The following is a 72,089-nucleotide window of genomic DNA, read 5'->3' on the forward strand; positions in this document are numbered from 1 at the left end:
CGGTCAGTGGATCTGACCGGGGCGCTGCAGCAACGAGGATGAGGCGAGCGCTCCGGGGAGGAACGGGGACCCGGAGCGCTCGGCGTAACAGGTATTACAAGATACTGCAACATTTTATGATTTGTATATATGTATATGTAAAAGGCTGAGAGACAGCCTGGGTTTATGGGAGGGGCCTGTAGCCTCCGCTATATAGCGCAGGCCGGGCCTTGTCACTCACTTGTCGGCATGCGCTGTTAGGCGGGACTTCCGGTGGCACGGCGAACGTAGGGTAGGGGTGGGGTGGTACCAGGGCGGGTTGTGCTTTGCTGGGTGTCGGTCCTGGCACGGGAGGCACTCGGCAAGACAGGGATGCGCGTTGCGCACACGCAGCAATGATGCCCGCAGCGGGAAGTCGCATGTTCGCATCGGGGGGCCGGCACGACCAGACACTGGTCCCGGTGCGAGCTGTTGCCCGCACCCGCAGGGGACACAACCATACAAGGGGTAGGTGTTTTGTGAAAATATATATATACATACATGATCAAAGAGGCGCAAATAGTCAGTGGGTGGCGGTGCAGGCACGCGTGCTTCCCCTCCTCGCTGCACCCGCCATGGAAACATCCCGAGTTGTCTTGGCGGGGGTAGGGGAGGTGGGGGGGGCTGGGGCGCAGGTATACAGCTATACATTTATGTCTGGGTGGCCAGCAAGAGACCGTTTTTGAAAGAGGGGAGGTTTTCCACGGATACATGCATATGGCACTTGTTGGGGGGGGGGGGGGGGTTGTCAAAACACCCAGTAGTAGTCATTTCAGGCATTCACAAGACCGCATGCGGAGGTATTTCGTTTTGCAACAGCTGGAGGCACCCTGCTTCGTGAGACGCTGAATTCAAGGTCAATTGTGGGCGACAACAAAATACGATGCAGGTGGTTGTTATCCCCAGACGGGGTAGTACCAGGAGGGCCCGACATTGGGGGGCCACGGACAATAGTTAGGGTAATCAAGGTAGTTTGGTTGACCAATGGCGCACATGGCGAGCATAGGTACCCACCCGTTTATTCGCTTATCGTCATTTCTCTTCATACTCTAGGTGTGCAGGTTCAAGGGACAGCCTCTTGTCAAGGTGGGTAACTCGGCTTTGAGGGGATTAGGTGGTTGTTGTTCAGTAGTAATGTAAGCTTGGCTATGCATAGGTGGTCAAGTACTGAAGTCGGTGACGGTTGGTGTACAGCTGTTAAGGTGGGTATACAGAGAGAATTTGTAGGGCAGTATGTGATTTCACGCGGTTGGGGTTTTAGGTTTATTGCAGCATTTCGATAACGGGGTTGCTTAAGGTCTGTCACAATTATCATAAGGGGGGGGGGAGAATCTGATAGAGTTCTTGGGAGAGGGTGTAGGAGAATCACCACAGGAATTTTGGGGTCAGGTGTGCAGGTATTGGGGCACGTAAGACACAGATATGGTGGCGGGTACCCGACACGGCTTCAAGAAGTGATTTACAGTCCGATCACGTTTTTCGGCTTCTCGTTACGTTTCTTTAAATACCTGTCACGGCTACAGGTGGGGCTCGAAAGTCCTGTCACGGCTACAGGCATAGTGGCGCGGTTTGGCTCGGTGATGCGTTGCCCCTATGGGGCGGAACAGGCGGTCTCTGGATAGGCCGCTGGAGACTGGCAGGAATGTTTCACCCCGTACGCAGATCGTTCGGCCTACTTGTGTTTTATTACAGATACAGGAAGGTTTAAGGTATGTGAGTTTGTCACGGTGTGGTCACCACGTGGGTGTGAGGTCATAGGTGACAGGCGGTTAAGTACGCATATTCATGTCTTGTCGGGGGGGGGGGTTGTTCGGGGTTTATCTCGCAGACAAGTAACACGGGTCGGATATTGAGGATCAGATGTCGATACCAGAGACGCCGTCCAGGGCCTCGGAACACGGCAGTTCGGTATCCTACAGGAATTGGACTATTCCCAAGATCTCGGCCGAGCTACGTAGACGTGGGGTCCCGTTCCCGGCCACCGCTAGAAAAGCGGAATTATATCGTATCATGATGGCAGAAGATCCGGGGCCTAGTCAGCAGGGAGACCAGTCGTCTTCCATCCAGGCAGCACTTACGCAGCTGCGTGGAATGATGGGAGGTCTCTCCTCTTCCATGTCTGATTTCGGGCAAAGGATGGATTCAATGGAATCCAAATTGGCATCGGTGGTTACTGCAGGTACCTTAGCGGGTACAGTATCAGCAAACGGGCAGGCCACCATGCCAGCAGACGGTTCGTCGCAGGTTGCCTCCATCGCAGGATCAGTGGCCGCAACCCACTCTCAGACCAAGCCCTCAGGTACTGTTGGTACATCACCCCGGGTACTCCCGGCTCATTTCATACCCCAGAGTATCCGCAAGGATATTCTGGAAGGTAAAGATGTGAACTTGGCTTCGCTTCTCATTGCTTCGCAGGATTTGGCAGACAGCAAGACTTTTGCGTGCGGCGAGGTTTCTGTCATTCTTAAGAGCAAGGATGTTCGATTAACCCGTAAACTTACGCTACCTGAGTTTATGCTGGCTTTCAGTGTTTATCGTGACGTAATTTGTTCAGTTCATCCGCATCGCAGAGAGGAACTTGACATTTATCTGTACAAACTCACTCATTTAGGCCACAAGTACGGGGGCACGGCTTTTGCAGCTAAGACCGTGGCAGCTCTGTTTCAATTTCAGCAGAAAACGGACTGGGCGGAGATCGACACAGAGCTGTTTTGCCGTCACTTTGCGGGACTCAAAGCCCCGGCGTGTGCTAATTGCAATTCTATTGCCCACACCACCGCATGGTGTGGGCGGGAGAATGAGCAAGCATCCTCCAGTGGTGGCAAAGGCACAAGTTCGCCCACAGGGTTTCAGCAGAAACCTTCTGCGGGTGTGGACAAGCTGGGTAGACCAATTAAGTATTTAGGTAGAGTTCAAGTATGTAACAACTATAATTGGTCAACATGTAATTATTCTCAATGTAGATTGCTGCATGTCTGCTCCCAATGTTTCAGGGCGCACCCGAAAACCCAGTGCCCGCAGAGGAACGCCTGACTAGGCGTGGTGAATGTGGAGACTTTGTCCGAGTTCCTGCGGCAGCACCCAGACCCAGCCTGGGTTTCGTGGCTCTTGCAGGGATTCCGATGCGGTTTCCACACAGGCTTGGTAGCAGTGCCACAGCAGCCTCACAGGTGTGGCAATCTGCAATCGGCGATAAGGGATCCGGACACTGTCACCACGCTCATTCAGGCAGAGGTACAGAAGGGTTTTGTCATAGGTCCTTTCTCGGAGATTCCTTTTGACACATGGCGCATCAGCCCAGTTGGAAATTTTCCAATAAAAACGTTTAATTTATGACCTCTCAGCACCTCATTCTTGCAGCATCCCCAGTTTGAATGCGTTGGTTCCATCCGTGGAGTACGCCATAAAGTACGCATCGGTAGACCAGGCTATTCAGGTCATCAGTGAGTTGGGGACGGGAGCATGGCTTTCCAAAGCGGATGTAGCAGATGCATTTAAATTGCTTCCCATTCATCCGGAGCTTTGGAAATGGTACGGGATTCATTGGCAGGAAAATTACTATTTTGCCACCAAACTTACGTTTGGGGCAAAGAGCAGTTCCTGGCTCTTCAATCAATTTGCAGTAGCCCTGCATTGGATTTTAGAGTCAGTGGTAGGCTGTCCCAAAGTCATCCATTATCTCGATGATTTTCTTGTCATTGAACCACCCGTCGGGGCTCCGGTGGGTTTAGCAAATGTTAGGGAGCTCTTTGATATTCTTCAAGTACCAGTGTCTGGGAAAAAAATGGAAGGGCGTAGCCATGTTATCACATTCCTGGGCGTCATTTTAGACACGGTAAAATTGGAAGCCAGGTTACCCTTGGACAAGATAACGCGCATAGTGCACGTAATGGAAGCCTTCATGAGGAACCATCGTTGTACAAGAGTAGAATTGCAGCTATTGTTAGGCATGCTTAATTTTGCAACCCGCATCATTCCCCAAGGGCGTTCTTTTGTTGCTAGGTTATTAGCCTTACTTCCTTCAGCCCGTGACCAGCTAGATACGATTTACTTAGGTGATGATGCGATGGAGGATTTGATAATTTGGCGCCAGTTCCTCCATTCATGGAACGTAGTGTCTTTTGTCACCCCGGTCACGTGTAGTCACGTGATCGGGATATTCTCGGATGCCTCACCTGCAGGGTTTGGAGCAATCTGGGAATCCCACTGGTTAGCGAGTCCATGGCCAGAGGAAGTGGCGCAGTTTGAGAATTTTTCTGTCACATCAGCACTCTTCGAAATCATCCCTATAGTGGCAGCTGCTTTTGTATGGGGCGAGTTCTGGACAAGAAAGTCAGTCTCGGTATATTCGGATAATTCTGCGGTAGTAGATATCGTTAATAAAGGGAGGTCTAGATCATCCGTCATCATGTCTTTTGCGCGTAGGTTGACATGGTTATCTTTGAGGCATGATTTTCATATTACATGTGTACATTTAGAGGGGGAGAAAAACGAGGCAGCAGATGCGTTATCACGAAAAAATATGAACCTTTTCTTTCAGGTCATGCCTGGGGCGGACACAGCTGCCACACCAGTGCCGCCGCTCGCATATCTAATGTTGAATGCAATCGGTTGAAGTGTATAGCTAAAGATTTGATCAATAAAGCCTTATCAAAGAACACCGCAAAGGCGTATGCTCAGGCTTGGAAGGTTTATGGCGAATTCAAGAGTCGATTTCCTCAACAGGACCAAAACATTATTTCCTACATCCTTATATTTGTGGGGTTTTGCCACTCTGACCTTAAGTTAAGTCACAACACAATCAAGCAATATCTAGCAGGGGTGCAGCACCACTTAGCCTTGGAGAACCCAGGAGCAGCATCCATATTTTCGGCGCATGCGGTCCGTTCAATTCTCAGGGGGGTACAAAAGTCCCGACCTATCTCAGAGCATCAGAGACTGCCGATTTCGGGGCCCCTATTCAGACGACTGTCTGACCTCCTTGACACTAGTCCTTTCGGTAGGTTACGCAGTAGTGTTCTGAAAGCAGCCATATATCTGGCATTTTATGGTTTTCTCCGACCAGGAGAATTTACCAGTTCTCATGTAGGGAAATCTTCCTTACAGGTCAAGCAGCTGCACATCTTCCCCAAACATGCTCACTTGGTATTGGCATCCACTAAAACATCTTTGGGGCACACGAGGGTACCCTATCATGCCACGGGACACGAGTGGTGCCCAGTAACGGTTCTAAGGGATTTCATGGCCACTCGGGGAACCACTTCCCCTCAAGATCCTTTATTACCTTTTCCAGTAAAACCGCTTACCACTACCATTTTCGTTTCTCACCTACGGTCCTTACTGAAGTCATTAGGAGTTGAGGCTTCTCATTTCTCAGGTCACTCCTTTAGAATAGGGGCGGCTTCAGCAGCTTCCAGCAATCATGTCCCAGTGTATGTCATCAAAAGACAAGGCAGATGGAGGTCAGGGTTTTTCGCATCATATGTGCATGATCCGCAAGATGAGATGATTTCTGCTGTAAGGTCTCTGGTTTTCTGAATAAACAATTATCCTATGACATGATGTTTTTTGCCCTCTTTTAGGTGTACCCTCGACGGCGGCGCGGGCACACCACTAGCCGCAGGTAGGATAGTAATAGGTACATAGGAATAGGTCAGGGGGAGGGTGGGAGGGGTTCTGAACAGGCGGAAGGTGCCGACCATAAGTAAAAGGCTGAGAGACAGCCTGGGTTTATGGGAGGGGCATGTAGCCTCCGCTATATAGCGCAGGCCGGGCCTTGTCACTCACTTGTCGGCGTGCGCTGTTCCCACCCCTCCCTTCCTTTCTTTTCAGGCTAGGAAACTTATTTCATTTACCCAGGGTATGCCCTCTTTTAGGTGTACCCTCGACGGCGGCTCGGGCACACCACTAGCTGCAGGTAGGATAGTAATAGGTACATAGGAATAGGTCAGGGGGAGGGTGGGAGGGGTTCTGAACAGGCGGAAGGTGCCGACCATAAATATATATATATATATATATATATATATATATATATATATATATATATATATATAATTTATATATTTACATGTATATAAATACACACACACACACACACATATATATATATATATATATATATATATATATATATTCCAAAAGGAGAGGATGAACTGCCACTCCTATAATCTTTACATCATATCCAATATATGGCCCCTTAGATGGTAGATGCACTCTGACAAGAACTGGAATGGTGGTGCAATAAGCCAAGGCAATAAGACATCCAATGTAGTTCCACAGTAGAGAAGAAATGAAAGGCTGCACCACCATCAATTTTGTCTGTGCTTTATTAGAATTCACTGCATGGGGATCCACATCAAGCGGATGCTTTCACAGGATGAGCGACATATGTTTAGTGCACCTAGCACATCCTCTGCCCCCTAAGTCAAACCCTATGCTAGTGCTACCTTAAAGGGGTATTCCAGGAATTTTTTTTATTTGACTATGCTACAGGGACTGTAAAGTTAGTGTAGTTCATAATATAGTGTCTTTACCTGTGTGTGACGGTTTTCTCACAATTCTTATGTGATTTTCCCCCCAATATTTATTTTAACAGCATACAAAATGATTGCTGTCTCAGATTTTTCCCAGCTTGCAATGCGGTCGAGACCTGACTCACTAGTCAGCTGATGACAGGGAGCCCGTCTGCTTCAATGGGTGGAGAGAGCAATCTGCAAGTAATGCAACAGCTGGAGGCAACCTGATTGAAAACCACAGGTCTGCAGCTCATTTATGTTTCAATGGGTGGGGTGTCTGATGTGTGGGAAGGAGGAAAATGGAATCATGGGATTTGTAGGCAAACAAGAAAACTGAAAACAGGAAATACAAGTTCACAAAAAGCTAGCCACAGTATTATGGTAATCTCAAAGCATAGCCATTTAGCCCAAGACAAGCGCAGATCCTTCCTAAGCATATCCAATACTGTCTGCCAGGTACATACTAAAATCACCTCATTCTGGATAACCCCTTTAAATACCTATTACAAAACACACTCATCTGCGTGTTAATTGCAGTTCCGGGTCATGCATTCCTTCGCTCCATGCGCTGCATCCATGCCACGAGTGAGTAGCGGTACCAGAAGCTGCTGGGTCCGTCGGGTTACATGATTTGGCTTACGTGATCATCGGCCTGCCCCTTAACGAGGAACACACTCCTCTCGCACTACTCACTCGTGGCATGAATGCTGCGCACGAAGCGGAGGAATGCATGACCCGGAACCACAATTAACACTCAGGTGAGTGTGTTTTGTAATAGATATTTAGGTAGCACTAGCATAAGGTTTGACTTAGGGGCCAGAGGATGTGCTAGGTGCACAAAACATATGTCGCTCATCCTGTGAAAGCACCTGCTTGATGTGGATCCCCATGCTGTGAATTCTAATAAAGCACAGACAAAATTGATGGTGAGTGCAGCCTTTCATTTCTTCTCTACTGTGGAACTACATTGGATGTCTTATTGCCTTGGCTTATTGCACCACCATTCCAGTTCTTGTCAGAGTGTATCTACTATCTAAGGGGCCATATATTGGCTATGATGTAAAGATTATAGGAGTGACAGTTCAATCTCTGCTTTTGGAACATATATATATATATATATATATATATATATATTTACATATAAATATGTAATTTATGCATATATATGCAAATCATAAAATGTATACCTTTTTTATTGGACTAACAGCATTTTGTAGAGACAAGCTTTCGGGATTCCTCCCTTTATCAAGTCCAAAGCAAAACATTTTATGATTTGCATCTGCATCACTGGACTAATACGGCTACTTAAATTTACTACATATATATATATATATATATATATATATATATATATATATATACATTTTTCACAGTTCTCCAAAATTCACAACAAATAAATCTGGTTATCTATATACTGCGGTTGCAGGTCGTGCGGTACCAGAAGCCGCTGGGTCCGTCAGGTCACATGATCCGGCTCACATGATCATGAGCCCGACCCTCGCCGAGGAACACACTCCTCTTGCGCTACTCACTCGTGGAATGAATGCTGCACACGGAGTGGAGGAATGTATGACCCGAAACTGCAATTAACTCTCAGGTGAGTGTGTTTTGTAACAGGTATTTAAGGTAGCACTAACATAGGGTTTGACTTAGGAGCCAGAGGATGCACTAGGTGCACAAAACATATACATATGTCGCTCGTCCTGTAAAAGCACCCGCTTGATGTTTATCCCCATGCTGTGAATTCTATTAACCCCTTAAGGACGCAGGGTTTTTCCGTTTTTGCATTTTCATTTTTTCCTCATCACCTTCTAAAAATCATAATGCTTTCAATTTTGCACCTAAAATTCCATGTTATGGCTTATTTTTTGCACATTAGTCATTTTACCAAAATATTCACGGTGAAGCGGAAAAAAAATTCATTGTGCAGTGCATTTTTCGGTAAAAATTACATCTTATGTTTATTCTGTAGGTCCATACGGTTAAAATGATACCCTACTTATATAGGTTTGATTTTGTATTACCTCTAAAAAAAAAATCATAACTACATGCAGGAAAATGTATACGTTTAAAATTTTGTCTTCTGACCCCTATAATTTTTTTTATTTTTCTGCGTACAGGCCGGTATAAGGGCTCTTTTTTGCGCCGTAATCAGAAGTTTTCATCGGTACCATTTTTGTTTTGATCTTACTTTTTGGTCGCTTTTTATAAATTTTTTCATGATATGCAAGTGACCAAAAATACGCTATTTATGACTTTGGAATTTTTTTGCGCGTACGCCATTGACCGTGCGGTTTCATTAACAATATATTATTTATAGTTTGGACATTTCTGCAGCGGCGATACCACATATGTTTCTTTTTATTTTTATTTACACAGAAAAGGGGGGTGACTCAAACTTCTATTAGGGAAAGGGTTAAATTATCTTTATTAACTTTTTTTCACACTTTTTTTTTTGCAGTGTTATAGCCCCCCCCCTCCCCCCTAATGGCTATTACACTGCACACACCAATCTCATGCACAGATCATTGCCGTGCATTGACACAGCAAAGATGAGTATTATCGGCGGTCGATTGCTCAAGCCTGGATTTCAGGCTTGGAGCAATCAAACACCGATCAGACATGACGGAGGCAGGTAAGGGGACCTCCGCTCGCATTCTAGCTGATTGGGACATCGCGATTTCACAGTGTCACGATTCGGCTGGCTGGAGGTGGATCCTCTGTGTCAGCGAGGGATTGGCGTGGACCGTGTCGGTGGACCGGTTCTAAGTTGCTACTGGTTTTCACCAGAGCCCGCCGCAAAGCGGGATGGTCTTTCTGCGGCGGTAGCAACCAGGTCGTATCCACCGGCAACGGCTCAACCTCGCTGACTGCTGAGAAGGCGTGGGACAGAAGGACTAGACAGAGGCAAGGTCAGACGTAGCAGAAGGTCGGGGCAGGTGGCAAGGTTCGTAGTCAATGTGGATAGCAGAAGATCTGGAACACAGGCTTTGGACAACACTAAACGCTTTCACTGGCACAAGGCAACAAGATCCGGCAAGGGAGTGCAGGGGAAGTGAGGTAATATAGCCAGGGAGCAGGTGTAAGCTAATTAGACAGATTGGACCAGGCACCAATCATTGGTGCACTGGCCCTTTAAATCTCAGAGAGCTGGCGCGCGCACGCCCTAGAGAGCGGAGCCGCGCGTGCCAGAACATGACAGCTGGGGACCGGGACGGGTAAGTGACTTGGGATGCGATTCGCGAGCTGGCGCGTCCCGCTATGCGAATCGCATCCCCGCCGGCAATATCAGTGCAGCGCTCCCGGTCAGCGGGTCTGACCGGGGCGCTACAGAGAGAGAGACGCCGTGAGCGCTCCGGGGAGGAGCAGGGACCCGGAGCGCTCGGCGTAACACACAGCTATTGTCCCGATCAGCCTGACTGAGCTGTCGGGAAACTTTTACTTTCATTTTAGACGCGGCGATCAACTTTGAGCACAGCGTCTAAAGGGTTAATAGCACGCGGCACAACGATCGGTGCCGCACCCTATTAGCCCAGGTTTCCGGCTTTTATAAGCTGCTGGGACTGACCTGGTGTGACCCCACGTTATATACCGGGACCTGGCGCAGGGCGTACTGTGGAATATATATATATATATATATATATATATATATATATATATATACCGTATTTTTCGCCGTATAAGACGCACTTTTTCTTCCCCAAAACGTGGGGGGAAAAGTTGGTGCGTCTTATACGCGAATATACGCCCGAGGCTGCTGAGGGCGAGAGCGGGAAGTCAGCGGTAAGTACAGAGGCTGCGGCGGTGCGGTACAGCGCTGACTACCCGCTCCCCACCCGCAGCAGCCTCATGACCCCCGGTGAATTTTTCACCTCACACCGGCTATGTTTATTGCCCTACGCCTGGAACATACAGTTCCGGGCGCCGGGCAAGTGAATTACTAATAACTGTATACTAAAAACCAGGGGGCCTCCAGCTGTTCTGAAACTACAACTACCAGCATGCCCGGACCGGCAAAGGCTGTCTGGGCATGCTGGTAGTTGTAGTTTCACAACAGCTGGAGACCCCCTGGTTTTTAATATACAGTATTAGTTTTTACCTGCTCTGGCCGGCCCCCGCCTGCAGCCGCACACAGGAGCCGGCCCGGGCAGATAAAATCATAGGTTTTCCTATGCCGGACATCCCTATGTCCCGAAAAATCTTTTCAGGACATAAGGATGTCCGCGGGTCACTCACCATTCCCCGGCCGATGCGCGTCCTCCTCCGGTCCTCCTGCGGTCTTCCTGCGATCCTCTGCCTCTCTATGGTTGTATGCACGGGACCTCAGTGACGTCCCGTGCATACAACCATAGAGGCGCCGGAGGACCGGAGGAAGACGCGCGCCGACCGGGGCCTGGTGAGGGGCGGTGTGTAATCTTCAGCGTTCCGGTCACCGCTCCTCCGGTCCCGGCACCTACTGCTATGGTCCATAGGCCATAGCAGTAGATGTGACACTGGGCCAAAGGAGCGGTGACCGGAACACTGTGGGGGCAGCACACAGAGATACAGCCTCCAGCCATACACTGTATATGGCTTGAAGCTGTATGTCTGTGGGGGGGAGCTGCCTACTATTGCAGGGGAACTATACTGCCAGCCATTGTGGGGGAACTATACTGCCAACCATTGTGGGGGAACTATACTGCCAACCATTGTGGGGGAACTATACTGCCAACCATTGTGGGGGAACTATACTGCCAACCATTGTGGGGGAACTATACTGCCAACCATTGTGGAGGGGGGGGAGCTGCCTACCATTTTGGAGGGGGGGGGAAGCTGCCTACCATTGTGGGGGAACTATACTGCCAACTATTGTGGGGGGGAGCTGCCAGTGCCTACCATTGTGGGGGAACTATACTGCCAAGTGCCAACTATTGTGGGGAAACTATACTGCCAACCATTGTGGGGGAACTATACAGCCAACTATTGTGGGGGAACTATACTGCCAACCATTGTGGGGGGGAGGGGGGAGGAGCTGCCTACCATTGTGGGGGAACTATACTGCCAACTATTGTGGGGGAACTATACTGCCAACCATTGTGGGGGGGAGGGGGGAGGAGCTGCCTACCATTGTGGGGGAACTATACTGCCAATTATTGTGGGGGAACTATACTGCCAATCATTGTGGGGGGAGGGGGAAGGAGCTGCCTACCGTTGTGGGGGAACTATACTGCCAACTATTGTGGGGGGGGGAGGGGGGAGGAGCTGCCTACCATTGTGGGGGAACTATACTGCCAACTATTGTGGGGGAACTATACTGATATAAAATATTTTACTACAGTATTTGGTTCAGAATCTTTTTTTTCTAGATTTTCCTCCTTTAAAATTGGGTGCGTCTTATATGCCGGAGCGTCTTATATGGCGAAAAATACGGTATATATATATATATATATATCTATATATATATATATATATATATATATATATACAAGAATTGGCGTGAGACAGCACCGGGGACCAACCTCCGTGCATGTGAAACACCCAGGCAGCCAGCCTGGTGTTAGTGTATGCAAAGTCCAGGAATCACAGCACCAATAGGTCAAGGATCTTCATAAGCTGGTTTCTTTATTCACCCCAAAAGTTACTACATTTCGGCAACAATAGCCTTTATCAAGCCACAACTATATATAATATATATATATATATATATATATATATATATATATATATATATATATAGTTGTGCCATACATTTTATGGTAAAATGAAAGGTATCATTGCAAATTACATTTCATCATGTAAAACATAAGTGGATGGATCTTTGGATGGAAAAATAGATGATAAAAAGCGAGGCGATAAATGAAATTATCTGTGTCAAGGAAAACATAGGCTGTGAATTTAAAGTAAATGTTTTATCAGAAAATGACCTGTTGTTTAAATCAAATAAAGCATATCTTTTAAAGAAATCATTAAAAAGCATATAGCTTAATGTTTTAAACACCTGGGAGACCTCCCTGGGTTAGCCCATGCCTAGACCACTTCCCCATCAAAACCACAGACATGCCCACTTCTACCTCACAAGATAATACAGTGAGGTGCCATAGTTGCACTAGGTGACCAGAGCTGGTCCCGTAGCAAGCTTGCGGCTAGGCCCTGTGGTGGCTAGCCACTAGCTCTCTGGCATACTGAGGGGCATGGCACCTGCACAATCTGAGTGTCTACACTCACGGGTCCTGAACAAGGTCTCTGCTACAGTGCCAATCCAGTTGTCAGTATCTCACCCTTCTCAGATCCTTGATACTATAGCAGGGCAGTTCCACAAGAGCTCTTGGTGATAGCAATCCTTATCTTCAGAAGCAGGGAAGTCCTTGCCAAGTCCTTCTTGGTGGGGGTTTTCTCCCTGTGGTAGCCCCTTTTTGTGACAGAAAGTCCATCCCTCAGAATATCCCTACCATATACAGGATAAGCAGGTAATGGATGCAGTCCAAAGTGCTCAGGGGACATAGGGCATTCTTCCCTAGCTTCACCGATGCTTCAGGCTCCACCTATGCGTCAAGCTTTGCCTAAATGTTAAGCTCCAGCTTTTTTAAGCTTCCAGATAACCTCTGTCAGTTGATTCAGATATGTGTTCCAGAGTTGAGACCTGCATCTATCAGACATTGATTGCACATTCTGTCAATATGCCATACATGAACAGATTGGAATGCCCCTTTAAAGGAAAATACATACAACATGAATTTCTAACAATCTGACAATATAAATCCATTTCACTGCTGCAAAAATAAAGCTTCTCATTGAATCAAATCCATTACCATCACCAGTGATTGAACCTCTTTTGATGGGTTCATCTTTACCAAGGATACAGAAGTGCTGTACATAAAGTTAGCAAGGTCGCGTGCCTTTCAGTAAAAGGTCATCAAGGGAAAGTGACTATAATGAGTGAGAATGGAACTTCAGATTACAAATATTTATCCTTGGTTCATCCTTGGTACTTCAAACTACAATTGCGTATGTGTCACTCACCAGAGTATGAAAAGTTAAAGCTGAAAATGCATTTTAGAGATTGGATGGTCCAGGTGCCAAGGAAACTATACAATGCCATAAACATTTTTCTGTCAAATTCCTTTGTATTGTGCAATTGCTTAGGCCACAAGACCATCCACTCTTTACACCATTGTTTCTCCACCCCATGACAATGTTCTGGTTGGAGGTGAGGTTTCTTAAACAGTTTGAATCAGCCTTTAAAGCAATAAATAACATAGTATATAAAGAATTAAGAAAAAAAAATAGCTTTTTCATGATTCCCCTTGACTTTAAACTACCTCCAAGACTTCATAGATTTATAGCTAATGTGAAAGTGAATGATTAAATTGAAAGAACAGATAACACAGATTGTCATCAAGAACTGTTTTTGGGGCAAACATTGGTACTCCAAAAATGTATTGCTACTGTACCCTTATAGGTATCTCAATATAGATGCTATGTTTGGATTACGTAAGGACCCTTTCATATTATTTCTCTAATTTAGAATCCTAGATGATTCATTCCATGTCTCAACCTTTTCCTTTCTCCAATTGTAGAAGATCTTGGGACCTGTCTATCAACACAACCTAATTAAAGATATCTATAAGGTAAAAAAACAAAAGCTGGCAACATTGATTCAGTTTTACATGGACATGAATGTAATGTGCATGACACATGTAGTAAAAAGTGCTCGTGATTTCCCTTTGGGAAGGATGCAGCCTGCCAGTGAATATTCTAAGACCAGTTTTATTATTTATTTTCTTCAAATAAAACAGTTTTGTTAACCGTCATTGAGATGAGTGTTGACCTTTGATGTCTCAGGTCTTGTGAAATGAGATCTCTGTATTTTGACCTCAATTAAACTAAGTAGAAGTCATGAATACAAAATGTAGTTTCTCCATTGGAACATATACTTTGTCTGCATAAGATGGCTTTTTTTTATTGTCAAGAGAGGTTGTTTTTGTAGGAAAAAATGATTTTATTAATATTTTTTTAAGTAAAACAGAGAGAGTAATTACAAAAGGGAATAATGATTCAAATTGTAAACAGAGAAAATATAAACACATGCTGTGAACGAGCAAGAAGGCTAAGGAGAAAGCTGCTAAGCATCTTTTAGAACCCTGTAAAATAAAAAAGTTTTTAAATACAGATGTGTAATTATTAGCATGAAACAAATAAACAACTGTATTATTGTATGAAAAGGCTAGGCATTGAATGTCTGAGGAGGAGGACAATGTGTGCTAAACCAGTGAAAAAGGGAGAGAAAAGAAAAAAGTCAAGAGAAAAGAAAGAAGAAAATGAAGATTAAAAAAAACGTGGGAAGCTGGGTGATGAGGGAGCTGGGCCCTGCGAACCCAGATTCGCAGAAGTTGCAGAACCTTTGAACATTTCTGGATTCGGCTTGCCCAAATCGTGCAATGGGCATCATGATGGCTCAGTGGTTAGCAATGTTTCAAGGTTTCAAGGCTCGGAGTCCTAGGTTTAAAGGGGTATTCCACTGGAAATTTTTTTTTTTTTTTTTAATCAACTGGTGCCAGGAAGTTAAATTGTACTCATCAGATCCAACAAAAATTATTTTTTTTATATATCACTCAGTAACTAATCCATCTATTTTTTATTTGTCTATCACCTTTATTTTTTTTATTACACTTTTAATTTAGCTCACTAGTCTGAATTCCTCTCAAAGGGAGGGGGCATGGTCTCACTGTGCAGGTCTCAACCCCCTCCCTCAGTATGCTGTCTGCTCTTATCTCCCCTAGCATTAGCAAAACTACAACTCCCAGCTTGTCCTCACTGACAGTAGCGGGGCACAAGCTGACAGTGGGAGGATTGTTACTCCAGCTGTGAGCCCTGCGCTCACAGCTGTCAATCAAGGAAGTGTGTCCATGATGTAGGTGATGATGCATGGACACAGCAGGACTTGTATGTGTCCAAGCAGGCAGGGGGGGGGGGGGGGGGAGTGGTTTGACTGGCTTTTTCAGTATGAAATACTGAACATTTTCTGATGAAAGCAATTGCAAAAACTATTGGTTTTACTTGCTTTACGACATATCAAACATTTTGTATCTGACAGTCCCCATTTAAGTCTTCCACCCATCTGTAAGACATCCTAAAAATGGCCAGGAAACTTTGCATGCACTTCAATCAATGGTACACCGCAAAGCACACCCTCCTTAAGCTTCTTGTCATCATATATTAGCTCTGGATTTACCACGAGAATCCAATGAAACAGGTTGGAGCGATAAAAATAAACCATAACTGATTAAATGACACATTCACAGTTTCATATGCAGTTTCACAGTACCAGCCATGTTTACTTACACGTGCATGGCTTAATATTTTAGACAAGCATAGGATACTGGCAGGATCTACCCATTAGCCCTCCCGGGTCAGGCCTGCACCCCCTAAGTGGGAGGACAAACTGACACACTAATCATTGTGCTGCTCTGCGGCCTGCATAGGCTGCCACCACCTCCAGACTGTGTCATTTTGCCGCTGCTGCTGGTGGCACATTAAACTCTTTAATCTCTAATTTACATCTTAAAAATCTCTTTAATCACTTCAATTGTGATGCCATATGATCTCCCGACCCTGCTGCCACATCCAGACTTGGCTCTGCGGCAGTGATTCTAATAGAGAAGCCTGTAATCTGCATGTCATACTGAATAACAGTATTATTTCAGTACCCCAGCACACTCCCTATGCGTGAAATGGCAAGGCAAAGTGTTCTATACCCCTATAGAGGCTCTCTGTAGCACGGAAATAGACATTTTTAATAGCAATTTCCCGCGAATATATTCGGATGAAACTTAATTTTTTTGGAAAATTCTGCAAATCGGACAAATTAAATTTTTTAAAAATTTGCCCATCTCTAGAACTGATCTAAGTTTACCCTGTTCTATATGGTATATGGGAACACTGGAAAAAAAAAAATAGCTAATGAAACTTTTGCTCCATTTTCTGGAATAATTTTTCAGCCATGTGTGGACTGTTTTTCAAGGCTCAGGAAATGATCTAAAATATTGTCTGGGTATAACTCTTATTTTTTTTTTAGGTAGCTTAGCTAAATAATGTTAGCAATTTTCTCTGTGCATATATGCATTATTACATAACAATTTACTTGTGAAACAGCTGTATTTATATTATTTTTCCCTCAAGGCTATGTAAAACATGCAGCTTTTCTTTTGTGTATTTGCAGCAGATTTCACCCCTACTACATGAAAAACTCCTGCTGATTTTCCAATTCTCCTCAATATGTATTGTACTATAATGTAGTGCACATGAAAGCCACAATGGATAAAAAAAAAAGTTAATTTAGACTAACATAGGTCTTCTATATCTCTTTGAAGGGGTATTTCACTGCCCCAGCATCCCTGTGTGTCTGAATATTATCCTGGGCTATACCATGCAATCTTTTAATTGCATATACTTATCAATGCTGTCATAGCATAGCATTATTCAGTGTTATCGGTGCTCTGCTGCTCCTGCCTGAATGGCTGGCTAGGAGCATCAGACCACTGATCGGATGGCGAGGAGGCAGGTAAGGCCCCCTCTGCTGTCCTCTCAGCTGATTTAGACATCACGGTTTTATCATGACGGTCTCGATCAGCTCTGCTGAGCTGTCAAGATCATTTTACTTTTTGGTTTAGATGCCTGGAACAACTTGATAGCGGCATCTAAACGTTAATATCCCGGCCTGATCGGCAGTGCCTGGCATTAACCGTGGGTCCTGGCTGCTGATAGCAATCAGGACCCACCAGGTTTGAAGCGTGCTCAGCTCGTGAACATGCTTAGAACCCCAATAAGGGACCAGGGCATACAGGTACGCCTTGCGTCCCTAAGGACCGCGACGTGAGAGCGTACTTGTATGCCCTGCTTTCTTAACAGGTTAACTGGTGTGTTTGTGAATTATTGTTTAACCCCTTAAGTACCCAGCCAATTTTCAGTGTAGGACACGGCCATTTTTTGCAAATCTGACCACTGTCACTTTAAACATTAATAACTCTGGAATGCTTTTACCTTTCATTCTGATTCCGAGACTGTTTTTTGTGACATATTCTACTTTATGCTAGTGGTAAAATTTTGTCGATACTTTCATAATTTCTTGGTGAAAAATTCCAAAATTTGATGAAAAAATTAAAAATGTTGCATTTTTTTTTACTTTGAAGCTCTCTGCTTATAAGGAAAATTAATATTCCAAATAAATTATATATTGATTCCCATATTCAATATGTCTACTTTATATTTTCATCATAAACATCATAATGTTTTTACTTTTGGAAGACATCAGAGGACTTCAAAGTATAGCAGCAATTTTCAAATTTTTCAACAAATTTTCAAAATCGAAATTTTTCAGGGACCAGTTCTGTTTTGAAGCAGATTTGAAGGGTCTTCATATTATAAATAAGCCATAAATGACCCCATTATAAAAACTGCACCCCTGAAAATGACATTCAAAAGGTTTGCTAACCCTTTAGGTGTTTCACAGGAATAGCAGCAAATTGAAGGAGAAAATTATAAATCTTCATTTTTTAAACTGGCATGTTCTTGTAGACCCAGTTTTTGAATTTTTACAAGGGGTAAAAGGAGAGAAATCTTCGTAAAATGTGTAACCCAATTTCTCTCGAGTAACAAAATACCTCATATGTGTATGTCAAGTGTTCGACGGGCGCAGTAGAGGGCTCAGTGGGATTTTGGAGAGTGAGTTTTTCTGAAATAGTTTTTGGGGGGCATGTCCCATTTAGGAAACCCCTATGGTACCAGAACAGCAAAAAAAACACATGGCATACTATTTTGGAAACTAGACCCCTCAAGGCACGTAACAAGGGGTCCAGTGAGTCTTAACACACCACAGATGTTTCACAACTTTTTGTTAAAATTGGATGTGTAAATTATTATTTTTTTCACTAAAATGCTAGTTTTCCCCCAAATTTTACATTTTTACAAGGGTTAATAGGAAAGAATTCCCCCAAAAATTTGTTACCCCATCTCTTCTGAGTATGGAAATATCTCATATGTGCATGTCAAGTCAGAAGAGAAGGAGTCACACTTGGCTTGTGCAAAGTAAATTTTGCTGAAATGTTTTTTTGCATGCTATTTTTGCATGCTATTTTGGAAACTACACCCCTCAAGGAATGTAACAAGGGGTACAGTGAGTCTTAACACCCCACAGGTGTTTGACGACTTTTCGTTAAAGTTGGATGTGTAAATGATTTTTACAAAATGCTGGTTTTCCCCCAAATTTTACATTTTTACAAGGGGTAATAGGAGAAAATGACCCCGAAAATTTGTAACCCCATCTCTTCTGAGTATGGAAATACCTCATATGTGCACGTCAAGTGCTTTGTTGGCGTACTACAATGCTCAGAAGAGAAGGAGTCACATTTGGCTTGTGCAAAGTAAATTTTGCTGAAATGGTTTTTTGTGGGCATGTCCCATTTAGGAAGTCCCTATGGTGCCAAGAAAGCAAAAAAAAAAAACACATGGCTTACTATTTTGGAAACTACACCCCTCACAGAACGTAACAAGGGGTACAGTGAGCCTTAACGCCCTACAGGTGTTTGACGACTTTTCGTTAAAGTTGGATGTGTAAATAAAAAATTTTTTTATTTTACTAAAATGCTGGTTTTCCTCCAAATTTTACATTTTTACAAGGGGTAATAGGAGAAAATGACCCGGAAAATTTGTAACCCCATCTCTTCTGAGTATGGAAATACCTCATACGTGCACGTCAAGTGCTCTGTTGGCGTACTACAATGCACAGAAGAGAAGGAGTCACATTTGGCTTTTGCAAAGTAAATTTTGCTGAAATATTTTTTGGGGGGCATGTCCCATTTAGGAAGTCCCTATGGTGCCAGGACAGCAAAAAAAAAACACATGGCATACAATTTTGGAAACTACACCCCTCAAGGAACGTAACAAGGGGTACAGTGAGCCTTAACACCCCACAGGTGTTTGACGACTTTTCGTTAAAGTTGGATGTGTAAATGATTTTTTTTTTCACAAAAATGCTGGTTTTCCCAAAAATTTTACAGTTTTACAAGGGGTAATAGGAGAAAATGACCCCGAAAATTTGTAACCCCATCTCTTCTGAGTATGGAAATACCTCATATGTGCACGTCAAGTGCTCTGTTGGCGTACTACAATGCTCAGAAGAGAAGGAGTCACATTTGGCTTTTACAAAGTAAATTTTGCTGAAATGGTTTTTTGTGGGCATGTCCCATTTAGGAAGTCCCTATGGTGCCAGGACAGCAAAAAAAAAAAAAAAAAAACACATGGCATACTATTTTGGAAACTACACCTTTCAAGGAACGTAACAAGGGGCACAGTGAGCCTTAACACCCCCCAGGTGTTTGACGACTTTGGATGTGTAAATTATTTTTTATTCTTATTTTCCACTAAAATGCAGTTTTTTTCCAAAATTTTACATTTTTACAAGGGGTAATAAGAGAAATGCCCCCCAAAATGTGTAACCCCATCTTTTCTGAGTATGGAAATATCCCATGTGTGGACGTCAAGTGCACTGCGGGTGCACTACAATGCTCAGAAGAGAAGGAGTCACATTTGCTAATTTTGCTGAAATGGGGGGGCATATCAAATTTAGTAAGCCCCTAGGTGCCAGGACAGCAAAAAAATAAATAAATAAACACATGACATACTATTTTAGAAAATGCACCCCTCAAGGAACGTAACAAGGGGTACAGTGAGCCTTAAATCCCCACAGGTGTTTGATATATATTCATGAAGTGGGATGTGAAAATGAAAAATTGGATTTTTTTACACTAAAATGCTGGGGTTACCCCAAATTTTTCATTTTTATAAGTGGTAAAAGGAGAAAATGTCATTGTAAATGTGTAAATACATTTCTTTGGAGTAAGGACATACCTCATATCTGGGCGTAAACAGCTTGCACACCGGTCTCAGAAGTGCCGGAGATCAGTCAGGGTCCTTGAGCTTTAGCTTTCACCTATGGAGCCAGAACAGTGGGAACCCCCTCAAGGGGCATTACATGGGGTAAATAACTGGGGTACACTAAATAACTAAAATGGGGTACAGTGGGACATAAAATTATAAATTATGTTCCCAAAATGATGACCCAGAGCATAGCCAAAACTAAAAAATATGCCCACCCCAAACCCTATGCTCTGGATCATAATTCTGGGAATGTGATGTGTGTGGCCGTCCCTAACTTGTTGCCTCAAATGCGCACCCTGCTCAGGTGGAGAGAGAGTGCTGCGCATTTGAGGCAACATAAAAAGTCCCCAATGATAGTGACTCAGTGACCCATGATCCATTTTTTGTAAAATAAAAAATACCCCCAGAGGTCTTATCATTTTATTTTTTATTTTTTTTCAGATTAAACATTATTTGGGGCAATTTAGTGGTTTATGGGGTTAAAACTTGGAATGTACTCTGGACTTGGTACATTGGGGTCGAATTATGGAAAATTAAAATGAAAAGAGAAAATGTTGTACTCCATGGAAGTGTGATACTCCCTGAAGCAATCCTTAATGCAGAGGCCTGGATGATCCGGGCAAGTGTCACATTGAGTGGTGGTGTCCTTCTGAATCCCCCTCTTGTAACACACTCTGCATCTTTTCTGGGTTTGTGCCTTCTTTCCAATTTGGAGGACTTCACCTGGAAAGTGACGATCCTGGCACCTATAACTCCAGTTCCTTGGGAAGTCCGGCCTGCTCTTTCCCGGTCACCAAAGATCAGGATCTTTAGGACTTCTTCTTGGAAATGGAGGAATGTCCCTGTGTTGCCAGCGTGCTGGGACAGTACAAAAGAGTTGTACATGGCAACCTGTACCAAATAGACCGCAACTTGTTTGTACCATACCCGTGTTTTGCGCATGGCCATGTGTGGCTTGAGGACTTGATCAGAAATATCAACTCCCCCCATATACTGATTGTAGTCCAGAATACAAACAGGCTTGAGGACCGGTGTTGTGGTACCTCGCACAGGTACAGGTGAGCTTCCGTCAGCATAAGGACATCCCTCTTATCCTTATACTTGACCAACAACAGGTTTTCATGGGCAAGGGCACGGGACTCACCCTTGGCAATAGGTGTCTGGATCAAATTTAGAGGGAGGCCTCTCTTGTTTCTCCGCACGGTCCCACAAGCGGACGTTGATCTGGGATGTGAAGAGAGGGATGCTGGTATAAAAGTGGTCCACGTACAAATGGTAACCCTTATCCAGCAATGGGTGTACAAGCTACCAAACGAGTTTCCTGCTAACACCAAGAGTGGGGTAACAATCTGGGGGTTCAATACGGGAATCTCGTCCCTCATACACTCTAAACTTGTTAGTGTACCCGGAGGTACTCTCACAAAATTTATAGAGCTTCACGCCATATCGCGCCCGCTTCGGGGGAATATACTGGCGGAAGATGAGTCTCCCCTTAAATCTTATAAGAGAATCATCAACCGAGAGCTCCCTAAGCGGTACGTAGGCCTCCCAAAATTTGGCCCCAAAGTAATTGATGACGGGCCTCACTTTGTAAAGCTCATAGGTCATAGGTGGGATCACTTGGGGGTGGACATGCCTCATTATCTGCATAATGAAGGCATTTCCGAATGGCCTCAAACCGCTTCCGTGACATGGCCATACTGAAAAGCGGGGTCTTGTATAGGACGTCCCCGCTCCAGTAGTGCCTGGCACCAGGCTTTTTGTCCAGGCCCATATGCAGCAAGAGGCCCCAAAATGTCCTCATCTCTGCTGCATCAATGGCGCGCCATTCATTGGGCCTGGCCAAAAAAGAATCAGGGTGGTGGGCGATGAACTTCCTGGCGTACAGATTCGTCTGCTCCACCATTAGATTGACCAGGCCGTCACTGAAAAAATAACTGAAATAGTCAATTTCAGTAAACCCGGCCGAGTCAATCCGGATTTCGGAGTCACCAACAAACTCCGGAACCCATGGCTGATAACCCTCTGGAGGTCTCCAGACAGGTTCACTGGAAGTGGGCTCCAGTAAACTTGTCTGGGGGGTTGGACTCCTAGTACCAGCGGCATTGTCGCTTATACTAGTGCGGGCCACTGGGCCACTATCATGAGGGGTGCGTGGCCTAGGCTGCCAGCGTCTCCGCCACCGTACAGGGGACTCATCATCACTGCTAGATGATGAGGAGGACGATGAAGAACACAGGAATGTTGGATCTTCATCGTCCTCACTGGCAGATTAGGAATCGGAGGCAAGAAAAGCGTAAGCCTCCGCTGCCGAAAATGCCTGGCGAGCCATCACCTTTGTCTAAGGTGGCGTGGGTGGTGATGGGATGGCGGTGTCGGCGGGGGTGTGTTGGGGGGGGAGTATGTACTGTGTGTGATTAGTGTAACTATAAACTGTATGGGGGGGAAGCGCTGCGGCAAAAAAAAATGGGGGGCCAAATGCAGCGCCCTGAACCCCTAATAGGGCCCGGGTCACACTGAAAAATTGCGTCGGACCCTTGGGGACCTGAGGGGGGATTTTTTAAACTTTTTTAAACTTTTAATTTACTTTTTACCCTACCTTTCCCTGGATTGTATTCTTTCCCTGATCTATGGGGGGCATCTTTTCTTCTGTGGGGGCTCCGATCTCAGCAGAGGGGGGGTCCCAGTCTTCCTCCAGCAGCTCTGACCGCTGACTGAACCCAGCCAGCCGTGGGAGCTGCAGGAGGATGAGGTTAACTCCTCCCCTGCTGGCTGCTATTGGCTGCTATTTCAGCAGGCAACCCGGTCCGATCCCTGCCTGGCGGGGACCGGAATTGTCCATAATGTACGCGTACGTCATGGGTCCTTAAGGGGTTAATGGTGCCCAGTGATCCCCAACAGCACAGGGTTCACGCAACTCAGGTTTCTGTTGCAGCAGGATTTTCAGCTTATCGATGTGACATCACAGGCCCACTCAGCAACCAATGGCCAAGGTGGAACACAGCTAATAGTAATTGTGTTTTTTTCTACTTCGCACTTTCCTGGGCAGTATAATAAGAAAAACAATATATAACATTTCCCAGACAGCCACTTTAGAGATTATATATATATATATATATATATATATATATATATATATATATATACATACATATACATTAAAATCTTTTATCTGCAGATGACCTCATAAATATAAAAAAAATATCTAAATTACTGAAATCTGAAAATTTTTTGAGGGATACCAAAGGCACCTAAAATTGTACAGGTTGTAAAGAAAGTGTGTGGTTAATGCTTCCCTTCAGCCTCATGATTAATATAAAACATAAATGACACTTAATGAATTTTCCCACTAAGCTAAACGTTCTACACAGGAAAGAGGGAAACAGTGACAAAGTCAATCTAATAAGCCTTCACCCTGCAGGATTACATTTATATGCCAGTGGACTTGTTACATTTTTAAGGCTATCATTTTCAAGTTGGTCAGCTAAAAGGATTCACTCGAATTACAAAAAAGAGATTACTATAAAAGCAAGTCTAAAATATTTTTAAAAGATTGAGCAAATTTTATTACTCCTATTCATGAACTTACCAGACGTAAAACACCATATAAGATTTTAAAGGAATTTTCCATGGACCAGTGTTCCCCAAGCTATGGCAAAACTACAATCTTCTTATGCCCTAACAGCATACAATTTTCTTTTCTGTTTATCTTTTTTGTTTCACTGCTGGGTCAACTTCACTGGACCCTCATGGATGTGGAACGATACTATATGCAATACAACATCTGAGGAAGAGGCTACATTTAGCCTAGAAACAAACTGGCCCTTATTTAATAAGAGTGGAGTGTAGTTTTTTTTTTGTGGGTTTTGATTCCCGACAGGTATTTTTACACGGTATTTACTAATGTTTCCCTATACTAATGTTTCCCTTTTTCCCTATGTTTTGCTTTATTTTTTTATAACTGCTCTGAGCTATGGGGTTTTCCAAAACTCAGATCATATTCTGTGGAAACATTAGTAAATATGTCCGGATTTTTTGAAAATGTTGGAACATGCCTCTTTTCAGTGGCCACTCCCCATTTTACTAGCAGCCATGCCCCTTTTTCTGTTTTTCTAAGTATAATGGAGAGTTGGTCAGGCTAATGAATTGTTTTGGTCACAAATTCGAGCGCAGACACAATGTGTGGCACAATGTGCTATATTCTGCCACACTGCGACACATTTTGGCGCACAAATCCACAAAACAGGTCGGGTTTACAATAGCAAACCAGGGCCATTATGACTGATAGCATTTGTTGATACTAAATAAAGAAAAGTTTATAGGAAATCCCCAGATTACAGTGGTTTTCTCTTATGTTTGAACAAAGTCAGCCTAGTGATTGGCTAAGCAAGTCGTCACTTCTGCTTGTCTCCAAGGATAGGGGCCAGGGCTATCCAAAAAAAGAGTGAGTTACCAGGCACTGTACAAGAGATGGTGATGGTGGTGGGGGGGTAGACCATTGGGCCCTCCCGCCATGATCAGACATTTATCCCCTTACCTGTAGTATTCCCTGATGTACCCCTTCAATGTAGTGCTGGCCCTGCATATGTTTCCTCCAGTTCTTCTGGGGAGAGAAAGAGTAAGAGACAGACATAATACAGGATTTTACATCTCTCCTACATCTCTCATACTTCTTTCTCTTAAAGCAGAACCATCTGTGCTTAAAGGAAATCTGTCAGCTCTGTATGGGGTACAGAACTACAAACAGCAGCAGCTTTGTCATAGTAAGACATAAACATATTGGCCCAGATTTATCAAAGAATGTCTAGGATAGAGCTATTTTCCAATGTTTATTTGGGTGGTGGGTTTGACTAGCGTGGATCTTATTTATCAAGAAGGTGGAGCAGGATGATGAATTTTGCGCAGCTCTGCTGTGGTGGGAAAAGTTCCACCACAGATTTTTTTTAGATGCTTGAGAGGGAAGGAATTTTTACTTGCATTTCAGACGCTACAATCAAATTTGATTGCGGTGTCTAAGGGGTTAAAGCCAGGCCTCACCGTGATCGGTGATGTCTGTCATAAGAGATGGGTCCTGGTGGCAGATAGCCGCCAGGACCAACCAGATATCAACCGTGCTCAGCTCCTGAGTGGTGTCATAGAAGGGGAGTGGGACGCTGTTGTCCACAAGAGGTTAAAGGTTAAATTGGGGAAGGTAGAAGTGAGTGTCACGCCTACTGGTAGGTGATGTAGCTTTGCACCTAAAAAAAAGTACCACAAAATAGCGACTTTGACAAAAGTCGAAATGATAATTACGTGACCACTGCCAAAAAGAAAAAGCTCTACGGGTAGGCAAAAAGAGTGAAACAGTCTGTGGTAGCCCTTGGGGGGTGTATAGTAGTAGGAATGTTGTATCGGTATATGAGGGGTTAATGTTAACCCTATAGTTCGTGACACCAGGATGAGGGCTAGTATGCTGAGGTAATTCTCCGGCCTATCGCCGCCCTTCCCAGTAACGATAGGTGCATGAAATGACTGAAGGTCCACAAAGAGATTTAACTTGAACTTGAACAACTTTACTTAAGTGCTTACGGTACATCCAAGGCACAGTAACAGTCTAATATAACAGTCCTTATATTGCTCAGTGACTGACAGTTGTTGCGGACCTTGAGATATTTAGAAAGTCTCTGAATTTAGGGTAGATATTGCAGATCCGTCCGGATTTAGGGGTTAAATTAGGTCTGGTGATGCTGCAGAGTGTCTGGGGATTGATTCACTCTCGATTTAGCATTGATCAGCCATCGCCGTAAGGCTCCGGCCTAACTCACTGCGAGAATAGCTGCGCAGGTCCTTCTCGGTAGCCAGCCAAGGAACAAGAGGGATCCTTACTGCTTGGCTGCGCAGAAACAAGAGCGTGAATAATGGCCGCCGCTCCCTTATATGAGCAGGGGCGGGGTGAATCTGATTGGTCCGAATACCTGTCATTCACTAGTACACAGAATGATGGGATTGCATACGTCATAGGGACCTCCACAGGTCCTCAAGCAGAAATACCATAGAGTTCACCTAGTCATGTGACCCGCAGGTTCTAGTACGCTACGTGCAGGTAATTAACTATTCATTTACATTTATATACCTATATTTACATAAACCTTGCATAAGTTACTGGTTTACTAGATGGAATAGAGGTGAAAAGGGGTAGACTATACAACATGGATCCCTACGTCCTAGGTAATCTGGCTATGGGGACCCATACACATAAGGATGCAGTACGGGGACACCACAAACCCCCTTACTTAAGATAAGTCGACCTCGACGTCTGTCCCCTGAGACAGAGGGACTAGGACTAGAACAAGATGCTATAAAACAGAATGATCTATACATCTGGTGTACATCCTAATTAAACTAAACACATTTACATTCTTTTGATACCTTTCCTAGTATCTGGATTAGACAATAGAAATCTATCTAGACATTTCAATGCTATCTAGACATTTTAATGCTATCTAGACATTAACGAAGCTATTTATCCTTTAGTTTCTAGCTTCCTATACAACCTTATTAGACCTTTTATACATTTTGAAGTTTACTAGACAATTAGGCAGCTATCTGACATGTAGTTGCTAGCTCCTAAGACATTTTATTAGCTCTCCATACAATTTTTATGAGGCTAAACTGAACATTAGCACAGCTCTCTACACATTTAGTTTCAAGCTAACTAAACATTTGTATTATCTCACACATTTTATTTGCCAAACAATAGTTACTTGTTAGTGCACAAAAGGTATACTGGCTAGCCTGAAGCTAGTTCACAGTAATATTGGCTGCTAGGGTCTATCGGCTACATGCTACTTACCCCTAGAGCACTTTCAAAACAACCTATCTAGGTTATTCTTAGAATTACTTGTTTAATTCTATATTAGTAAGAGCACCTACTGGCCAGTAGTGTTGCTCGCGAATATTCGCAATGCAAATTTTATTCGCGAATATCGCATATTCACGAATTCGCGAATATTCGCGAATATACCACTATATATTCGTAATTACGAATATTCTTTTTTTTTTTTTTTCCACAGTACACCACAGTGATCATCCCTTTCTGCTTCCAGCTTGTGTGGTGTAAAGAAGGCTCTAATACTACTGTGTGAGACTGGTGCGCGCATTTTCGCATATGCGAAAATTTGCATATGCTAATTTTCGCATTTGCGAATTTTTGCTTATGTTAATTTCTGTATATGCTAATTTTCGCATTAGTAAATTTTCGCATACGCGAATTTTCATATATGCGAAAATAAATCGAGAATATTACGAATATGCGAATATTCGCGAATATATGACGGATATTCGTCCATATATTCGCGAATATTCGCGAATTCGAATATGGCCTATGCCGCTCAACACTACTGGCCAGGCAGAGCATCTCACACACGCAATGAAAGAGAAGAAGAAGTGTACCTAACAGTGGCAGGAACTGGGTATCAATATGCTAAAATTCCTTAATTATTTTCTTAAGTGAGATATTTATTTTGATGTATGTACTAGAAAATTTTGAGGTAGTACATTTAAGATAGTAATCTAGCGTACTATGTGTACAAGTACTATTTTAAGGGGAATCCTCCCTACTATTTTTGTTGAGACAGGTGCTAGCGATGGGCGACAGCAATAATATTACTCTCGGAGGAGCCGAATATTACTCTCGGAGGAGCGCAGCACTGAGACCTTATTTGGCCGGAAGCAAGTACATCCTAACAGTGAGTACATCTGCTGGTGCGTTTTGCACCCTTTTCCTTTCAGGTACACATAAGCAGTACACTTATGGAAGTTATATTCTATTTCCCTCTAGGTACCTTTGGACTCTTCAGGGCTATGTGAGTGATTTTATAAGTGGAATCTATTAGCACTTCTGAGGAATGTTTATTGAAACCATCCATTCTGTGTACGTTTTCTTTACAGATCCACTGATGACAACTAACCCTGTTGCTTAGGAGTCCGTGTCCTGAAAGCTTGCATGGGGCACACTATGTATCGCGTGTACCCCTTCCATGAGTAATCGTGGTTCTCAGTTCCTAAACATTTTTCTAATTGTATTACTTCTAGTGCATGGTAGGCTTAGAACAAATAGCCTCATACCAGTATCTTCTTTAGTCCCCTGATGACACCACACAAATGTGGTAGAAACGCGTTGGGTCTATACTACTAGCATTAGATTGGGATCATTCTTGATAAAACCACATTGACATGTGGTAATCCTTTGATTTATTATTTGGTGTTGGATATAGTTTTGAGCACTCCTTTCTGATTACTCTGGTGGCTTTTAACTATAAACATTAAAAGCTAGATTTTATGGAGTTCCCCTCCGATCAGCACAAGAAATATTACTACTTTTTGTTGATTTTTTTTTACTTGATCGAGGAATGACCTCAGGGCTGGAGGAGGAAGAATAGGCCATCTCTGGCGGGGTACTCACAGCAGACTCCTCCAACGGGATTTTGGCCCACGAGCCCCAGGTTCTGTGGTGAGGGGACAATCTCACCCGTGATGCACCTCCAGGTGTCCCTGCACTGTTCGCTGGAGGTGTCTCTGGCCAATTGTCATCATTAGTGTTGAGCGGCATAGGCCATATTCGAATTCGCGAATATTTGCGAATATATGGACGAATATTCTTCATATATTCGCGAAAATTTACATATTCGTAATATTCTTGTTTAATTTTCACATATGCGAAAATTCGTGTATGTGAAAATTACCATATGCGAAAATTAGCATATTCAAAAATCAACATAAGCGAAAATTTGCATATGCGAAAATTTGCATATGCTAATTTTCGCATATGCAAAAATTTACACACCTGTCTCACACAGTAATATTAGAGCCTTCTTTACACCACACAAGCTGGAAGCAGAGAGGGATGATCACTGTGATGTGTACTGTGGAAAAAAAACAAAAAACGAATATTTGTAATTACGAATATATAGTGCTATATTCGGGAATATTCGCGAATTCGCGAATATGCAATATTCGCGTATAAAATTTGCATTGCGAATATTCGCGAGCAACACTGGTTATCATCATCAGACAGTGGGGGAAGATTGCAGGCCCCCTTTTTGTCTAATTACAACCGCTGCAGACGGTCAGAAAGCTCTTGAAAAAGTTGGGCTGCGACTGCCACAACTTTCCGTGTTTCCGGCGCCATTTTACCAACTTGACCACGTGGAATGCTGCTCTCCGCCATGTCTGTACTCTCCGGCTCTCTCTGCAGACTGAAGAGGTCGCTGTGCGTGACGTCTTTTATAGTGGGCTTCTTGGAAATGGCGCTGGCAGGAAGGACACTGTCGGTGCAGCCCGACTTCCGGTCCCTCCAGAAATGACTCCTGTATCTCTGAGTTCCCTTTTGGCTGCGACACAGCAACTTGGTGGCCAAGCCCAGGGGCGGGGCGTGGCGCAGCGCGGGCTTTCTTCCCGTGCTTTTCCAGCAGCAGTTCATCTCCGCCAGTGCCGACCGGACCAGAGGATCGCAGCATGAACTCATTGCGCAGTTTACACATTTTAGTTGTAACAGAATTTTCGCCTCCCCCCTTACTTTTCTCTTGGCCCCCTTGTGTGGCGCACCACAAGCACCGTTCCTGTACACAGCAACACGGTTTACAGCACATGAATAAAGTTCTTTTTCTGGGGGGAGTACACTTTCACTAATGGCGACTGTAGTAGGCACACACCCGTATCCTGTTCGTGATGCCAAAAAGGCTTTGTGGTAGCCCTTGGGGGGGTGTATAGTAGTGGGGATGTTGTATCGGTATATGAGGGGTTAATGTTAACCCTATAGTTCGTGATGCCCGGCTGAGGGCTAGTATGCTCAGGTAATTCTCCGGCCTATCGCCGCCCTTACCAGTAACGATAGGTGCATGAAATAACTGAAGGTCCACAAGGAGATTTAACTTGAACTTGAACAACTTTACTTAAGTGCTTACGGTACATCCAAGGCACAGTAACAGTCTAATATAGCAGTCCTTATATTGCTTAGTGACTGACAATTGTTGCGGACCTTGAGGTATTTAGAAAGTCTCTGAATTTAGGGTAGATATTGCAGATCCGTCTGGATTTAGGGGTTAAATTAGGTCCGGTGATGCTGCAGAGTGTCTGGGGATTGATACACTCTCGATTTAGCATTGATCAGCCGTCGCCGCAAGGCTCAGGCCTAACTCACTGCGAGAATAGTTGCGCAGGTCCTTCTCGGTTGACAGCCCAGGAACAAGAGAGAGAATAATGGCCGCCGCTCCCTTACTTGGGCAGGGGCGAAACTGATTGGTCCGAATACCTGTCATTCACTCGTACACAGAATGATGGGATTGCATACGTCATAGGGACCTCCACAGGTCCTCAAGCAGAAATACCATAGAGTTCACCTAGTCACATGACCCGCAGGTCCTGGTACGCTACGCTCAGGTAATTAATTATTCATTCACATTCATATAACTATATTTACTTAAACCTTGCATAAGTTACTGGTTTACTAGATGGAATAGAGGTGACAAGTGGTAGACTATACAACATGGACCCCTACGTCCTAGGGACTCTGGCTATGGGGACCCATACACATAAAGGGACCGCATAGGATGCGGTACCGGGACACCACATGTACATCTAATGTTTTTCCTCTATCACCTATATTTATTACACAAATACCTCTTTTCCTCAGCTCACAGTGTTAGAAATCCTCCCAGGAGAAGGGGGCATGTCCATCCCTTGTGGTGGTGGAAGGTGATTTGTGTGTCTGCTCATGCAGCTTTGTCTATGAGTCATCTTTTGTCCATGACTCATCAACAAGCCTGATGCTGCTTTGGATGGACAGGATTGGCTTAACCTGTTAAGGACCCAGGGCGTACCTGTACGCCCTGAGTCCGCTCCAGTTCTGTAAGGCGGGGTCATAGAGGGCTGGAACCTGTGGCTAATAGCACGCGGCACTGATCGCGGTGCCACATTCTATTAACCCTTTAGACACGGCGTTCAAAGTTGAACCCCGCGTCTAAAGTGAGACAAAAATGTTGCCGGCTAGCTCAGGGGGCTGTTCAGGATCGTTGCGGCATCCCGAACAGCTGAGACCCAGCAGGAGGGTCCCTTACCTTGCCTCTTGGTGTTCGATTGCCGCATGACTGCTCAGTGCCTGAGATCCAGGCATGAGCAGTCAAGCGGCAGAATCATCGATCAATGGTTTCCAATGAGAAACCATTGAACGATGTAAAAGATCAGTGTGTGCAGTGTTATAGCCCCCTATGGGTGCTATAACACTGCAAAAAAAGTGAAAAAAAAAGTTAATAAAGATCATTTAACCCCTTCCCTAATAAAAGTTTGAATCACCCCCCTTTTCCCATAAAAAAAAAAAAAACAGCGTAAATAAAAATAAACATATGTGGAATCGCCGCATGTGGAAATGTCCGATTTATAAAAATATATAATTAATTAAACCGCACGGTCAATGGCGTACGCGGAAAAATATTCCTAAGTCCAAAATAGTGTATTTTTGGTCACTTTTTATATCATGAAAAAATGAATAAAAAGCGATCAAAAAGTCCGATCAATACAAAAATGGTACCACTAAAAACTTCAGATCACAGCGTAAAAAATTAGCCCTCATACCGCCCCATATGCAGAAAAATAAAAAAAGTTATAGGAGTCAGAAGATGACAATTTTAAACGTATAAATTTTCCTGCATGTAGTTATGATTTTTTCCAGCAGTACGACAAAGTCAAACCTACATAAGTAGGGTATCAATTTAATCGTATGGAACTACAGAATAAAGAGAAGGTGTCATTTTTACTGTGTAGAAACGGAAGCCCTCAAAAGTTACAAAATGGCGTTTTTTTTTCCAATTTTGTCTTGCACTGATTTTTTTTTCCGTTTCGCCGTAGATTTTTGGGTAAAATGACTGATGTCAATACAAAGTAGAATTGGTGGCACAAAAATAAGCCATGATATGGATTTTTAGGTGAAAAATTGAAAGAGTTATGATTTTTTAAAGGTAAGGTAAAGGTAACGAAAATGCAAAAAACGGAAAAACCCTGGCTCCTTAAGGGGTTAACACTCACGTTTCAGAAGACAGGAACTCTGGGGGATGTGGATCCGCTGGACCTGTGTGACAAATGACTCAAACCATACCAGGTAGCGGAGTCTAATGTGCCGCTGGTTTTAACCAGAGCCTGCTGAAAAGCAGGATGGACTTGCTGCAGCAGGCGGCACCCAGGTCGCTACCTCTGGCATGGCTCGACCACTCAGATGGCTGAGAAGATGCGAGGCACAGGAGGGATAAGGCAGCTCGTAGTCAGGATAGCAGAAGGTCAAGGCAGGCGGCAAAGTAGCGTAGCCAGGACGTAGCAGGAGGTCAGTAGACAGGTGGCAGAGGAGCAAGGTCAAGTCACAGAGCAAAGGATCAGTTACAAGGTAAGGCAGCACTCAGGAATGCTTTCTCTCAGGCACAAGGCAACAAAGATCTGGCAGGGAAGTGAGGATGGTGGAGGAATTTATCAATGAGCTACAGGTGAATTACACTAATGAGCGCACTGGCCCTTCAAATCTTAAAGCTCTGACGCACACGCGCCATAGGGGATGGGGACACGCCCACCGGAGCAGAGAGGCAGAGGCTGGAGCAGGAAAGGCAACAGGTGAGTGACGGACTGGGGCTCGCATGAGGGAGCATCACGCATTGCAAGTCCCAGCCCCGGCGGCAGCAGCAGGTAACGAGACCATGCGCTCACGCCCAGCGTTTACGGCCAGAGCGCATAACGTAACAATTGGATTTTCAGGAGCCATTTTCTTTATTAACTATTCTAAAGTTTTTAAACAACTATATTACAAAAAGTCTTTATTTTGTGTTATTAACAACATATAAAACGTTTTTGGATCTGACAGTGAACATTTAAGATTTTCTAGACGGATTTTAGAACAAAAAATAATAATAAAAATGTGGGAACCTACACTAGAAGTAAATAGTTTGTTGAGAGCTTTTTTTCCATCCTGTTAAGGTGGGGGTGGGGTATCGAAGGTATGCTTTATTATTTTATTAGAGAACTATGTGGTATGCAACAAAGTAACACGCAATGTATATTATGTTTGTGTTGTTTTTTTTTTATTTATATGTTGCACTCCTTCATATGTATTGTTGTATACAAATGTAATCCTATGTATATTTGTATATGTAATGCTGTTTTGATATGTCATGCTTACAATTTCCTTTTTTTTATAAAGAAAAAAATATATATATTTTTAAATAATTTGTTGAGAGCTCTCTCCAGCTGCTGAGCGGCAACCTTTTATATGTTCTACCATATCTTCAACAAGTGGAAGTTATGATCATATCTGGGTATTTTGTTTCACTATACATTTACAAGTGTTCCATCTTAACCCACCCAGCACCAATACATTATTTGAAGCTGCTAGTATTCCTAACACAATTAATGTTGATGAGATAATTCATCTGAAGACTGAACATGCAGATTTTGTGCAACCTCTCTATCATTACATAATAATTAAATACAATTATACATTTAAAGGGCACATCCACTGGGGTGGTCTCAAAGTCCCCTAATCACTTGTGTAAAGCAATATTTCATTACATTCATTTGCCAACTGTTGTTATCTTTATTTTTCAGAAAATGGAAAAAAAATGTTCAGGCTTAAATTAGATTGGATATTTAAGTATGTGAATATTATTAACAGTTTATAATCTCTAATTATATTAATCTACTGAATTATCAGCATGATATGAAACTTAGTGTTGAGCGGCATAGGCCATATTCGAATTTGCGATATTTCGCGAATATATGGACGAATATTCGTCATATATTCACTAAACTCGCATATTCGTAATATTTGCGAAAATTAGCATATGTGAAAATTTGCAAATGAAAAAATTAGCATATGTGAAAATTCGCATGCCAGTCTCACATAGTATTAGAGCCTTATTTACACCACACAAGCTGGAAGCAGAGAGGGGTGATCACTGTGATGTGTACTGTGAAAAAAAACCAAAAACGAATATTCGTAATTGCGAATATATATTGCTATATTCGCAATATATATATATATATATATATATATATATATATATATATATATATATATATGAAGGATATTGCTTTTATGCGTTTATTTGTAGCATGCGCACATTTAAATAGAAGCTTGTTCCAGCGCTGTTTTTAGGTACCTGTTCATATTGCACCGAGAGTTACTTCACTTCAAATTTTCATTATTTTGAACTTATGTGGCTAATTGTTGGAAATGTGTTTCCTGCGTATATTTTTACGTTGTCACATAGAGGTTATGCCTCCTCCTCCCCAGCGTGTTTCCTCATAGATATCTTAGCTGGTTTTTGTTATACGCTGATATATGTATTTGTTCACATGCAGCGTTGTTTATGTTTGTTTCTACCCTTTTTTTGTTTAACGATGTTCCTCTACATTTGCATGCAGAGTTTTTCTTTTGAGTGATTTATATACGTTTTAATTTTCTCTGCATTTTACATCTTTGGAAGTATGTTTATTGCGATATGTTATATATGTATATGCTTTATTTATTCTTGATATTGCATAGTGTTATATGTGTTCATTGCCACATTTTAGCTCAGTTGTTAATTAAGGGGTTAACATCACCAGGTATTTAAACAGTTGCCTGTTACACATGTGATATGTCTGATGAAGCTGCCCATGCGCAGCGAAACACATTGCATGAATGTTACAATAAAGCTTCTCTTCTGATATATCCAGGGATGCATGGATTTTTAAATCATAACAGCGCCGGGTATCCTGTTCGTTTTTGAAGTTCTTTTCTAGTCAATGCTTGGCTTGTCTTTCTGAAATTGAACTTTGAGTACAGGGTAAAGCTCATCCAGACAAACCTTTCCCCAATCCTCAACTGAAGGCCACTATAGAAGAAATGTGGTATTACATGGGTTCCATTCAAATGAATCCTATAGAACAGAGTCCACTGTTTGTAGTAGTTCTTCCGATACAGTGACATCCAGAGTATGGTACGTATATGCTTGTGCTAAAAGTTTGTGTTCTTTGACGTTAAAGGACAATTGTAGTGCAAGACTTTTATATATTGCTGTGCCCGGGCTGCAAAAATAAACAAAATAAACTTCAACATACCTTCCTACGTGCCCCTGTCGGTCCGGTACCGGCCTCACGGTCCAGCTGTGCAAACCTCATTCAACTTCCTGGGGACGGAGACGTCACAGAGCCGTCGGTGTATCACCGGCCTCAGCGATGTCCCGCCCTGGCCGGTGATAGGCTGAGCGTCATGTAAGGAGCTTCTTACATGACAGTGCGCTCAGTCTATCACCGGCCGGGGCGGGACATCGCTGAGGCCAGTGATATGCCGAGGGCTCTGTGACGTCGCCGTCCCCAGGAAGTTGAAAGAGGTTCGCACTGCTGGACCGTGAGGCCGGTACCGGACCAACGGGGGCACATAGGAAGGTATGTTGAAGTTTATTTTGTTTATTTTTGCAGCCCGGGCACAGCAATATATAAAAGTCTTGCACTACAGTTGTCCTTTAAAGGAGACTATATTCATAATTCAGTTATGATTGATCTTCTACATTAAATCCACAGATTAATTGGCTGCTCCTGCACTATTTACAAGTTTTTGATGCTATAAGTGTCAGCCCCAAATACACTACAGTGTCAACTTGGTGGCGCTCAACCTTTAGGTTAACACCCTGCTGAGAACAGTGGTTACCTCCCCGTGACAATCCATAGACTGCAATACTGTTCACAGACTTACAATGGAGCCCATTTTCTGCAATAAGTAGGACTGGGTAATCCGAAAGAGTCTTCAACTATATATGAGACCCTAACTGATCAAAGCTTTTGACTTACAGTATGAGTAACACTTTTAACTACATATCACTATGCCATGTAAAAGTGTACATGCTAATGTTTTTAAAATGCCCTAACTATGTTATAAAAATAAAGCAGATATCCAGTGGTAAAATACTTATCCCCTATCCTAAGGATAGGGGATAAGTTTCAGATCGCGGGAGGGAATGGCCGCTGGGGCTCCCCGCGATCTCCTGTACGGGCCCCGGCAGCCAGCGGTAAGGGGGCGTGTTGCCCACCGCATGAAGCGGCGGCTTACACGCCCCCTCAATACAACTCTATGGCAGAGTTGGAGCGCTGCCTTCGGCAATCTCCGGCTCTGCCATAGCGATGTATTGAGGGGGCGTGTCAGCCCCGCTATGTGCAGTGGTCAACACGCACTATCTTGCCAGCGAGCCAGGGCCCCGTACAGAGAGATTGCGGGAGGCCCCATGGGTCGGACCCCCGCAATCTGAAACTTATCCCCTATCTGGTCATGGTGTCATATGTTAACCAAATAAGAGCATATATTTCTTGGAATCACTGCACTGTAGGCTTATCTGCTAATAATTCATCAAGGAACGAAAAACAGCTCCTTTCATGTTGCTGTCATTTTCATGTGGTTTAGTGAGAATTTCATCCAATGTCATAAAAGGATTTTATTTGTAGTCAATTACGTGTTTTGGGATGCTTTATCTTCCTGTATGTATGTACTAATCTGATGAAGGGGAAGCTCCCAAAATGCATAATTGGATACAAATAAAATCAATTTATTTGATGAAATTCTCTCTAATCCATATCATTTCTTGAACTGCACTGATTTTTTTATTTTTACTGCATCCCCAGCCATATATCAGAAATCTGATAGAAGCAGCAATTCCCAGTGGCTTGCTGGTCATGGTGTCATATGTTAACCAAAGAAGAGCATATATTTCTTGGAATCACTGGACTATAGGTTTATCTGCTAATAATTAGTTTGTGTTTACTAAAGGAACAACAGCTTCACCTATCGTAATGAGCTAGAGAAAAACAAGGACAAGCCTTTGAAGGTTGAGGCTCAAACTGTGCCTCAGACCAATGATGGCCTTGCATTCAATACATCCAACATAGAAAGCAAAATCACTAATAGAATTATTTACTAGTCGGTGCATTAAAATAAACCTGAAATGGTGTAAGTACTGTACCATTGCTGGGAAATACAATGCTGCCACTGCAGCTCATTATATTTAACAAGGGCTGTGACATTTGTTAAATGCCATTTTCATGCAATTTAGCCAATTATCTTGAAGTTTAAAAAAAAGTGTTTGGATAATTGAATGTCCATATTTCTCACCGTCGTCTACATTTGTATAGCCTGGGTAAATGTTCAAAGTATTCCGTATTGTATCGCCTTAGCTGGAGTACGGAGGAAAAAAAATCCAACTGTGATCCACTGACTGTGATAATAGGCAACATTTTTCACATTTAAGATGATTGGTTTACATAATTTTTCTCTGCAAGTGATATCAAATTCCAACTTTGATCTCATAGTTAATGTTTATGTCATGGGCTAAATATGACAGTTCAGAATGAATAGACTGTAATTTATTTCATAGCTCTCTGGTCCAAGCAGAAAACCATTCCTTTTCAATTGGCACCAGGAAAATCTATTTTGACTGCAGATGTGACATGGTTTTCTTTTTAAACAGTCCTGATTGGTTAATAGGTTTGTGGCGATATCTGATATGGGGGGGTTTCAGGACCCCCTCGGCGATGTTCCAGGATGCCTGCGTACCTGTATGCCCTGCATCCTTAAGGACTCAGAATGCAGGGCGTATGAATACACCCTGCGTCCTGAAGAGGATAAACAGACACTGCACAACAAAACATGATAGTGATCCTAATTTCCATTCTATCTATACATTATCTTCCTCCTATATTTGTAATTGGTTTCATATGCTTAAGACTAGGGATGTATAAGTAACACAGTCTAGTCCTAAATGGTGCCCTTGAGAACTTATTTTATATTCAGTATGTTAATATGCTCTTCGTTTTCTGTCTTTTTCTTTCTTGAGGCAGTCTTTTCAGTCCTTTGAGCCCTGTGCACCTACATAGTGTGTATGGTGCCAATGGCAGGAAACATTCACATAGCACTATGTCTATCTCTGCTTTTTAACATTCAGGTACGATCATTTCATAGCAGTGATTATTATAGTCTGCCACCTATCCATACCTTCTGATAGTGTCAGTGACGGCATGTAAGTGCCAGTGACGGGGAGCATCCACAGCATTATGCCCAACATTGCTTTCCAATACTCAGGTATGATCATTCTATAGCAAAGATCAGTCATTTTATACAATTGATAGTTGCATAGTTCATAAGGTTGTGAAAAGACCAGAGTCCATCAAGTTCAACCTATAACCCTAATGAGTCCCTACTAGGTTTATCAAGAGGAAGACAAAAAACCCTCATACTCCTTCCCGACTCCTAATATGGCAGTCAAAATAGATCCCTGGATCAACCTTCTGTCCCTTTAGATCTAGAATCCATAACCTGTATATTATTATTCTCCAAAAATGCATCCAGACCCCTTTTAAATTCTTTTACTGAGTTAACCATGGCCATCTCCTCAGGCAGAGAATTTCACAGTCTCACTGCTCTCACAGTAAAGAACCCCTGTCTGTGCTGGTGTAGAAACCTTATTTCCTCTAGACGTAGAGGATGCCCCCTTGTTATAGATACAGTCCTGGGTATAAATAGATCATGGGAGAGATCTCTGTACTGCCCCCTGATATATTTATACATAGTTATTAGGTCTCCCCTAAGTCTTCTTTTTCCAAACTAAATAACCCCAATTCTGATAATCTTTCTGGGTACTGTAATTCTCCCATTCCCTGTATTACCCTGTTTGCCCGTCTTTGAACCCTCTCCAGCTCCACTATATCTTTCTTGTACACTGGTGCCCAGTACTGTACACAGTATTCTATGTGTGGTCTGACCAGTGATTTGTACAGCGGTAGAATTATTTCCTTGTCGTGGGCATCTATGCCCCTATTGATGCACCCCATGATTTTATTTGCCTTGGCAGCAGCTGCCCAAAACTGGTCACTACAGCTAAATTTACTGTTAACTAAGACTCCCAAGTCCTTTTCCACCTCAGTCGTCCCAAGTGTTCACCCATTTAATACATAATCTCAGCACAGATTTTTCTTCCCCATGTGCATAACCTTACATTTATCAGTGTTGAACCTCATCTGCAACTTCTCAGTCCAAACCTCCAACCTATCCAGATCCATAGTGTTTACCACTTAACAGAGTTTAGCATCATCTGCATCTGCATCATCAAGATTGCTACTTTACTATTCCACCCCTCTACAAGATCATTAATGAATATAGAACAGGACCCAAGACTGACCCCTGTGGTACCCCACTAGTAACAGTCACCCAATCAGAATAAGTACCATTAATAACCACCCTCTGTTTCCTATCATTGAGCCAGTTACTTACCTACTTGCACACATTTTCCCCCAGTCCTACCATTCTCATTTTATGCACCAACCTTTTATGTGGCACCATATCAAATGCTTTGGAAAAATCCAGATATACGACATTCAGCGATTCCCCCTGGTCTAGTCTGGAGCTCACCTCCTCATAAAAGCAGATCAGGTTAGTTTGACAGGACCGATCCCTCATAAAGCCATGCTGATATGGGGTCATACATTTCTTTTTATCAAGACACTCCAAAATAGCATCCCTTAGAAAACCCTCAAACAATTTACATTCAAGGGAGGTTAAACTAACAGGTCTATAATTCCCCAAGGGGTCGCCTTTTGGCCCCTCTTTAAATATTGGCACCCCAATTGCATTGCGCCAGTCCCTGTTACTATAGAGTCCCTGAATATTCAAAATAGGGGTCTGCCTATTGCATTACTTAATTCCTTTAGAACACGGGGGTGAATGCCATCTGGACCTGGCGATTTGTCTATTTAGATTTTTTTGTAGGCGGCACTGTACTTCTTCCTGGGTTAGATAGGTGACCTGTACTGGGTAGTTTACTTTATCTCGCTGTATTTCATCTGGCATTTCATTTTCCTCGGTGAATAAAGTAGAGAAGAATTTGCTTAATATATTTGCTTTTTCCTGATCCCTGTCTATAATTTCTTCCTCATCATTTTTCTAAAGGGCCTACACTTTAATTTTTAACCTTTTTGCTAATTTTGTAGTTAAAGAACATTTTGGGGTTAGTTTTACTCTATGAGTCTTTTTGTCTCTATTTTTGGGGCTTTTATCAGTTTTTTACATATTTAACATTTTTCTCTATAGCTTTTTAATTAAATGTTATCTTTATTTTAATCTTTATTTTCAAATACACATTCAAATACAAAAGCAAGAGAAATCCCAAATCTACAACCCAATTCCCTAACCAACCAACCTCCCACCACCCAACCCATAGCGACGTCTGTCTCCCGAGGGAGGAGAGGGAGAAGAAAAAAACCTATTTATTTTTCAGGATTCATATTATTTATTTGTTTCTCTATCTATTCTCTTCTCCAAATATTCAAGATCTTACTTATCCTTGGCTGTTGCTTTTTTCCCATTGCACGATAATATTTCATATATCAACCAAATTCTTCCAATGTCCACTACTTGGGACCTCCGAAGACAATCACACCCTCAGAATAAGTAATCTAGCACAAAAGAGAAGTTTTCTTAAAAGAGCCCCTTGTTCCCTACCCCCTTTCTGAATACCCAATAACACATGTAGAGGAGAAAACTCCTTTTCAACCTGCAATATAATTTTAATTGCCCCTAATATTTCCTGCCACAATGTATTAATCTCAGGAAATGCCCACATAATATGAACAAAATCTGCTCCCTCTGCCTTACATTTGGACCTATTTTCTTTAAAGGGTAGCTTCCACCATCCATTTTTTTCTGTCCCTGCTTATTGCCCATCTATACCTAACCCCCCCCCCCCCCCCTGCCTTTAGATTTTTTTTTACTACATTAAAAATGGCTTTTTGTCTGCCTGGTAGTGTGGTCACTACCAAGCAGACTTCCCCAGCAGGCACAACGACACTGATGCCTGCTGGGGCCGACACTTCCGTCCTTAGTTCATTATACAGGGTGCCTCCAGCTGTTTCACCACTACAACTTCCAGCTTGCCCTGACATCTACTGGCTGTCAGGGCATGCTGAGAGTTGTAGTGGTGAAACAACTGGAGGCACCCTGTGTTACCCCGAACCCCGCTCTCTCCCCCCCCCTGTTGAAATCAATAGTTGGCGCAACGCTACCCCGCTCCCCCCACCTCCCATTGAAATCAACAGTTGGCGCAGCGCTACCCCTAACCCCGCTACCCCCCCCCCCCCCCACCAGCCATACCCGAGTGCAGAGCAGCAGCGGCAGCGTGTAGATCCTGGGAGGTGGGGCAGGCGTGTGAAGCCAGGGAGCCAATGCGCTCTCAGCGCTCACTCCCCCCTGTCTGATTGACAGGCAGGGAGCGAGTGCATGCTAAATGAATTAGGACCGATGCCTGGCCAGCATTGGTCTGAATTCATGCGTGACGTCACGCCAGCCTGCCTGAGACAGTTGCAATACTTTTAAGCGCTGCCTTCCATTGTCCCTCCGTGATTATTAACATTGACTTCTCCCATTTCTTTTTAAATTTATATTTTACATTTTTAGTGACTTCATTTCGTAATTTTTTATAAAATCTAACCATAATTTTTTTATCTAAACCTTCCAGTGTTTTTACATCATCAAATATAGTTTGGTGTTTGATTGTGAAAAAAGTTAACTCTTTACAGTATCTATATGCTCTTTGTAGCTGAAAAAATCTGAATTTGTCTATTTCTTGAACACCAAATTCCTCCTGAAATTCTCTGAATGATTTCAAACCATTTACCCCAATAATGTGTTCCAGTTCCCTTATCCCTCTACCCTCCCAAAACACCGGGTCGTGGGAACCAGAAACTACCCTTTGGAGAAGGCGCTGCTGTGGTCCAGTGGAGAATTTGTCCAATGTAGGTGCAGAAATGATCAAGCAAGAGGATGAGGTGACAAACCAAGCTGGATCAATTTATTTAGCAAAGTGAGAGGTACAAACAGGATAACGCGTTTTGGGGGACAGTGCCCCCTTCTTCAGATCAGGGCTACTACATAGTACAACAACCAGAGCTTAAATACATTTGAAAATGGTGCCAAAAATAAGGGGGAGGGGCCAAAGAGGTATACAGTGGAATGGGGAGTATAGACATAAATGATCAAAATAAATAGACTTAAGCATATTGGGTTAGATTGGTATAGTGGTGAGGTATTGAGTGATGCAGGAATGAGAGTGGAAGTGGAATAGTAAGAAATAGAGTATATAAAGGTGTTGCCATATACCAGCAAGTATTAAAGTATAGATCCCCTCAGTAATTTGCAGAATTTTGAGAAATGTTGTTCCAAAGGGGAACAGGGGTGCTGTATAAAACTTAGCTTTTAATTATATGCAAGATAAAATATAAATATCAAGTGTTCTAACTCAAAAAAACAAACATAACAAGGAGCCACCAAGCAAAGGTAACACACATTGGTCACTAGAGAGGACCACACAATTCGATGTTGTCAATGATCAAGAAATGTATAAAACTACATCCAGTAGCAAAGGATGTTTATATTATCACAAGCAAAAAATGTCATATGAAAAAGTATAGAGCTATATCTCGAGAGTATATCTCGAGACGCCGGCGTGCACACACAGCACGTCTATCCGGACACCGTGCCGGTTACCTCTGCCACAGCAGAGTTTTGTTTGACAATTTTAGATGTCTATCCCCTTCATTGGTCTTAGGCTGTAGTCAGGACCATATCAGCATTTGACTACACAGCACTATTACATGCTTACCTGGGGATGACTGTTTTCTTGTCATGATCTTATTGACATGAGTTCATTGAAAATATCCATCATGAATTGCTCATTTTAAGTCATATGCAATAGGCTTTATTATAAGTTCTTTTATGCAACTAGCCATTTTTTTGTAATGGTGTGAGGATTGGCACACCTGGATATTGTATGTCCCCTGATGAAGTGTGGGGGATCCTATGTCTGATCCATCCCCCATACAGAAACGCGTTGGGACAGGGACAACCTTTAGTTCAATATTGGCATTACTAGTTGATTAAGATAGAGCTATACTTTTTCATATGACATTTTTTGCTTGTGATAATATAAACATCCTTTGCTAATGGATGTAGTTTTATACATTTCTTGATCATTGACAACATTGAATTGTGTGGTCCTCTCTAGTGACCAGTGTGTGTTACCTTTGCTTGGTGGCTCCTTGTTATGTTTGTTTTTTTGTGTTAGAACACTTGATATTTATATTTATCTAGCATATAATTAAAAGCTAAGTTTTATACAGCACCCCTATTCCCCTTTGGAACAACATTTCTCAAAATTCTGGAAGTGGAATAGACCACTTAGGTGTGTGGGATGGATGATGGGAAGTACATCGGTGTACTAAATAGTGGAGTAAGATGCATGGGTGTATGGACGGGAGATGTTCCAGGAATGTAGTGGGAATACGGCTGTATCAAGGGTGGGACTCAATGAGGGGAGGGTTAAAGGTTGCATTCAATCAATTTGTTGAGTCCACGGGGGACCAAGGTCTGGAGGGAATGAATCCAGTAGTTCTCTCTGCGTCTCAGGGGGCTGTACCTGTGGGAGACGTCTTTGCTGATCTGTTCGATGGGAGTGGCTTTGATGGTGCTGAAATCAGCCATGTTGAGACACATTGTGTAGGAGGAATCCGTTGCAGGTATTGCTACGATGCTTGTTGATGCGCTCTCTGAAGCAATGGATAGTGCGCCCCACGTATTGGAGTCCGCTTGGACATTGTGGCAGGTAGATCACATATTGTGAATTGCAATTGAGGCAGGTTTTGATGGAGTATGTGGATTTGGTGGCGGTGGAGGAGAAGGTACTGCATTTGTGTGAAATGACTGAACAGCACTTACATCTCGGATGTCCGCATCTGTAGCTCCCGGTGTTGGCGAGAAAGTTGGTGGCATCGGGCTGGATGGTACTGGACTTCAGCTTGCTGGGGGCTACAAGGTTACGTATGGTGCGACCTCTTCTGAAAGTGAGAGCTAGTTTGGTGGGTAACAGAGGGCCCAAGTATTGGTCTTCCAATAGAATAGGCCAGTAATCTAGTAGAATCTTCTTAATGTGGATGTGCTCAAGGCTGAAGGTGGTGATAAAATTGGAAGATCTGTCACGGGCGGGAGTGGTGATGGCAGGTTTTGGTAGCAGGCAGTCATTCTGCGTTAGGGCGTGTGCCCTGTCGTAAGAAGATTGAACAAGAGCATGGGGGTAGGTAGCCTTTGGCCTTGAATCTGGCTTCAGGATCTTGCTTTGGGAAATGAAGTCCCCTTCTTTAGTGCAGTTCCTTCTGATTCACTTGAATTGGCCATAAGGTACATTGCATAGCCATCTCCTATAGTGCCCGCTTTTGAAGTCCAAGTAGCTATTGCTGTCAACCTGTTTGAAAAATGTTTTGGTAGACAGGGAGATGGTATTGTTTTGGGAGACCATGACGTAGAGAAATTCAGCTTTGTCGTTGAAGATGGTCTGGGTGAAATGCAGAGACCATGTGTTGGAGTTGAGGTCTGCTAGAAATGCGTTTAGCGAGGACCTGTTGCCTTCCCAGATGAGAAAAATATAGTCTATATAATGGCAGTACTACAAGCAGTTGTTGAACTTGTTGTGAGTATAGATGTGCAATTCCTCAAACATGCCCACAAAAAGGTTGGCAAAGCTTTGGGACACTTTGGATCCCATGGCGGTTCCCTTGTGTTGTAGATACATTTGGCCAAGGAACTCAAAATAGTTGTGTGTCAGAATGTATCTTAGTCCTTCCAATATGAATTCTTTCTGTGTTATGGGCATTGTGGGGTCAAATTTTTTCTGGCCAAGGACCCCACAATGCCCACAACACAGAAAGAATAGATCGCATCCGGGTGTCCTGCGTCAGATGATGACGCAGAGGGGAAGCTGCGCAATACTCACTGAGGACAATGGGCATGCACCGGGTTGCGAATCACGGACCGGAAGCTTACCAGGAGTTCCAGAAACATGCTCCCTTTATAAGGCAGACACCCACAGAACATGGTAGCCCCTGAGGAAGGAGCAAAAGCTCGCTCGGGGTGTTAAGATAACACTATCTGCAATAGCATGGGTGAGTCTCAGTATTAATATGTGAGCTGTAACTTTTGATGTATTGTATGCACTTTATTATTCTAATGGGTACTGTGGTTCAGGTCCTATTATGGTTACATATGCTATATGGACCACAGTCTCCTTGTTGCTATATTTGTCAGATTGTTTACTGTTTGCTCATATATTTGTTATGGCCATTGTACGATAGATTTTACCTCTTACTGTTACAACCTCATTTTGTGAGTCTTGCATATTCTCACACGGCTATTCTAGTTACTGTGGACAATTGATAATGTAGTTATATTGTGTTCTCCTAGCTATTGTTGGTCTGTACCTTTTATCAAGCCCCTTTTCATATATGTTTTATGACATTAGTATCAATAAAGTACTGTAATTGTTTTTATCTATTGAATGGTTATCAACTGGTGTTTTTCTGGGTGTAAACAAAAAGCATTGTAGCAATACCCGCAACGGATTCCTCCTACACAGTGTTTCCCGACGCATGGCCGAATCTCACGATAGAGATTTCAGCACCATCAAAGCCACTCCCATCGAACAGATCAGTAAAGATGTCTCTCACAGGTACAGCACCCTGAGACACAGGGAGAACTACTGGATTAATTCCCTCCAGACCTTGGACTCTGCAACCTTTAACCCTCTCCTAATTGAGTCCCACCTTTGATACAGTCATCTTCCCACTACATTCTGGGAACATCTCCCCTCAGATTCCAGTAATGTAACTATGTCCCCCTCTGTCTCTCTATTTAATGCCTTTAATTTTCCCACCCATTCCAATTTCCTCTGTTTTCTAGCAGATAAAATTTAAGCTATAAAGTACAGCCGGAAGGATGGCAAGTCGCATCCCCCTTTTTCATTAGGGGCTACTAATTCTAAATATTTTAATCTTGCTCTTTTCCTTCCCCACAAAAATCTCTACATTCGAATGAACCATTTATCATTTATCCAAATGGGGAAGGCGTTAAAAAAAAAGAAAGAACCTGGAGCAAAACCACCATTTTCAGTACCGCCATCTGATCGGCCATATTTAAAGGCAGTCTATTCCAGATTTCAATTTTTTTCCAGTTTATTCAACAACGGTTTTAACCCTTTAAAGGGGTACTCCTCCCCTAGCATCTTATCCCGTATCCAAAGGATAGGGGATAAGAAGTCAGATCATGGGGTATCGCCGCTGGGGACCCCCGGGATCTCCGCTGCGACACTCCGCTATCATTACTGCACAGAGCAAACTAACTCTGTGCGTAATGGCAGATGATGGCCCCCTCAATACAAGTCTATGGGATGGGCCATCATCGTGTCTTCACGATGTTCTGGCCCCTGTGTCGCCCGTCATTATTCACAGAGCGAGTTTGCTCTGTGCAGTAATGATAGCGGAGTGCCGCAGTGGAGATCCCGGGGGTCCCCAATAGTGGGACCCCAGCTATCTGACATCTTATCCCCTATCTTTTGGATAGGGGATAAGATGTCTAGGGGTAGAGTACCCCTTTAAGGATGCAGGGTTTTTCTGTTTTTTCATTTTTGTTGTTTCCTCATCACCTTCTAAAAATAATAACACTTTCAATTGTGCACCAAAAAATCCATATAATGGCTTATTTTTTTCACCACCAATTCTACGTTGCAATGACATCAGTAATTTTTCCCCAAAATCTAAGGCGAAATGGAAAAAAAATCATTGTGCGACGAAATGGAAGAAAAAAATTTTGGCAATGTGTCTTTCTGTCTCTATTTTTGCGACTTGAATCTGTTTTTTAACATATTTAAAATTTTTTGTTATAGCTTTTTAATGCTACTTCACTGCCGTCCTGTTTTCGTAGTTTAAATGCTTTATTTTTGTCGTTTATTGCGCCCTTAACATTTTTATTCATCCATATTGGTTTTCTTTTACTTTTTACCATTTTATTCCCATTTAGTGTCAGTATTCTTGTTTTTGAGGACAATATCCCATTTTATATTGTTAAGGGCTTCTCTGAGTTGATCAAACGTTGCCTTCCTAAAGTTCATTGTTTTTGTGGCCCCTCGAGAGGTTCCCTTATTGAAGAAAAAGCTATAATGTTTTATATTATGATCACTATTCTCTAGGTGTCCATCTACCTGCACATTAGTTACTCTGTCAGGTCTGTTGGTTAATATTAAGTCTAGTAGGGCACCCCCTCTGGTCGGGCTCTGCACCATTCTGAACAGATAATTGTCTTTAGCTATAGTCAGAAACCTGTTTCCTTTATGAGATTTACAGGTCTCAGTCTCCCATTTTATATCAGTCCCCCATTATTATCACATCATTCTGATTTGCTGCCTTGTTTATTTGCCTCATTAATTGATCTTCTGGCTCTTACATTATGTTTGGTGGCTTATAGCAAATCTCCATCAGAATTTTTTATTTTAATCTCCATATATTTCTACCCATAATGACTTCACATTATCATTTCCCTCCCATATATCCTCCTGCAGTGCGGCCTTCAGACTAAATTTTACATAAACTCCTCCCCCTTTCCGTTTTGTCCGATCCTTCCTGAATAGACTATAATCCTGTATGTTGACCACCCAGTCACAGCTATCGTCCAACCAAGTCTCTGTTATACCCACTATGTCATAATTTTCCTCACACATCAACCCCTCCAGTTCCTCTGTTTTATTGGACAGACTTCTGGCATTAGTCAACATGCAATTCAAAGGTGTATATTTTTTCTTCCTATGAAGCCTATCCCTATTAACTATTCTAACCCCTCCCCACTCCACTTCCAGGTACATTAATAAGTTCTTCCTCTCTATCTATACTATCTTCCCCCTCTACATTGTAGGTTCCCTCCCCCCAGTCCCTAGTTTAAACACTCCTCTACCCTTCTAGCCATCTTCTCCCCAAGCACAGCTGCACCCTCCCCATTGATGTGCAGCCCGCCCCTACTGTAGAGCCAGTATCCGACAGTGAAGTCAGTCCACAGGGGCCATATGCTGTCTATGTTGGCTCCTTTAGGTGTTTTGGCATGGTGATCTCAAGAACACATGACTGAGGCTTAAGATGGTGGAATCTAAAAGTTTCCTTGTGGTCTGTATTTTGTCAACTGTGTTATATCATTTCACCATATCATAACTCATTACAATATTTTCTCATTTATTGTACTGAGACTGCGTTATATGAGCTTTGAGAAGGTGAAAAGGGAAAAAATGATCCATTTAGAAAGTGCATGAATGCAGCTAGACCATAATATGTGCAACATTCTTATATAACTAAATAACAGACAGGTGCTTTTGAAAATTATTATAATTATGTTGGCAGCAACGAGAAACCATCTGCATTCTCTGCATAAACATCACCAAGAATTCCTACTAAATACAAATTCCCTTGAGTAATATTCACAGGTAATCCATGTTCATTATTGCTCTCAGGAAGGCAACCTGTATCATCAGCTGCTGAATCCACTATCAGGTCATGTGGAAATCTATCTATCCCCTAAGAAAGCAGCACCGCAAGGTCCACAAGGTTCATATATGGTGCTAGCAGGAAACAGCAACAAAACAAAAACAGCACTCCAAAAATTGTGGTAAAAAAGGGGAAAAAGGTGATTTATTCCATCGTATGCACAAATTGCAGGGTGTTAACTGCTTCATCTCCTGCTGTGGTGTTATCTTTATTTCATCCCAACTGTATACTTTGACTTGGATGTCGCTTGGACAGTTCGTAATTACGCCTCTTTCATGCCTACTATATAATATGTTGTTCACCTTGACATACATGGCTGTCCACAACCTGTCCCATCTATACATCTCTGGTATGATTTCTCAATACTGCCCCTCACATAAACCTCCTGTGCTCTCTCCTCATGTGCACTTCACACAACCATCTCCTAAGTCTCTTCTGTGTTTCTCCTATACACTGGAACTCGCTCCCCCGACACATCCTGCCCATCAAAAGTAACCTATAGACCCATCTCTTGAAAAAGCCTACAACCTACAAGAACCCTGGTGCCACTGCACTTGAAATGGCTACTTTTCTATCCTATTATAGATGACCAGCTGTCACCTACAGTTTCCCTTTGTTGTGTATATGTATATATATACTGTATTTAATACCATTGTAAATATTAGTGCTGTGATTGATTTAGAATCCTGATCAATGGTTCCCTCTGCTGTTGATTATTTTGCCTTGTTGTGTCACCTCTTTCCCCTCCTCTCCTGTTCCATTGTAGTAATGTGGTTGATCACACTCAGTGTATACTCGTGTATGTATATGTGACACACACCATTAAATAACTGACTGAAAACACTTCACTGTCCCCTCCCCCTGCAGAATGTAAATCCTTGTGGGCAGGGCCCTCTCTCACTCTATATATGTCTTATTTACTTTGTATCACATTCACTGTATCTGTATTTGTGTTATTTATTTAATCCTTATTATATGTGCAGTGCCCTGGAATCAAGGCCACTTAAAATTATTTTTTTTTATAATAATAGTAATAATAATGTGGTTGGGCTGCTGCATTGACAGCTTTAGTAATGTCCCTGTTACGTACTATGCATTGACCTACTGCTATTCGAACGCCACCTGCCATTACTGAATCAGTTAAGCTGCTATGAGCTATTAATCTTACATGTGGTGTATTTCTGACATTTTGTGTTTAATTGTTACTAATAATCTATGAGCCGCAATGTATTTCTGTACACATTCTACTCAAAAATGGAGCACTGAGCACATGTAGAGGATCTTACATAAGTAAGTACACCCCTCACATTTTTGTAAATATTTTATTATATCTTTTCATGTGACAACACTGAAGAAATTACACTTTGCTACAATGTACTGTAGTGAGTGCACAACCTGAACAATGTTGTGCCCTTTCAAAATAACTTAACAAACACCCCATAGTGGAAATATCCAAATTGTGGCCAAAGTGTCAATATTTTGTGTGGCAACCATTATTTTCCAGCACTGCCTTAAACCTCTTGGGCATGAAGTTCACCAGAGCTTCACAGATTGCCACTGGAGTTCTCTTCCACTCCTTCATGATGACATCATAGAGCTGGTAGATGTTAGAGGCCTTGCGTTCCCTCATCTTCTGTTTGAGGATGGCCTGCAGATAGGGTTAAGGGCAGGAGACATGCTTGGTTTGTCTATCATCACCTTCACCCTAAGCTTCATTAGCAAGGCAGTGGTTGTCATGTAGTTGTTTTGGGTTATTATGTTGTAATACTGCCGTGCAGCCCAGTCTGCCAAGGTTTAGACATCAATGACTGAGTTCTTTTGAAGCGATTGGGGGAAGTGATCGGTGTTACAGCAGATAGTTGTCCAGGTGCTACCAACTCCAAATAGGCTGGACTGGAAGAGTCATAGGAAGACAAAAGTCCTACCAGAAGCCCTCATTGGTCAACCAGTGAGGACCAATTAGGGCAGCGTGTGGCTATTATAAATAAGCCACTGACTTATAGAAGTTGGTGTACCCTTTATTTTACAATATCCCCTGCTCCCTCCAGCCGCCCGCCCCTACAGAGCCTCTGCGGTCAACATGGCTGTCAGACCTTTATCCTTGCTCGCCTCTGCATTGCTCCACGCTACATACAGTCAACAATATAACTCCCAGCATGTCCTGAAAGTGAGGACATGCTCGGAATTGTAGTGTTGACTGTATTTAGTGTGGAGCGATGCAGAAGCGAGTCTGGTCCATGATGGTAATAATGCAGTCTAAGTAAATTATACTGTACCTAAAATAAAAAGATCAAAATTTGTTTAAATACATACATTACACATAAAAATACATACATTTCACAAAATAGATTATTAAAATCCACATAAAGGTGAAAATGTCAGAAAAAACCCTAGGAAAAAATGCAAAAATGCAGGAAAAATCGCTGGCAAGTTTTTGAGACATATTTTCTGGCACTTTTTAGCCTAAAAAAATGCCAGAACAAAACCTTAGTGAAATTCTAGCCTTAAACTGCCCGGGCAATCTCATAATCCAAGACTCACATGATCAGAAGGATTCCCAAAATTCTGATGTTGGAGGTCCCATGCAAGTCTATAGGACTTACGTGAGTTTTGGAGCAATTCATGGATTATGAGATTGTCCAAGAAGTTTAAATGTATCATGCTACCTTAGCAAAGGGAAACTAACTATTGCTTGCAAGAAATTCAGTCATTTTGGGACGGCCTACAAAAAACATCCACAGTTTGTGAAGTGGCACTGCTTTTATCTTAGGCTTGAAATGTGCATTTCAGATACTATTGATTCTGTTCCTGTTTCATCATAGAACATCATTTTGAGATGGTGTAGTGATAAGGGAGTGCAAGATTTACTTGTCAAATCTTGACGCCAGGGCGCCATTAACCTGCTCGGTCTGAGATGGAGAGCTAGGTCAGGCGCAAGGCAATAAACACACCCATGCCAGGTAACGGATAACTGTCTTTTTACTGAGGCAGGACCAGATGGTAAAATACTCGAATTACAGAGCAGAAAGGATGCAGTGTAATTGTTACGCCGAGCGCTCCGGGTCCCCGCTCCTCCCCGGAGCGCTCGCAGCATCCTCTCATTCGCAGCGCCCCGGTCAGACCTGCTGACCGGGTGCGCTGCAATATCACTCCCAGCCGGGATGCGATTCGCGACGCGGGAGGCGCCCGCTCGCGATGCGCGTCCCGGCTCCCGTACCTGACCCGTTCCCCATCTGTCTTGTCCCGGCGCCTTAGGGTGCGCGCGCGTCGGGTCTCTGCAATTTAAAGGGCCACTGCGCCACTGATTGGCGCAGCAGGCCTAATCAGTGTTATCACCTGTGCACTCCCTACTTATACCTCACTTCCCCTGCACTCCCTCGCCGGATCTTGTTGCCATTGTGCCAGTGAAAGCGTTCCCTTGTGTGTTCCTAGCCTGTGCTCCAGACCTCCTGCCGTTGCCCCTGACTACGATCCTTGCTGCCTGCCCTGACCTTCTGCTACGTCCGACCTTGCTCTTGTCTACTCCCTTGTACCGCGCCTATCTTCAGCAGTCAGAGAGGTTGAGCCGTTGCTGGTGGATACGACCTGGTTGCTACCGCCGCTGCAAGACCATCCCGCTTTGCGGCGGGCTCTGGTGAATACCAGTAGCAACTTAGAACCGGTCCACCAACACGGTCCACGCCAATCCCTCTCTGGCACAGAGGATCCCCCTCCAGCCAGCCGAATCGTGACAGTAATGGGAAGAAGCCCTGGCCTTGCTGGGACTTATGATGCTTTTGATCCACTTGAATCAACTTGATATTAGATATGACAGACTTGAGACTTGCAGAATGGCGGGGTCGACTTGATGAGAGATTTTTTTTTTCAGGCTTCCCTTGGAATCACCTCACACTTCTTCTGACTCCTTCCCAAACTGCTGCTCACATGGAGTTTTGCACACAGTATACTAGCCGGGAGCTAGGCCCGAACTAAACTGAATAACTCACCTACACTATATTCAGGGCAATTTTGGGGTTCCCATTGGGAAATCAGGGTCACATGGGTACTCTGCATCACACCTCCTCACAGATATCCAGTACTTTCCTTAAATATACAGTTCATCACAATATAAATCTACAGAACAGATAGTACAATGAATATCACAGCATCAACTGAACAGCAGGGCCCATCACAGACACCTGAAGCAAGGTTCACCTGATAGGACGCACTCTGGAACTGGAACACCACAAACACTCCCTCTTAAAAACAGCCACCCTCGGCACCCAATCCTAGAGGGTGAATTTTGCTGAATGGTGCAAAAATATAAAAATAGACATTAGTGCAAACAGTCCCTGGAACATTATCTAAATGCAGTCTTTCACAGGGGTTAAATCGAAATTCTTGGATGTAGTTCAAAGGTTCTTGCAGTAAGAAAGTGCAAAAGTTCCTTCCTGAAGATATAACTGTGTGGTTGGTGCCTTGAATGTTGACCATTTGCTTTAGGTGCCACAAATTTTGATCTTTACCTGAGATTAGCATTTAATACTACACTCCTACTTAGCATTTTTTTTCTCATTGACTTTGGAATAACATATGTACAAACATTTAGGACATACCAACATGTGACGGACACACATGTAACAATTCTTGAAGCTCTTCCTTGGGTTGTGCGCATTTTCACAGACAGGGTTACTCTGGAAGGGCCGAAGTTGCCATAAGGTATCCATCACTGCCTGTCCCACAGGGCCTACTGGCTTATAGCATCTTCTCCCAGCGACTGAATATCGATGAGAACACCTCAGGGCCACACTGAAGGGACACGACAATAGACAAATATACAACTTCTGTTGTGCAAAATTTCTGCCAACATTAATTTTGGATGCACTTCATGCACGCTAGAAGGCAGTTAACAAGGACAACATTGAATAAATAGAGAGGAAATAATACATCCTGACCAAGACCTTATATATGTGGGCATGCTATGTCACCCCTTACACAAACAGTATACATATATCTGCATGTATGGACCAGGGGCACTCATATAGATGTACCAATTAGCAAACAATCAAACTCAAAAAAACCCCAACGGGGGAATGAGGGGTCCTAAGACACAATAACTACAAACCCCAGGGCCGAAGCCCAGGAGTCACTAACTCCCCTCTTAATAAGTCCCCTAAAATATAACTTTTAATAGTGTAATAAAATATTCCCACTCAATTGATTAAAAATAAATGTCAGAGTGTTGCTTGAACAGTGAGAAATAACCAGTGGGGGACCCCCTATCTGATAATGTAACTGTTTTAGCGGCGCTGCAGCCTGCCGCAATGGCAACACTATGACGTGCGACTTAAAATATAAGCACAGCCACCCCCGACATGTTTTGCTGTTGAGACAGCGTTATCAAGAGGTAATGTAGCCACATTACCTCTTGATAACGCTGTCTCAACAGCGAAACATGTCGGGGGTGGCTGTGCTTATATTTTAAGTCGCACGTCATAGTGTTGCCATTGCGGCAGGCTGCAGCGCCGCTAAAACAGTTACATTATCAGATAGGGGGTCCCCCACTGGTTATTTCTCACTGTTCAAGCAACACTCTGACATTTATTTTTAATCAATTGAGTGGGAATATTTTATTACACTATTAAAAGTTATATTTTAGGGGACTTATTAAGAGGGGAGTTAGTGACTCCTGGACTTCGGCCCTGGGGTTTGTAGTTATTGTGAATTAGCAAACAACAGTCCTTACCTGGAACAATTTTATAATATAGATGATTTTATACCATATACATATTTCACTAGACATTTCTGACTATTTTACCAGACTGACTAGGTTACACATTTTCTCACCACTAGGCAATACTGGCCGAAAACACATGACTGAAAATATTGTTATGTTATTGACTGAATAATAAGACTATCTAGGTTACATATCTCTCATCACTAAACAATCCTGACTAAGAATATTCTTGGCACAATTGAAAGCACTGAAGGTGGTTTGGCACATAATTAGAAAGGTACATGAGGACTTAGGAAGTTCACAGTATTCTATCAGGTACAAAAGTGTAGTGGTTTATTCTTGGCTAAGTGCCAGGCACATAATTTTGAACTGTTGCAGAACTTATAAACTTGTGGAACATAAGGTTAAGCATTCCTGGGGCATTGCACTTAATGTCCTACACAGGCTGAATAGGTGTACACAAACTGGAACTAAAACAACAGGCTCATACTCCCAAAAACTGGAACAAAACTGTTGGTAGGCTTTATTGTGGCCTACTTAATTTTTTTCTGGTTGAGTTAGTAGGTAGGATACTTGCCATCCCATTGGCGGCAGTCACCACTCCTTCTTGGTCAGGACAGAAATCTTGCATAATATTAGACCATGACACTCTTGACAGGTTGGAATGGGACACACTGGGGCTGGTGGTGACAGGCAACTGGAGTGTTGGTGCAGTAGCTGAAGAAATGGCTGATGCCGATACTGTGGTTGTCTGTGCTTGCTGATTAGGCAAAACCCCTGTGGCAGCAGCAGAGGCCTAGGCACTTGTTAAGGGATAGCTCCCAGCCCCTGCTAAATTAAAGCTTGGGGTATTGGGGACCACTATCCCAGTCCTCTAAATGCAATAGGCTGAAGGGCTTGTGTTTGAGGTTGACAGCAAATGAGAAAATGACGTTGGTCGCCGGTAGTCCATTTGTACTTGGTTCAGACATACCGTCAATTTTGAGTGCACTGTCGCTTTAAAAGAAATTATGTGTATGGCCCTTTAAGACATTTTCTGAAGTGCTGCTGCAGCAGCTTGTATGATGCTTAGAATCTCTAATTGTGATGCCTGGGGTGGCTTTCCCTCTGTTTTGTCGATGCTTGCAACATGGGGCTTACTCACTGATAGCTGCAAGCAATAGCTGGCAATGTATGAGCAGCTGCAGGATGATGGTGACAGGTTCGGGCACCAGAGGCCCTGTGCAGCACTGGACTGATGATGAACCTGACTCACCTGAGATTCTATGGAGTGGAGCAGCCCCGGAGTGTGATCGTGGCAGCCACGGGATTGTTCACAACACTGAGGTGCCGGCCAGGAGATCGATTTTAGGTGCAAAATTGAAAGAGTTAGGATTTTTTAAAGGTAAGGAGGAAAAAATGAAAATGCAAAAATGGAAAACCCCCGGGTCATTAAGGGGTTAATATATATTGATCAATCATCAGAAACATAAGAGTCTTCCTTATCAATATAAGTGGTTGTTGTCAGTTGATCACCTGAGTATAGTAGGTTCTGACAACATTATTGCTGTTAAATAGGTATTCCCACAATTTAAAAGTTTCCTTTATACACAGAAAAGGTGATAACTAGGTGATTGATGGGGATCCGACCGCTGAGACCTCCACTATCACTTGAAAGGTGGTTAAAGGGTACCTCTCATCAAATAAACTTTTGATATATTTTAGATTAATGAATGTTGAATAACTTTCTAATATCATGTTAATGAAAAATATGCTTCTTTCTATTGTATTTTTCCCGATCAGTCCTGTCAGCAAGCATTTCTGACTCATGCTGGAGTCCTAAACACTCAGAGCTGCCAGCCTGCTTTGTTCACAGCCAAACAAGCTGTGAACAAAGCAGGCTGGCAGCTCTGAGTGTTCTCCTTTGTGAACAAAGCAGACTGGCAGCTCGTAGTGTTTAGGACTCCAGCATGAGTCTGAAATGCTTGCTGCCAGGACTGGTAGGGAGACCCCTAGTGGTCATTTCTTCAAAGTGGAAAATGAAATAGAAAGAAGCATATTTTTTAATAACATGCAATTGTAAAGTTATTCTGCATACATTAATCTATAATATATCAAAAGTTTTTTTGATGAGAGGTACCCTTTAAATGCAGGGAGTGGACCAGCGCTCCATCATTCTCTATGGAGTGGCACTCTTCCAGGCCAAGCAAAAAATAAGTGGCAGGTAAGGTGTTAAAATGACTTGAAAGCTCAGGTGTACAAAGTAACATTTGGAGTATTCATCCAATGCTGTCCGGATGATGGAGATTTCACAAAACTCATTTGAAAGCAATTAAGAAGTAAACAGCCGCCACGTTAATTAGTGTTATCATCACATTTCATGGAAGGCGATACAACATACGCTGGCAACAACTAACAAGAATCTTTGTAGATATATTCAAAGGTAGCGGCGCTCTTCCGTTTGATGTATAATGCATGCAGATAATTTCTAACTAAGCTAAAGAGTTGCAGGGCAATGAGTCATAGACTCTGCATTAAGTCGAAGGGTTAACCTCCAAAATATATATTTTGTTGTGTAACCTTTTCTATAGTTTAACTTTGACTGTTTGCTCTTCAAAAAAGTAATATGGGAGGGTGAATCACATCTTCTAGTACTGTAAGAAAAAAATCATTAACTTAAAGCTCTGAATATTAGGACATCTCATAAGTCTTTGGCGGTGTTGATTTTAGTCACATCATTACAATCTCTTCCAGACATAAATTACATCAAGTAACCTTTCTGTTAGCTTTAATAAATCAAGCCTACAGACAGCATGTGTAGTTTTCTGTAGACATTAGAGGCAATAACTGCAGGATCTCGAAGGCTTCCACAGACATAAGTCACCCTGTTAAACCGTGGGTGGTCTTGGTTATATTCCACTGCTTGCAGTTCTGATGTGATTAGATGCACGACGTGGTCATCAAAAGATACTGGTAGATAATTTAACTGGAAGAGTGCTACAACAGATAGATATGCAGTCTGGTTTGTGCCCACGGCGTATATCATTTATTTGACCAATAATGTGAACTCAGGAACAGTCATGAAGAAAATGGACTAGCATTTGTTTTTAAGGATCAATTGCATTTATGACCTGTTTAGAACTTTTAAGAGGCTGGAGGATTACAATTTGTTACTCAGGAATTACTACTTTGGTGGTATACTGTGATATGGGCCAGTATCCTAACTATGCTTTAATGGGTTACCCAGTTTGGAAAACCATTTCGATACATTACTATTAGGGAATTCTGAGTTAACTGAGGAAGTCCTTTATGCATATTCTTATCTTTTGCTCAAAGTGGAAAAGAGCTACAAAGATTGCCTCTCTCCCTGGAGGACCTGTCTAGACCTGCTTCAGACCGATAACCCATTGATATTACTGGACACTGTGTAATTCCTAATTTCTCTTGTGGTGGGACTGCAGGAAAATTTTACACTTAGGGCACTATTACACCAGGCTATATTGCCCTGTGTAATAGACCAATCAATCAGCCAATGAACAAGCAAATGCTCACCGTGTAAACATAGGATGTGAGCAGGGGTTAAATGGGTACTCTGCCCCTAGCATCTTATCCCCTATTCAAAGGATAGGAGATAAGATGTCAGATCGCGGGGGTCCCGCCGCTGTGCATTACTGCACAGAGTGGACTAGCTCTGTTATAAAGACTGGCGATACAGGGGCCAGAGCATCATGACGTCATGGCCTGCCCCCTTAATGCAAGTCTATGAGAGGGGACGTGATGGCCGCCACGCCCCCTCCCATAGACTTGTACTGAGACATCACGTGGGGGCGGAGCCATGATGTCACGATGCTCCGGCCCCTGTTTTGACGAGTCCGCTCTGTGCAGTAATGATAGCGGGGTGCTGTAGAGGAGATCCCGGGGTCCCCAGCGGCAGGAACCCTGCGATCTGACATCTTATCCCCTATCTTTTGGATAGGGGATAAGATGCTAGGGGCGGAATACCCCTTTAAGTCCTATGAAAAAAAGTGTGGGATCTCATCCAAGATTTTGAGACTTACCTCCAGCCACACTCTCTGAAACACCCCTAACCATACCATTAGCCATGTCCAACCATACCCAGCCTTCTTCACACAATCAATATTCTCTTGTTGCTGTTCATAACGCAAAGCATATGCAGTGGCATTTGTTTCCTTTTTTTCCCCATCCAGTCTTGACAATTTCTTGTACCCCACCTAGGTAGACCCCACTGCATAGTTGCCCCTGTGGGTTCATCTTCCTAGATAGTTACAACCTTTAGGTAGATCCCCTGGAGTTAGTGCCCCCTCCCTAGCAATGAAATTTTTTTTAAAAAAACCACATACTCACCTACCACATCTAGCTGCCGTGTAGTCCATAGCATGGCCTTCCCACTTCCTCATCTGTTCTATAGGCACACAATGACGTCACTCTTCTGTGCCCAAGCGCAGAGGAAGAAATCTTCAGCCTCTTGTGGCTGCAGGCATTATGCTGCAGGCAGCCACAAGAATGATTGAAAGAGCAGGAAGCTAATGGCTCATAATTTTGTCAAATTTACAATCAAACCACACATTAAACTGTAAGCATGTCATTAGGACACAATTACAGTTACATGTAGGGGGCTGGGATGGTTCATATTTAGAGAAACAACATTCCTGCTGTGGAAAAATTGTAGGAATGCTGTTTCCATGTTTTCCTGCAAGACAGGACCCCTGGATGTGCAGAAGATAAAAGAAGGAGGTCGAACTATGTAAAGGCTCGCACTATAACCAGTATATTGGGTTAAGGGCAGGTGAACAGGCTTTTCACCTGCACTAAACCCAATATTCTGGTTATAGTGCAGGTGAACAGCATTAAAATGAGTGGTCATTTATGTTAATTGGTCAAATATTACCAGAGTTATGTGTCTTCATTCTTTTATTTCTATTGTGCAGCTGTGCCATACTCCCCTGCCTATTTAATATTTCCCACTCTGCCTGCCCCTGTGATGAATACTAGGTTGTGAGAGCCTGCCGGCGCCTGTGCTCTGCTCAAAGGATTCTGGAGATTTTAGTCTGAGGGAGGCCACAGAAACAGGAAGTAGCCAGTTCCCAATAACAAACTAGCACCATGATGGGCAACACAGAAAATGCGCATTTACCCCCAACACAAGCACAGATCCTTGGTAAACATGTACATTACTGTATGCACACATTAGAATTACCGTGACAGAAACATCTGCCACTAAAAAAAAACGGATTCTGGTCTCTTACGAAAGAATTGACATGTCAATTCTTTCAGCGGAATCTGCTCAGAAATGCATTGCTGTCTGTGGAGACATAGTCTTAGATTATGAGCTTCTGAAACAGAAAATATGTAATAAAGTTGATATTGGTCAAATTAGATCCAGTACATAATGTTCTATGATTAGAAAAACATGCTGACTTGCTGCTGTGATGCAATACCTCTCACAACCTGTAGACAGATGTGGCACTGCATTTGTAAGAAAAGATCTTAAGATCGTAAGAAGAGATTCTTCTACTCCTGGGAAACCCATTAAAATCCAGCGGCATCTGTTTGATTTTAGGAACAAAAAAACTATATATAGCTCATAGTACAGGTTTGTAAAATATGTACTATATGCCTCCCCTGGTCTTCAGATTGCATTCTCCATACCCCTTCCATCCATGGGATTTATTTGAAAGTTAAATAATGGCTGAGGAATGTTGATTTACATCAGGAAAAGTGAAAGGCACCAAAAGAATAAGGTTCATTGTATAAAAAATAAAAAATAAATGAACAAAAGATTCAAGTTACCTGGAACAGAAGCTTAAAACACATCAAAAGAATACAAATATAGAGACAGAAATGAAGTCAGAGCAGCTGCTTAGAAGTGTATTTCAATAGAGATGGGATAATGGTTGATACAAAAAGAAACATTTGAGATAAATAGGTGAATAGGAATTAAATAAAGCACATGAAATGTAAAGATATTTCCCAAAGATAAGACCTGTTGAAAGTGCTATTGTGATAGATTTTACACAGATGTTATACGTGCTATTTTTTTTTTGTTCATTTATGTATCGTATTTAAAGGGAAACATGTCGGACATACATGTGTACAAAAACAGCTAAGATTTCTAGGTAGATAGAAAGCTAACAAAAGTTCTTGCCGCACTCCTAAATCAAACTATGTTCTTTATTCCATGCAGAAAAGTGTCTTTTGGGGGTCATTCACACTACATATTTTTTAACCCGATAACGACCATGGACGAGTATAGACGTCCAGGTTGGCGGCCGTTCCCGCACCTGGACGTCTATACTCGTCCATTCTTCTCATGGGTGCTGCCCAGTGTACCCACGAGATCGCGTCAGGGACTCGGCTGTATCACACAGCCGGGACCCTGCTGCACTGCCAGGACCGAAGTAAACTTCGGTCCCGGCAGTTTTAACCCTTACAGCCGCGGTCGGAAGTGACCGCGGGCTGTAAGTGTTATGACAGAGGGAGGGAGCTCCCTCTGTCTCCTCTGCAGCACCCCGCAGCGCGATCGCGGGGTGCTGTGTGTGGCCGCACTGCCGGGAGTGAAGTTCACTTCACTCCCGACAGTTTAACCCCTACAGCTGCGGTCAGAAGTGACCACGCGCTGTAAGGAGTTCTGACAGAGGGAGGGGGCTCCCTCTGTCTCTCCTGCAGCACCCCGGAGCATCGCGGGGTGCTACTGCATACCTGGCCAGCCGGGGGACCTACAAAGACCCCCAGGTCTGCCCTGGGTATTGCCTGTAGGACGTGCTGATATGCTGCCTGCTAGTGAAAACTGGCAGGCAGCATATAACAGCAATGCTTTGGAATACTAAGTATTCCAAAGTATTAAAAAGTGTAAAAATAAATAAATAAAATAAAAGTGTAAAAATAAATAAAAATGTAATAAAAGTGTAAAAAAAAATAATTATTAAAAATACATTTATTAAATGAATCTAATAAAAAAAAATGCATAATGTGTAGGATGTAATATGCTGCGGATGTCCGCCACGTGATCCTACACATTATGCAGCAGTCACGGTAATGAGCTCGCTGCTGCGGCTGGGTAGCTTTTTGTGTCCACTCATAGCGGCGGATTTCCCGCCGGCAGTCATGAGCGGACACACTGAGCTACCCAGCCGCAGCAGTGATGGATATATTCGCCATGAGCGGGTGCTTATTCCCACAACATGGCGGATATATCCATGAGGAGCCTTAACTGTCACAGACAGACGCATTATACTGCCAGCCGACCAAGGACCAATCAGCGAGGTCCCTGGTCCAGCCAATAACTTGTAGGGGTGCGGTATATAAATGGCGTCACTTGTGGGGGTGTGGGTACTGTTCTGCCCTGAAAGCCAAATGGCGCTCCTCTCCTTCTGAGTCCTACCACACGGCCAAGGAACCATATATGGCCAAAGCGGGGGTATTTCCGAACATGGGACAAGCAGCTAAATAAAATATAGGGTGCATTTCTTTCAATATCAGAAGTGATGTACAAAAAATATGCCCCCCAAATGACTACCTTTTAATTTCTGCAAACCTTGCATAGCACATAAAAAAAGATGTACTTTTAAAATTTTCAAAATTTTCAAAATTTCAAGTTAAATTGTTAGGCTTCTAACTAATTTAAAATGTTAATTAAAAACTAAAAAATGATGTCAAAATAAAGTAGACATCTGAAAGTATAAGTTTCATAAACTATTTGGTCAGTATGTATAAATATATGCAACGTATTAGTGTTAAAATAGCAAAAAATCGTAATTTTTTGTAAAAATTTCATGATTTTTTGCATTGTAAAAAAAAACTACAAATGATATCGGCTTACTTTTACTATGAACATGAAGGACAACTTGTGACAAAAAAACAATGTCAGAATAATCGTAATTGGCAAAACGTTACCAGAGTTATTCTCTAATAAAGACAGACATCACCTATTTGAAAAAACAGGACTGGTCTTTCAGGGGCGTACAGGTTTATTTGCATTGGTCCTTAACCCCTTAACGACGCGCCGCGATCCCGCATCATATCGCGTCGTTCCCGGCGCCAATCAACGTCCGGGACCCGCGGCTAATACCACACATCGCCGATCGCGGCGATGTGCGGTATTAACCCTTTAGAAGCGGCGGTCTAAGCTGACCGCCGCTTCTAAAGTGAAAGTGAAAGTGACCCGGCTGCTCAGTCGGGCTGTTCGGGACCGCCGCGGTGAAATCGCGGCGTCCCGAACAGCTGATCGGACACCGGGAGGGCTCTTACCTGCCTCCCCGGTTTCCGATCGACGAATGACTGCTCCGTGCCTGAGATCCAGGCAGGAGCAGTCAAGCGCCGATAATGCTGATCACAGGCGTGTTAATGCACGCCAGTGATCAGCATAGGAGATCAGTGTGTGCAGTGTTATAGGTCCCTATGGGACCTATAACACTGCAGAAAAAATGTAAAAAAAAAGTGTTAATAAAGGTCATTTAACCCCTTCCCTAATAAAAGTTTGAATCACCCCCCTTTTCCCATAAAAAAAATAAAACAGTGTAAAAAAAATAAAAAATAAACATATGTGGTATCGCCGCGTGCATAAATGTCCGAACTATAAAAATATATCATTAATTAAGCCGTACTGTCAATGGCGTACGCGCAAAAAAATTCAAAAGTCCAAAAAAGCGTATTTTGGTCACTTTTTATACCATTAAAAAATGAATAAAAAGTGATCAAAAAGTCCGATCAAAACAAAAATCATACCGATAAAAACTTCAGATCACGGCGCAAAAAATGAGTCCTCATACCACCCCATACATGGAAAAATAAAAAAGTTATAGGGGTCAGAAGATGACATTTTTAAACGTATAAATTTTCCTGCATGTAGTTATGATTTTTTCCAGAAGTGCGACAAAATCAAACCTATATAAGTAGGGTATCATTTTAACCGTATGGACCTACAGAATAATGATAAGGTGTAATTTTTACCGAAATATGCACTGCGTAGAAACGAAAGCCCCCAAAAGTTACAAAATGGCGTTTTTTTTCTGATTTTGTCGCACAATGATTTTTTTTTCCGTTTCGCCGTGCATTTTTGGGTAAAATGACTAATGTCACTGCAAAGTAGAAGTGGCGACGCAAAAAATAAGCCATAATATGGATTTTTAGGTGGAAAATTGAAAGGGTTATGATTTTTAAAAGGTAAGGAGGAAAAAATGAAAGTGCAAAAACGGAAAAACCCTGAGTCATTAAGGGGTTAAGGGGTTAAAGCAGAATCCGCATTGGAATTCCACTGCGGAAAACATGGTGCTGCAGGCTCCCATTGTTTTTAATGGGATTCTGCTTCACTCTTCACAATAGTGTATTTCACAACAATTTCCTGCCACGAAAATTCAGGACGCCAGACTGCGCAAGAGGATTTAACATGCTCATTCTGTTGGTGGAATCCAGTCAGAAATGCATTGCCATCTAGAGAGGCATCGCATTTCCAAGCAGCCCAAGAGGTGGCTTTAACATTAATGCGCATTAAAAGCATTGAGAGTGAAAGTGGAATTTGCATTTTAGGCCAAGATATGTGTATTTTCTTGGTGTAATCAAACATATAGGACCAGATTTATCAAAATGTGTGAGAGAAAAACTGGAGAGATTTTGACCAAACGCAGCATAACTTTCACTTTACCAGAGCTTGTTAACCCCTTTAAGACCAAGCCCATTTTGGCCTTAACCCCCTAAGGACCAAGCCCGTTTTCACCTTAACCCCTTAAGAACCAGGGTTTTTTCCATTTTTGCATTTTCGTTTTTTGCTCCTTGCCTTTAAAAAATCATAACTCTTTCAAGTTTGCACCTAAAAATCCATATGAGGGCTTATTTTTTGCGCCACCAATTCTACTTTGTAATGACGGCAGTTTATTGATTTATTCATTGTTTCATGATATAAAAAGTGACCAAAAATGCACTATTTTGGACTTTGGAATTTTTTTGCGCGAACGCCATTGACCGTGCGGTTTAATTAATGATATATTTTTATAATTCGGACATTTCCACATGCGGTGATACCATATATGTTTATTTTTATTTACACTGTGTTTTCTTTTTATGGGAAAAGGGAGGTGATTCAAACTTTTAATAGGGAAGGGGTTAAATGATATTTATTCACTTTTTTTTGCAGTGTTATAGCTCCCATAGGGACCTATAACACTGCACACACTGATCTTTATCATTGATCACTGGTTTCTCATAGGAAACCAGTGATCGACGATTCTGCCGCATGACTGCTTATGCCTGGATCTCAGGCACTGAGCAGTCATTCTGCGATCGGACAGCGAGGAGGCAGGTAGGGACCCTCCTGCTGTCCTGTAAGCTGTTTGGGATGCCGCAATTTTGCCGCAGCTATCCCGAACAGCCCACTGAGCTAACTGGCATACTTTCACTTTCCCTTTAGACGCGGTGTTCAACTTTAAACGCCTCATCTAAAGGGTTAATAGCGCGCGGCACCGCGATCAATGCCGCGTGCTATTAGCCACGGGTCCTGGCCGTTGTTAGAGGCCGGGCCCGACTCGCTATGACGCGGGGCCACGCTGCCCGTGTTATAGATCGGGAGTGGACACATGGCGTTCCAGTACGTCATGTGTCCTTAAGGGGTTAAATGGGTACTCCTATGGAAAACTTTTTTTTTAAATCAACTGGTGCCAGAAAGTTAAAAATATTTGTAAATAACTTCTATTAAAAAATTCTAATCCTTCCAGTATTTTTAGGGGCTGTATACTAAAGAGAAATACAAAAAAGAAATGCATTTCCTCTGATGTCATGACCACAGTGCTCTCTGCTGACCTCTGCTGTCCATTTTAGGAACTGTCCAGAGCAGCATATGTTTGCTATGGGGATTTTCCCCTGATCTGGACAGTTCCTAAAATGGACAGCAGAGGTCAGCAGAGAGCACTGTGGTCATGAGATCAGAGGAAATGCATTTCTTTTTTGTATTTCTCTTTAATATACAGTCCCTAAAAAGTACTGGAAGGATTAGGATTTTTTAATTGAAGTGATTTGAAAATCTGTTTAACTTTCTGGCACCAGTTGATTTAAGAAAAAAAGGTTTCCACGGGAGTACCCCTTTAACCCCTTAAGGACCAGGACATTTTACACCTTAGGACCGGAGCGTTTTTTGAACATCTGACCACTGTCACTTTAAACATTAATAACTCTGGAATGCTTTTACCTATCATTCTGATTCCGAGATTGTTTTTTCGTGACATATTCTACTTTATGTTATTGGTAAAATTTTGTCGATAATTGCATCGTTTCTTAGTGAAAAATTTCAAAATTTGCTGAAAAAATTGAAAATTTTGCATTTTTCTAACTTTGAAGCTCTCTGCTTGTAAGAAAAATGGATATTCCAAATAAAAAAAAATTATTCACAAATACAATATGTCTACTTTATGTTTGCATCATAAAATTGACGTGATTTTACTTTTGGAAGACACCAGAGGGCTTCAAAGTTCAGCAGCAATTTTCCAATTTTTCACAAAATTTTCAAACTCACTATTTTTCAGGGGCCAGTTCAGGTTTGAAGTGGATTTGAAGGGTCTTCATATTAGAAATACCCCACAAATGACCCCATTATAAAAACTGCACCCCCCAAAGTATTCAAAATGACATTCAGTCAGCGTTTTAACCCTTTAGGTGTTTCACAGGAATAGCAGCAAAGTGAAGGAGAAAATTCACCATCTTCATTTTTTACACTCGCATGTTCTTGCAGACCCAATTTTTGAATTTTTACAAGGGGTAAAAAGAGAAAATGTATACTTATATTTGTAGCCCAATTTCTCTCGAGTAAGGACATACCTCATATGTCTATGTAAAGTGTTCGGTGGGCGCAGTAGAGGGCAGTAGAGGGAAGGAGCGACAAGGGAATTTTGGAGAGTACGTTTTTCTGAAATGGTTTTTGGGGGGCATGTTGCATTTAGGAAGCCCCTATGGTACCAGAACAGCAAAAAATCCCCACATGGCATACCATTTTGGAAACTAGACCCCTTGGGGAACGTAACAAGGGGTAAAGTGAACCTTAATACCCCACAGGTGTTTCACGACTTTTGCATATGTAAAAAAAAAAAAAATTTCACTAAAATGTGTGTTTCCCCCCAAATTTCCCATTTTTGCAAGGGTTAATAGCAGAAAATACTCCCCAAAATTTGTAACCCCATCTCTTCTGAGTATGAAGGTACCCCATAAGTGGACCTGAAGTGCACTACGGGCGAACTACAATGCTCAGAAGAGAAGGAGTCATATTTGGCTTTTGGAGAGCAAATTTTGGTCGGGGGGCATGTCGCATTTAGGAAGCCCCTATGGTGCCACAACAGCAAAAAACCCTCACATGGCATACCATTTTGGAAACTAGACCCCTTGAGGAACATAACAAGGAATAAAGTGAGCCTTAATACCCCACAGGGGTTTCACGACTTTTGCATATGTAAAAAAATATGTATATTTTTTCACTAAAATGTGTGTTTCCCCCCAAATTTCAAATTTTTGCAAGGGTTAATAGCAGAAAATACCCCCCAAAATTTGTAACCCCATCTCTTCTGAGTATGAAGGTACCCCATAAGTGGACCTGAAGTGCACTATGGGCGAAATACAATGCTCAGAAGAGAAGGAGTCATATTTGGCTTTTGGAGAGCAAATTTTGCTCGGGGGGCATGTCGCATTTAGGAAGCCCCTATGGTGCCAGGACAGCAAAATAACCCCCACATGGCATACCATTTTGGAAACTAGACCCCTTGAGGAACGTAACAAGGGGTACAGTGAGCATTTACCCCCCACTGGTGTCTGTCAGAACTTTGGAACAGTGGGCTGTACAAAATTTTTAATTTGCACAGCCCACTGTTCCAAAGATCTGTCAGACACCAGTGGGGGGGTAAATTCTCACTGCACCCCTCATTACATTCTGTGAGGGGTGTAGTTTCAGAAATGGGGTCACATGTGGGGTTTTTTTTTTTTGCGTTTATCAAAACCGCTGTAACAATCAGCCACCCCTGTGCAAATCACCTCAAATGTACATGGTGCACTCTCCCTTCTGGGCCTTGTTGTGCGCCCCCAGAGAACTTTGCGCCCACTTATGGGGTATCTCCGTAGTCGGGAGAAATTGCATTACAAATTTTGGGGGGCGTTTTTCCCTTTTACCTCTTGTCAAAATGAACAGTATAGGGCAACACCAGCGTGTTAGTGTAAAAAATTTTTTTTTTACACTAACATGCTATTGTAGACCCCAACTTCACCTTTTCATAAGGGGTTAAAGGAGAAAAAGCCCCCCAAAATTTGTAAGGCAATTTCTCCCGAGTACGGCGATACCCCATATGTGACCCCAAACTGTTGCCTTGAAATACGACAGGGCTCCAAAGTAAGAGCGCCATGCGCATTTGAGGCCTGAATTAGGGATTTGCATAGGGGTGGACATAGGGGTATTCTACGCCAGTGATTCCCAAACAGGGTGCCTCCAGCTGTTGCAAAACTTCCAGCATGCTTGGACAGTCAACGGCTGTCCAGCAATACTGGGAGTTGTTGTTTTGCAACAGCTGGAGGCTCCATTTTGGAAACAGTGGCGTACCGGACGTTTTTCATTTTTATTGGGGAGGGGGCTGTGTAGGGGTATGTGTACATGTAGTGTTTTTTGCTTTTTATTTTATTTTGTGTTAGTGTAGTGTAGTGTTTTTAGGGTACAGTCACACGGGCGGGGGATTACAGCGAGTTCCCACTGCGAGTTTGAGCTGCCGCGCAAAATTTGCTGCATCGCAAACTTGCAGCCTGATACTCACTGTAAGCCCCCTGCCCATGTGAATGTATCCTGTACATTCACAGGGGGGGGACCTCCAGCTGTTACAAAACTGCAACTCCCAGCATGCACAGTTTATCAGTGCATGCTGGTAGTTATAGTTTTGCAACAGCTGGAGGCACACGGTTGGGAAACACTGAGTTAGGAAACAGACAATGTTTCCCAACCAGTGTGCCTCCAGTTGTTGCAAAACCACAACTCCCAGCATTCTCAGGCATGCTGGGAGTAGTAGTTCGGCAACATCTTTAGATGTTTAGATGACAGACAGTGCATGCTGTGAGTTGTACTTTTGCAACAGCTGGAGGCACACTGGTTGGAAAACCTTGAGTTGGGTTCAGTTACTTAACTCAGCATTTTCCAACCAGCTGTTGCAAAACTACAACTCCCAGAATGGCAAGACAGTCGTTTTCTGTTCATGCATGCTGGGAGTTGTAGTTTTGCAAGATTTAGAGGGCCACAGTTTAGAGACCACTGCACAGTGATCTCCAAACAGTAGCCCTCCAGATGTTGCTAGGCAACAACTCACGGCTTCCGTAGTCTGCACCAGGGAGCCGCACCTCAGAGGGTGGGAACCGAACTTTAACCCCCTGCCCCTGATCTGCTATTGGTCGGCCGCTTCTGACTGACCAATAGCAGGGATAGGAGGGGTGTCTTGGACAGTCCCGATCCCCCTTATTTTCCAGGTCACCGGGTCACTGGAGACCTGTATGTCCCAGAATTGCTGCTGATCACTGGTCTGAATTGCCGACATTGGGGGGGGGGGTCAGGACTCCCCCCCCCCCCCCAGAGGTTTGCACGGGGTACCTGCAGAATGATTTCAGCAGGCATCCCGGTCCAATTCCCCCCAGTGAGCAGTGGTAACCAAAATTCCCATGGGCGTACAAGTATGCCCTGGGTCCTTAAGTACCGAGCAGCCAGGGCGTACCTGCCTTAACGCCCTATGTCCTTAAGTGGTTAAGGGCCGGGCCAAGTTTAATTTTTGCATTTTTGTTTTTTCTTCCTCTCCTTTTAAAATCCATACTCTTTTATTTTTTCCCTTACAGACCCATATGAGGGCTTGTTTTTCGCACAAACAATTGTACTTGGTAATGACATCTTTCATAAAATGTAAAATGTACGGTGCAACCAAAAAAATATTATTTGTGGGAGAATTTTTTTTTTTAAACTGCAATTATGTAACTTTTAGGGGTTTGGTTTTTACGCAGTGCACTTTATGGTAAAAATTATACATTATCTTTATTCTGTAGGTTAATGCAATTAAAACGATTAAAAAAAATATTTTTCCATATACAAGGATTTATGAAGGCAATTTTTTGTGCTGTGATCTGTAGTTTTTAATGGTACCATTTTTGTTTTGATGGGACTTGCTGATCACTTTTTAATGTTTTTTTTCCAATATATGATGTGATTAAAAATCAGTAATTTTTGGTGTTTGGTATTTTTTTACATTTACGCCGTTTACCGAGTGTTTACCGAGTGTGATCATAAACATTATTCATTATTAACATTATTTTAATAGTTTGGACATATTTTGGGAAAAAAGGGGATTAGATTTTTTATTAGGGGAAGGGGTTTTATATAATTTTAGAAACGTATTTTTATTTTTTATTTTACACTGTTTACACTGGGACTTATACATGCAATCATTAGATTACATTTACTGTATAATGCTATGCCTATGGCATAGCATTCCACAGTAAGATCGGCAATCCACTGATATAGCCTGGCTAAGCCAGGCTACATAATTGAATCAGGGCGGCAGAAGGCAGGTAAGGGGACCCTCCTCCACCATTTTGGCTCATAGACTTGCATTAAGGGGACGGGCCGTGATGTCACCAGGGGCGGTGCCATGACGTCACGCAGCTCCGTCCCCTGTATCGCCCGTCATTACGCGAAGAGCGAACTCGCTCTGTGCTGTAATGATAGCGCGGTGCCGCAGAGGGGATCCCCAGCAGCGGGACCACGGCGATCTGACACCTTATCCCCTATCCTTAGGATAGGGGATAAAATGTCTAGGGGCAGAATACCCCTTTAAGGCAGCCATGATTGTGGGAGAGAAGAACTAGAAAGATTGCCCAGGGATTTTCACAGTCCACAGAAAACAAGATAAGGAGGACATGCCGGTCAGCGAGGATTAAACTTTTTGGATATAATTTCAAAAGTCATGTTTGTCACAAAAACAACACTGCACATCACCCAAAGAACACCATTCCCACAATGATGGTGTGGCACCATCAAGCTTTAGGGCTGTTTTTCTTCAACTTGTACCCGGACCGTAGTCAGAGTGGAGGGACTAATGAACAGTTCCAAATATCAGGAAATGTTAGAACAAAACCTTTCTTTCACCTGTGGGGGGGGGGGGGGGGGGGGTTCAAGTGGTCACATCCCCTGCAATTTTCTGCATTGCATGAAAAAAGCTGCATCAACCACAGAATGAAGCGTATGCTGACATTCTCCCTCCATGCATCTCTATGAGAGAGACGGATATGCATTGAGATGAATTGAGGGGGCGTGTTGACCACCTCTTTGTGCTGTGATCAACACAGCTCTTTTCAGCAGAGAGCTAGGGCACCGTGCAGGAGATCGCAGGGGCCTAGGCAGTCGGACCCATCACAATCGGACATTTTTCCCCCTATCCTTTGGATAGGTGATACATTTTAGTAAACCAGTGTACTCCTTTAACGGTGTGCACACTTATGCAACCAGGTTCTAGTAAGATATTTGTTTTTTCTTTCCCCCTCAAAGTTTTCAGTTTGTTTTACAATTGAATTGTCCACGTTATAGGTCACATTAAAGGTTAAAAAAGTTTTGACTTGATCTATCTCTGTCAAATTTTTTACATCATAAGAACCCAGGGCTGTAGCACCCATAAGGTGACTGAGGCAATTGCCCCAGGCGTGCTGCTACAAGGGGGTGCATTGGCTGGAGATGTCTGGCACACATTACACTGGGAAGTGATTCTCAATCAAAGTGCCCCAGCAGGTGGTTAAAGATGACACAGCATTTCTACCGCACCAGGTGACACCAACCATAGCATTGCCACTGCTCATACTTAGTATCCTCTTGGTTCTGTAAACAACGCCTTATTTTCTGAAAAATACTCCCGAGACTAGAGGATCCGCCACTGACTTCAGGTAATGCACCCCCATTCTTCTGTCATCCCTCTGTCCCCCTTCTACATCCCTTGTTACCCCTCTGTCACACCTCTAAACCCTTCTGTCACCCCTGTACACCCCTCTGTCACCCCTCCACACCCCTCATTACTCCTCTGTCACCTTGTACACCCCTCTACACCCCTCTGTCACCCCTCATTTCCCCTATGTCACCCTTGTAGACCCCTGTGTCACCCAAGTACACCCCTTTGTCACCCCTGTACATCCATGTCTTTCATGTACACCCCTCTGTCACCTCTCTACAGCCCTGTCACCCATATATACCCCTCTCTTACCCCTGTACACCCCTCTGGCACCCATGTACACCCCTGTGTCACTCCTGTACACCTTTTTTTTGCGCATTTTTTTGCACACGTTTTGGTAGAGCATGTCCTCCAGATGTGGCCGAATCAGGGTACCTTGGAGTGACATCTATATTACACATGGATTTATTAACTGCGTACTTTTTTTTTACACCCAAAATTTTGCCGCAAGAGCTGTTTTTTTTTTGCGCAAATATAAGCCATCTTGGACTTAACGTAGCA

Source organism: Hyla sarda, chromosome 6 (genome assembly GCF_029499605.1).
Source record: "Hyla sarda isolate aHylSar1 chromosome 6, aHylSar1.hap1, whole genome shotgun sequence".
NCBI lineage: Eukaryota > Metazoa > Chordata > Amphibia > Anura > Hylidae > Hyla > Hyla sarda.